The sequence below is a fragment of the Mesitornis unicolor genome, unplaced genomic scaffold (genome assembly GCF_000695765.1).
Source record: "Mesitornis unicolor isolate BGI_N332 unplaced genomic scaffold, ASM69576v1 scaffold45336, whole genome shotgun sequence".
Classification (NCBI taxonomy): domain Eukaryota; kingdom Metazoa; phylum Chordata; class Aves; order Mesitornithiformes; family Mesitornithidae; genus Mesitornis; species Mesitornis unicolor.
The window spans coordinates 1,032-69,750 of record NW_010193870.1 but is presented as its reverse complement, the minus strand read 5'-3'; the positions used below and the strand labels follow the sequence as shown (position 1 = coordinate 69,750).

The window sequence follows — 68,719 nt, the reverse complement described above, 5'->3', positions numbered from 1 at the left end:
AGGACATGCGGTGCGGAGCGAGAGCGCGCCGGGAAGCTATGATCTGACTCCCTCCAACCGGTGTAGGGTTTAGAGCCAGTTTTGAGGGGAAAACAGGTTGATATGTCCCCATTTCTGGCTTTTTTCCCCCACCCTAGAGGTGCTTATGCCCGCATCAGCCCGCTGTGGAGCCGGCTGTGCCTGCCCAGGCCCTGGGGTTGTCCCCAGCAGCAGATGGTGCCGCTGGTACCATCCAGCGCAGACTGATCTGCGTGGAGGAACTTCCTGGAACCGTCCAGCACAAGTCCATCGTAGCTGGCGGGGTTTTGTTCTGTAACTGCACACACCTGTAATCCTTTCTCCTCCTATAGTCACCGTCTTTGGTGGAAAACAGTTTCAGATGTGTGTTTGGGCTCCTAAAGCAGGAGGGGATGGTACATGGTATGTGTAGGTACATAGCCATGGTACAGCTATCCTAGGCAATCAGACTTAAAAACGTAGATCAATGTTGAAGGTAATGCATGGTTGCAAAAAAAAAAAAAGGATGCTATAGATACTGCGCTGCTATAAAAGGGGTTTTTACATTAAAGTAGTGGCTAAATCGGTGATTATCTTATGTTGCACAGTCAGCAGAAAGAAGCCTTAGAGCTTTTTTTCAAGATCAGAGAAAAGGCTGGATAAGCCAAGATGTTTCTTAGATGTTGTATGTAACTGCAGCCTGACTTAGAGACAGAGTGATGCTGAATTTGTGTAGACCTTAAAAGGAGCAGCAAGTGGTAGATTGATTAGTTTACATAGTATACTTGACATTACTTGTTGCAGTCTGTTTTGTTGTATATTGTGTGTTATGTTTTCTCTTTGTTTTCTTTGACCCCTGGCAAAAACAGGCAATGGACAGTGCAGGTGGGAAGGAAGAATGCATGAAATTCTGTCCTTTAGAAATCTATGATGAGAACTGGGGCTACCATTGAGCTTTGGTCTGTCTTCTGTCAAAGACAGAGCAGTCAAAAAAATCAGGTTATAATAGGGTCTGTACTCAGTTGAGGAAAAACAGAAGAAATAGTATGGTATTGTTAATCTGGTTGGTGATCCTTTGAGCATTACTACTGCTACGGAAAGGGTTCTAGAAAGAGATGAGCAAAAAGTTACCTCAGGTCTACTGAGACCTGCGGCTGAAGTTTTTCAACTGAAGTTTTTGGAGGCTAGTGCGGTATGAGGCTTGATGTGACAGTCAGTTTTAGGACAACTACGAGTTGTAGGAACATAGACTTAAGAGGGAAAATAAATCTGGTTTATTGTGGTTTTTCTTTCATTGTCCTTGACAATTCTGTGTTACCTCTTAGGTAAAAATCTTGCATGTTAAAACTGCAAAGTTACTCTTCTTAAATATAGGAGCATTACATTTCTAGGCAAATTAACCTGTGTAAATGTTCAGTAGAAGCAGGTCATTAGGGTCTTACTTCCATCTTGTAAAGCTGTTAGAAAAACAAGAAAGTTAAACTGAGATTTGAGTTGCGTCCTCTGCTTATCCCAATGTACCTCTTAAGTCGAGGGCAGTAGTGACTCAGTTTGGCTTCAGAGAAACTTTTGAGTGAGTCTTGCTTTGTGTCGTGATGGCAAGAATATCACTTCAACCCTGGGTGAGAAGAGATCTGATCTCTGTTGAGGACAAGCTCTTCTGGGTGGTAGAAAATGAAGAGCATTTCTTCTGGGGAAAATGCAACATTGGAATAGAGCTAATGTTCATTAAGAGGGGGAATAACTCCCAGATCTGAAGCATTGGAGGTTGCCCATGGAAGCTGTGGGTGCCCCCTCCCTGGCAGTGTTCAAGGCCAGGTTGGACGGGGCTTTGGGCAGCCTGGGCTGGTGGAGGTGTCCCTGCCCATGGCAGGGGTTGGACTGGATGAGCTTTAAGGTCCCTTCCAACCCAAACCCTGCTGTGATTCTAGGAAATGTTTTCTAAATTTCCTTTTTTAATGAGGGGAGCTATGTTCCTTTACTGTTAACATTACTTTTGTAAAATATTTACAGTTTTATACGTTAGCGTAAATGCTTAGGTAACCTGCTCTGTGAAGTTGCATGCTCTGCTTGTAATTTTTATGAAGTTTGAGGTGAAGCTAATCAGAAAATGGCGAGCTTTTCCCTGGTGTCTCTTTCAGTTACGTTTTGAAATAACCAGGTTTTGATGACATATTTCAAGCAGTGAGCTGTTCCTTACAGCTAATGATACAATGTTTTTGTGGATATTTCAGGTTATGGGCATGTACAGTAATAGACAGGGACATCCTCCATGGGGATTTGTGAAATTTGCCTGCATTACTTAAATGGCTTCGTACTAAGCCCTTCTTTCTTTTACTTTAAATTTATCCCAGTGCTGTTTCAGATAGACAGGAGGTTGGGAGTGGTATTCTGGGATAATAGTTCTCGGAATAGAAAATTCAGGAGCCAACTTGTTTGAATACACTCCCTCTATCTTTCAACACCACCATCAACCCTTTCGTATGTGAAACCCGAATGCGTTGCTGATGGGAGAGATCACAGTGGAAACCTCCTGAATTCCCAGGCAGGCAGGGGTGCTTTCCGAGATGCAGATGGAGTATTTGCCAGGAACTCTGGGATCTGTGTTTTGGGGAGGAAGGCCAATTATGTGTGGACGTAGCTTACAGGTTGTGGCATGACAGCAGGCGGAATCGCATGGGGTTTCCTTTGGGTTTTAATTGGGCTTAAATCAATCTAAGAAAGTTAAAATTCCATTGTGTATATATGCTTGTCTCAGGTTCTGAGTAAAAATCACATGGATTTCATCCCAAAATCTGCTGTTTTTCCCAGTGGGAGGAACTTGATTTTGGTCACTGTTTGATAAGTGACCAGAGTGGACCAGATACTTGAGATTTGATTCCGGAAAAAATCTGTTGTGTGAATGAGGAAGCATAAGATTTTAAAAAGTTATTGCCTTCACTAAAAAGAATCTTCATACTTGTGTTTTGGACATAATTTAATATATCCTGAATGTAATTGGAAGTAATGGATTTGCATGGAAATAAATCAAGCAAGACTGAAATTTTCTGGATCTGTTCAGCCTCTCTAGAAAGCTCACAGTTGTCCACAATGCTTTGTGCTCAGTTCAGTTCTTTTTTGTTTGTAGAAGAAATATGTAAATTCTGACCACAAATGCCTGTACCAAAGAGATTTCTTAGATCATCTTGTAAAGTAGCTTGTTACTGGGATTTGCTGCATTATATTGAAGTGATGGATTTAAGATAAGCAGGGAGGTGTTGATTGGATTGGGTACATCAGTTGTAGGTCACTATCTCAGCCTGATTTATTTTTTGCAGTTCATACAGCTTTTGCTGCTGGTGTTACAGATATTCTTGCAGAAACTGGAGTTCTCTTTCTGAATTTTATGCATTTGGACCGGTGACCTGAAAACGCTCTCCTGGTCAATTTGTAGCTCTGAGGAGAGAAATCCTGTTAATTTAATGGTGACTTAACTGTTTTCTTCCCCAGCTAAATGGTACTTTGTGACTTTCAGGTTTGTACGTCAACTTTTTTGTGTAGGTGGGGAGCAGTCCATACTGCAGGCAGAGGTAGTCGTGGTCTGTGACTGTGGCATGCAGGTAGCAAAAACCTACGGTGAAACATAAATTATCTGCTGAGGTTGGATTTATATGGAAAGGCTTCCAAGTGGAAGTAAAAAAAATTAAAAAAAGTAAAAAAGTAAAAAAAACCTCGCTTCTTCCCCCTCCATCTGACCTGAAAGCAAAAAAAGGCAGAAAAGCAGCATTTTTAATACATACCCATAAATAGTAAGAATAATTGTTAGGACAGAACCTAGTTACTGGTTTTGAAAACAGGAGTTATTTGAATGTTGGGAGGTTTGTGTTGTAAAATGGAGTTGAGGCTTTGCTTTTAGCTTCTGAAAGATGGCATCTGTTCGCACAGTGGTGTGCCACCCTGAGGAGGTATCCCTTTGATATTGGACGGGGGAAGTGGTAATTTTAGCAGGCAATAAATTGCCCGTGTAAATGTCAAGAGAGAAGGAATGGAGGAATTATTACTGCTGTCATGTGCTGCAGTGTGGTTTACAGAATTGGTTGTGTCCGCAACATTGGAAATCCCGAGATTTCACAGGAAAATTGAGCGGTTCGGGAACCAGCTGATACCTAAGGTTAACATTTTGGCGAGTCCCTAGTAAGTGCCAAGAAGATTTTCATAGTGCTCCTCTCATTAGGGCTGCGTTCGGGTGCAGCAGTGCTGCTTAAAGGAAAAGGTGCAGCTACCGGGGACTGAAATGGGGCTGGAAATGCCAGCTTTAATTGCATTTCAGCGTGAGTGACTGCACCGCTCAACAGTGAGCGTTGCTACAGCGCATTTGATAGCAGGAGCTGGCAGCACTAGAGGCAGCGTGTTCAGCTGTAATATCAAGCCACAGTAGGGTTATTTGAGGACATCATTCCGGGGTTAACTCTTAAAATGCCTGCTCTGATCTCTTTTAAGGGTAGTGTTTGTGGGTTTTGCTTGTGTATTTATGTGTTTTGGTATTTGATTACTCAAGTGAGAGTTAATGTTGATGGCAGAAACGGAATGAAATGTAGATCCTGTAATTTATAAGCTATATAAAGTTGAAGCTCTTCATTTAGATATACTACGCTGCCTTAAGTGTAGGCTCTGGGTAAACCAGCCACCTCTGCGGTACGTGCTGCTGCGGAAACTTGGCATAACCACGCGTTTGGGATTAGAAGAGCAGGCTAAAATGTGAGAAACTACTGATGATGATTAACTTCCTGGAGCTCTCCTGAAGGTGACATTCAAGGGCGTATTTTAAAAACCGCTTGACTTAATTGTGTATTCAGTTCAAAATCGAAACAGCTTCTCTGTGGGATGTTTGTAACGCACTCAAGCTCTGCGAATCCTGCATGAGTCAAAACTGCTTGGTGTCAACACAAATTATCCCAAATCGGAAGCTGCAGACATGAAGCACAGTACATAAAAGCACGAAGCTGCCCTTTTGGGTCATGGATCCGTCTCCTCGAGGACTGGAGAGGCATCCTTTTGTTTTCCAAGGCCTATATTTGAAATGAACGGCAAATTTGTGGTGAATGTGATACTGTGAGAAACTCCAGTGTGCTTCCTGAGTTTGGGGGGTGGTTGCTGTTTGAAATTTCTCTCTTCCAATCCTGGTCAGAACATCTGCTTTCCTGTACGGTTCTTGCATACTGATGGCAGCTGTCCTGCAAATGAGGGGATGTGGGATGGGGAAAAAGGGAATAATGAGGAGAAAATCCACTTTATATGTTACCTAGTGGACTTCTTAACAGGATTTTAGATTAAGTTTTCCAAAACTATGTAAAGGTGGCGTGTTAAAGATGATGTTTCCATCTTGTGAAACAGGAAGTACTGTGGAAGTGGTTTTTTTGGGAAAAGATGGTTGTATTGAACTTGTAACAAGGTAGTAAACTGAGGCTGTTTTTGAACAGAAACAGACTTTCAGGTGCAGCTTTTCTCCAGTGGTCTCTGCCACTTCCTTTTTTAATTGCCGTGTAATAAAAGCAGATGCAAATGAATTGTGTGGGGTGGGGCTTCCCTTGGCACAAGTGGAGCCAGTCCTGTGCGGTGGCCCGGTGCCTGCCCGCCCCGGGTGCTGGCACTGCCACGTTGGGAGCCTGGTCACCAGCTCGGGGGGTTGGTTTGTTTCAGAAGTAAAGCAACCAGGAGGAAAAGTTGTTGCAGTGTTCAGCCCTGCAAGTACAACCCTGACGGAGGGTACAGGTTCAGGAGCATGTGCTGTTTGGAGGAGGGTGGAGTAGGCTCTTTGTGGCTGTGAGGCTTTACTTCAGTCAGACCTGTTACGAAACCACAGCTGTAAGTGCTTTCCTCCGCCACACCAGATAAGAGTGAACGCTCTTTCGTAAACTTTTAGCAGTGGGCCTTTTGAACCCGAGTAGCTTTTGTGACAGAAAAGGATAGCCCTGTAAAGGTGATGAACTGGAGAAATGGAGTTTTTCGAGATTCTTCTTTAAATAACCTTCAAATATAATAGTTTCATGCAAAATTGAGGAAAAGTAAGATGTCTGTCCTGGGCTAAATCTAAACCTTGTTCTTCAAATCCAGATGATGCTTCAAGTGATATGATCTGCTGGAATTTTCTGGAAATGTGTAGTAGTAACGATATAGTTGTGGATCAAAGCCAAAGGTCCAGACTATAATGTGCAAAGTGCTCAGAATTGCTCATTATCTCCCTATTAAAAAAAAATAGGAAACAAATCTAAAGGCCCCATTGCTTTTCAGAGTAATCTTCAGTGTTTGCTAAGTTATCCTACAAAATTATCAGTTGCCTGCAAATACCAGTTGACTCCTCAACCTGGTTGACTCCTCCTTTATCTGTAATTATTTATCGGCACTGTTGCAGCACAGAGATGATTCACAACTCCATAATATGTTTAGATGCATTGTTTGTTCCTCAGTTTACCATATGCACTTGATCGCTGTACATGCAGATGGTAAGTGTCGTTATATAAAGGGTGCAGGGTGAGACAATGGTGAAAAAGGCAGTGGTGTAAACAGATGATACAGGTTTTTTGAGTTGCAGATTTTGAATTGTCAAGCATGGTGTGCCAGTCAAGAGGAAGATAGGACAAGCAAAGAGTAGCTTGTGAGCCCTGGGGACTCCTGCAAAAGGGAAAACTACTTGGAATGTCTTATGGGACTTCTTATGTGAATTGGAGATCTTAAGACTAGAAAATGAGGAGGAAATTTATAGCAGTTTAATTTTTATTAATTCCTTAAGAGTTTGTGGATAATGGCCAAAGATCCTTTTTTTGAGGCATAAGACTATGAATGATATCTGAAGGCCTTTCAAGGAACAAAAGACTCTCATGTATGACATGCAGAAGACTTGTTCAGAAAAGTTGTGGTGCTTCTATATTAAATAGATATGAACTGAAGAAATCATGATTCCCTGTTAGGTTATGCTTTAAACAGTAAAGTTTCCTTTCATCTCTTTTTTTTTTTTTTTTAATATAGCACTGAAGTCTTAAAGAATGAGGAGTTAATACTTCTGCAGTGGTTATCAGTGTTCTTAGGTATTTTAGATTACAGGAAGCAGAACAGCATGCATGACGAATCTCCAGTAGTTATTTGTATTCTGTGGAGTACAGAGTTAAATGAATTTTAATTTGGAAGAAGAGGGAATGCATAAGTGGTCTTCAGTGTGTGGGTGTGAACATGTGCACGTGTAGTATGAAATGATGATGTGAAAGTGTCTCTTGACAACATTGTCTCCTGAGTTAGTGGGATACATCTGTCTAGCTTCAACAGCTTGTCAGATCGTATTGCCAAAGCTTCATTCAATATGTATGACCTTCTTTAAAGGTACTCTTGATATATGCAAAAGAGCTGGAATGCATCATATGTAGGAAAACGCCATTAAATCTGTCCTACATACTGTCAAAACAATCAAGCCCTTGACATGAGTGCAGTAAAGTGTATTTTGCTTTAAGGCTTGGTCCTCTATTAATAACAAATCTTTGGTGTTCTAGAATCTGTTTCTAAATTCACATTTTGAATTAGAACGAGAAGTTTCTGCTTTGAAATGTGCATATGAACAAGCACCGTGTTTCTTAGTTTGCTGCAGTATCTCCTGAATGGCTTTCTTGGAAATCTCCATTTCTAATAGATGTTTTCCTTCATGTGTATGGACTGACACTGGTGAATAAGTTCTAAAGGAAGGTTTCACTTGTGCTGTTACAACTTTTTTTTCATGTGTGGAGGAAAAGGTTGTCAAAACTCTTGATAGACTTTTTGTTGGTTGCTAAACTTATATCTAAAAATTGTGTAAATGCGAGGTAAACCCCAGTTTTTCTGAGCTGTAAAGCTACAGAGACTGAGAAGTTTGAATGATTCAAAATTATGTTCTTTGTGCAGTGTTTTCCAAGGTACCAAGGAGTCTTGATACACCTGAACTATTTTTCTGGTTGTCCTTCCTCAACTGCAAAATATCTCTTATCCCTGAGTGTGGTGGTGGGACAGAGGAAGAGTTGAAGTGAAGCTGCCAGAACTGTTTCAATGACCAGCAAGTCATGATTTCTTGTAGATGAGTGTCTGGGGTGGTGTTCCTAAGCCTGGCATTGGGCTGTGCTGCTGTGACCGCCAACCACTGTGCACAAGTGTAAGTTAATGGTAGCACAGGAAAATAAGATGAAGCCGTCTCTCTTTGCTTTTCCAGGCAAAAAGATTATTACCTTAAAGAGCCATTACAGTTTATAGCTAATGATGAGACTGTAGGATGTATGTTCTTTTTTTTCTAAAGATGATCATATGAACATGCCATTATTTTGGCATCCAGCTGCCTATGTGGGCATGAGCTGTGTGTCTCAGAGGTTCAAAGGGTTGATAAGGTTAAAGGTGGAGGTTGATAAGGAGGAAAAGGAACAGTATGAGCAGGGGTTTATGGACCCAGGTTTTACGGGTAGCTTATTGTGAGGAAAGTTGGGCTGTGCATCTCCAGTTCTTACAGCGTGGAGCTGTGGAAACCAAAAATGAAGATATGGGTTATTTCCCAAATAGGAAATGTTGGTTGCAAATGTCATCTGTGCTTATCTCCCTGGGCTGTTTTCAAGGAGGGGGTGAGATGGGTGGGTTGCTGTTCTTTAGTCGTTCTTGCAAAGACCAGAGTTCTGTATTGTGACCTTTTTGTACTAGATAATATTAAAATGGAGAATAGAAGAGTGTGATTCCTACATGAAAATTCTTTAATTTGAAGTAGTTATGAGCCAGCACATGGTTAGGAAGGTAAGAAAGCCAACTGGCTGTCATGACAGACAGGAACTTTGTAGCACATGATAGCAAGCAGGGGTTACCTGATCTATCTTCTCTTCCCTATGGCAAAATCAACTAAGTCATGTCATATCTGACGGATCTTTGGCTTAAATTCCCTTAAAATTTCCCCAGGTTGGGGGTTCTAATGATTCTTCTGGTACTCTGCATGGGATTAGCCTTACCCTGGAGTCTTTTTTTTTTTCTAGTGTCTTACTCACATCTGTCATGCTGTGACTTCAGTATGTTATTACTTTATGTATTTACTTACTGTTAACAGATTAGATTGTCTTCTGCATTCAGAGGCTTCTCTGTTATTTTTGATGGGGTAAGTGTGTAAATGAAGGCTTACAGAGTTAGTGGGGAGGGTTGATGTTAACTCCAGCTTGCTACAAAGATGGCATTTAACAGGTTGTGGCTTTCTTCAACACTGATTCATAGAAGGAACTTCACATGTTAAGTAGAAGGAACATGGAAGGTGCCTATAAAGTTAATTCAAAGAAGGTCTAGAATTGAATTGCAGGAGAGACAACAGTAACGTACCAAAAGTTGATCTGAATCTGATGGGGGGAGACAGTTTTTGCAGAGGAAGTTAAAGTTCAGGCATACTGTTTCTGTGTTGGCATGGTTTTGTATAGATCCACAGCAGCCTTGTGCTAGCTCGGGAGAATGAAAGTGGTCACAGCTCAACTGCATGATCATTAATCAAGATGGTCTCAGGGTCTACCTCTGCATCTGATGACAGAGGTGTGATGAAGATGACCATGTCCTGCTCCACTGGTGGAAGAGAGAGTCAACACTGATCTTTGTCAGTGTCCCTACACACCACCTTCTCTCTTCTGTACTGAGAGGTGTTGTCAGGGTTGGGACCACAGTTCCTGGTGCTTCATGCAGCTTTGGGAACTTCCAAAGTCAGGTCATGGGAGGTGAATAGTGCTGTGTGCCAATGGTGACTGCCAGTAGCAGCACTCATTCCATGAAGTCAGGTTTTGGCTGCCATGTGAGTCGCCAGCATTTGTTGACACTGGGTTGATCAAACTTTGGACCATCAGTGGGGAGCATGAAGAGTTTGTTGCACTGATTTACTGCTTCATGGTCAGGTATAGCGCTGCAGGCTGGAGCTGTGTTTTGTTGCTAGGATCTTCTGTGGTTATTACAAAGTCAGATTGAGATTTATATCTTTAATAAGTTGTAAAAGTAGCCTGCCTGCAGCTGTTGGAACAAATTAATAATATCTTCAGGTTTTGCTACAGACTGGCAAATATCTCTGTGGACCTTTTGTCAGTGAGGCTGAACTTTCTTAGCTATATGCTGGGTATACATCACACTTATTTACTTGGTAATGTAAAGAGAAGGGGTATTACCATTACTACCCTGTCAGGATTTTGTCAAGTACCTGCCATCTGTCATCCTACAACAAGGAGAAGAGAAATACACCTCTTACTGTTCTTGCAGTTCTAAGAAGATCCTTGAGGCCCTGTTTCATATGTATTTCAGTAGTAATGTCAAGAAGGTCCCTTTTGTACCATTTCAGCTGCATTTCCAACAGTTTCCTTGGTGTTATGGTACACTCAGCGTCAAGCTCCTAGACTGATTTTTAAAAATGGTGCCAGGAAAATTTTACTGATGTTTTCAGAGACTTGGTGGTGCTTATAAGCAATGATGAGGTATGGTGGTCATGGCATTAGCATCAGTCAGTGCTATGGCTCCAGTCCTCAGAAAGATCCTTGTAAAGGACAGTCCTCAGGGAAGAGCTGTGTTTCAGTGAAACGGTACTGACTGGGGTCTTCTGTCTTGGTAAGGGCAGATCAGGTGGCTGAAAGACATCAGTGAGATTTGTAGTGAAAAGAAGAGAAGTTTTCTAATGGAAATGGTAACTTTTAAATCCTAATTTATACCTTTTCACTCTGACCTGTTTGGCACACTGACTACTGGGTGATCAGTAGCACACAACTTAAAGTGGCTGGTGTTAACTTCAGCCAGTTGTGTAGAAATAAAAAGAGTAGAATTCATCTGCTTCTAGAAGAAGTGCTAAAACCTGTTAGTCCTGATATTTCTGGCTTGCAGAAAGGTAATTGAGTTGTACAAGCCAGTGAGCTTTAGCGCCAAGAACGAACTGACTGGAAGTTTGGGAGTTCATTCCCTTGTGTTGAAACCAAAACCTTGAGGATGGAAAAGGAGATGCATGGATTGCATTAAAGCAAGATAGAGAGATTTTTATTTCTAATGACATAGCATTTTAAAACTGCCTTGATGACAAAACAATGACAGTTACTAAAAGTATCTTTCCAAGACACTTCATGTGGTACGTACCTGATGATCCAAGAAAAGGTCAGGTTTATTCAGATACGTAATGAGCTGCCTGAAGCGTGTGCGTAGGGAGAGAGTACTTGGCTTCTACCCAGCAGCATGAGTTGAATTTTGCTTCTTTGCAGGGAAATCTGTGCAAAGTTCAGGCCTTTTCCCTCTGAAGTGTGTCATAAACTGAAGCACTAGGGTCTGATGTTTCAGCTTAATAAGCTTCACTGTAGAAGTGCAGTGTATCCAGTTGTACCGCCGATTTTTTAGTTTAGAAATACATTTGCTAATTAGGCCAGCAACACATGCCTGATTAAGTCAAATTGCCTCTGAATTTCTACCGCCACCTGAAATATTTTTGGCATGGTGCTGTGCGGAGTGGGGTGGGAAGGTGCTGTGGTGATGCACAGTCTCTGAAGGGAAACCTGAATAGAACACAGACGGTGGTATTTATCTGTGCAGTACTGGTGACTGTCTGGGAAGTGAATGTCTCAATTTTCCTTCATAATTAGGAGAGCCTGGGATGCAGTTTCCCCATCCTGTGTAAAACATACTGCATGCAGCCATTTATGTATGTATACCATGGCCAGGTGAGATGCATGCCACATCAGTTTTCTGGATTTTTAAAAGCCCTGTGTCAGCTTTTCCCTCTCTGACAACTGATAGTAAAAGCGTGGCATTAAAATTGGTTTACCTCATTAAAGGTGAAATAATAGACAAATTCTGGCACTCTTGTTTTTCTGCCAGCAAGGGTAACAAACAGAGGTAACTGGACTGTGTGCTAAAATAACTGAAGCGTTTATTTTGACAGTCCCTTGCTGAGGTTACTGAGTTAAATGGAGATAAAATGAACACCTGGAAATGGCAAATAAGCTGTTGCAGGAAAACAGTGGAATTTTTCTCTGCTTGCCTGAACATCCAATGCATCGCAATAAAGTGTAAGTGAACCTTGAGGGGTAGGCACTGCTGCAGGATGGAGCAAGGTTGCTGTTACATACCAAATAATAAAGCACATGCTCTGTTCTTACTTCCTTGCAGAAAATATGATGTAGACAGCATTATTAGGACTCTTGGTTTGTGTTCTGAAGGCTCATTGCTGCCAGCCTTGCAAGGGCCTGCAGCTATGCCTGTGAGTTTGACAGACTGCTTTCAAATCTGAAGAAAATAAAGGAAGCCACCTACTTCCTTTCTAAATGACTGCCTCACATATTTCTGCTTGATATTGCAGAGGAATAAATACCTTTGATAAACCTCAAGAAGATTGTGCGGTGCAGAAGGAAGGGAAACAAACTTGTGTCCTTTCCTCCCAGCAGGCTCGTGTTCTGGCTGTTACAGTCATGGGACTCCTCTTCTACAGCAGGAGTGGTTCTTGCCACAGTACTTTTCCTTAGACTGTCAAATACATTTCTTAATATAACAAAATGGATAAAACTATGGCTCAAAGTAGATGTTTATAAGGGATAATTTCTTAGGATTAAAAGTCTAATGGTAGAATTAAGTTGCATCTGAGTGAAACACGAACTACTAGTTGATTCACTGTCTCCAGAGGTTTGGGAACATAATTCGTTATTGACTCAGATGTATTGTTATAGTCATTAGAATGATTCACTGAACTACATAGCAGTGGTCAGCAAAATAGCATCTATATAGCCGTAATTAGTACCTGGGGGCGGGGGAAATCTTAATTAACCATGGAAAGTTGCTAATGATGAAGCCTGAGATGAGTGATGAGCTGGAGATGGGTTCTGAGATCATCTACTATCTCCTGGAAAGATTTTGGTTGAAGAGTGATGCTGTAATTCCCTTTGCTACCCAATTAAACCTCCATCTGCTCCCAGAAGTTGTTCTGTCCCTTCCTGTGCTCTGAGATAATCTGCACTGTGGAAGTGCTGGTGTCTCTGCTTTGTGCACCTTGGTATATTCTCAATTAAAGAAGATAAAGATCCCAGTGTTCAAGTTACATCAAGTGTAACTTTCAGTGTGAAAACTTCATCTCTATGAAGCGTAGTGAGTTGAGCATAGCTGTGCATGAGATATTGAAAGCTGGGTACACAGTAAGTCTTACCTAATTTAATATGACTGACAGCATTTCCTTGTGAAATTTCTTGAACCCTTTTGTGACAAAGCCTAAACCAGTTTTTTTTAAGACTGAATGGGCAAGATGCTTGGCTGGTGGTAGGAGAGGTTTAGATGGTGCTGGCTCTTAAGTGTTTAATAATGAAGCAAAGTACATAAGCAGAAGTTTTAATGGGAAAAGGCGGGTTAAAGAAACTATGCATCTAAAATTTAAGAGAATAGAGAATTGCAACTCTTAGCAGTTGTTGTTCTTGACCCTGTCAGACTGTTTACTGGTTGCTTGTGCAGACGATTTGAACCATTGAGAAATTGTTCTTGTTGAGATAAACTGCGCTGCGCTGGCAGTGAGCGGCAGCGTGGAGATGCTGCGTTCGAGGGCAGCTGCAGAAGGGAGCTTGTGCAATGCCGCGCTTGTGGAGCTGGGGGCTGAGTTGTTCACTGGCGGTTGCATCATTTCTGTCTCCTGAGTCTGGGGAAGTTGACTGCAGATGGGAATTTCATCTGGGCTTTCCCTCTGCCTGTTGCAAGGAGAAGACTGATTTGGGATGAGAACGGCAGGCAGGTGGTTGTGATCTGAAAAGAGGGCATGGCCTTTCTGGGGAGGCCAGCTGTTCATGAGCCCACCCATGCACAGTTACTCATCTTCTTGGTAAGCTGCCTGGTGTTGTAAAGCTTGAATTTTAAGGCTAGATTAAATACCACAGCTCTTGTCCAAGAAGTAAAAGGATGAGTAAAAACTCAATTTGGCAATTGTTTTGCCTTGACAATTGCAGTGGCATTTGAAACTGATGTGCTGTGACTGCGCTTGTCAGTGTTTATGGGACGTTCCCCTTTATGTAGCAAATGGTCTGCTGTAGGAACAGAAATACAGCAGCTTTGTTTTTTTGAAATGACTTTCTGTCTGAAAACCTGTTTCTTCTCTGTTTTGACAGTGGAAAACTTCTCTTTACCACTCTCACATAATATAATAAATAACAAATAGTGTATACAAATACCCTTTGGGTACTTCTGGACAGCTTAAGCTGAGCTTTTGGCCACCTGGGACTTGTATTACAAACAGTTGTAAACCCACTCATCCCAGCCCTTGCCTTCTGTCCTGTTCCTCCAGGGAGAGGGAGAATCAGTAAATTGGGAGAATTTTGCTTACAACTCCTCTGCCATTGAATAGCTGATACTTTGAGTTACCATAGCAAGTACAGCTGGAGGGGTCATCCTGTTGGCCTGCACCAGTGTTGCCCTTATTTGATTCATTTATTTCTTCTGAGTCGTTTTAAGCAATCTGATTCTGAACAGAGTCAAAAGGTTAAACCGTAGTCGTTTTTAGTGAGATGTTACATATGTTTTTTCATCTTAAAATCACAGGTCTCTGTCAATTTAGTGATCCACTTCCAGCAGATTCTGTCTTGCTTTTGCTCATGACACTTCTTGTAGTCTCAGTAGATCTTTATTTTCCCATTATTGAGGAGAGTGGATACACTAAAAGTGTCAGTGCGCAGGATGCTACAAGGAAAACCTTGGCAAACTAAAAAACATTTGGCATTTGTTCTGAATGAGGGCATATTAGAGCCGAGCCTTTTTTTTGAGGTGTGCACCTTTGACTAATCAACAAATCAAGTCTTTGCTGCTGGTTTTAGGCTCTCTCGTCCTTTTAGGCTGAAGTGTGCTAGTGGTGTATGCACAACCAGGCTGCAGCATCTCCCCGCAGTGCTCTGGGATGAAGGTAGCACATTGGTAGACGCAGTTGTGTGCAGTTCCCCGGCCCCTGCCTCATGGACTTTGTCGTAATTCTCCCCGAAAATGTTGCCTGATCTTTCTGGGGAAAGAGGAGACAGCTAAATTGTCAACTTAATTTTTCCTCTCTGTCCATGAGCAGAGGTCAAAGGCTTGGAATAAACCCCGTGGGACAAAGTTCAGGCCAAGCTGTTGTGTACATGGCCCTGCGTGCTTTTTGGGCATGGGCTGGGACAAGGCAGTGGAGTGTTTAAAGACTTGGGTTTTAAATTTCTTGCTTTGGAAGCCTTGGTTTGGTGGATACTGTTGCGTGCTCTTATCCCAAGAGGGTACGTGGCTGAATCCGACGCTGGAGAGCTTCCCCGTGGCTCATCTGTGAAAGCAGGCGTCCTCTTGGGATCACAAACATTTCATTACTGGAAGGCTTTTACAGAGCTTGGAGGAGTTTAGGAGGAGAGTGTTGGAATACTGGTTTTGTCTGGTTTTGTTCCTCCTCTTTCACCGTTAGGAGGAAAGCAGTAATTAATACAGCTGGGTGCTAAATGCAGCATTTTCTGTTGGCTCTGACTTCTCTCTAGTATTCAGTTTCCAGACAGCACAGACGGCAGCAGTCAAGTCTTTCAGGCAGTTTAGGATCCTTCTTAGGAGGAAAAATGTTCAGTGATGATCAGTGCTTAACTTAGCTCTTCTTGTCTTGAAGATACAAGAGCCTAATATAGGAATAGTTAACTTTGGTGTAAAATGGAGTGATTAATGTATTGGTTTTGGCAACTTCGTAAGCTTACAGCTAAAGAAGAAATGGCTTGAAAGTTCATTTGCCTCTCTTAAGTGGTGTTCAAAATACCCAGTTTCAGAAAGTTACTGGGATTCATAGTCTCAGTTCTAAATCTGTCCTTATTAGGATGATTTCGGATATTCATGGTTGCCTTTTTCTTCTCTCTCCCCTTGCTTTTTAAAGTAAATGTGGTAAACGTGTGCGCAGTGGGTGTGACACCTGTAGTTGTGCTGGGGAGATGTATGAGAAAATGGTGTATAAGAACTTGTTTTGAGAAAAAGCAACTCTTAAAGGTTGCGTGCTGGGTTTTCAGCATTATATTTTGAATAAACAGGCACGATTGATGGGAAACAGCAAAGGGATAAGCATGACAAAGCCAGGCAGTGATGTTAAAATAAACCAAGCTGTGAGTTGATGAAGGTTATGGCTGTTGGAAATCCACAAATGATGATGCTTGGGTAACATTTTCTTCCTTCTTCCTGGAGAAGTAAATCCTGGAAGTGTTGCAGTTAATGAAGGAATTGACTACATGGGTAATTACAAATATTAAACCAAAGTTCCTTTGCGTAACATTCCTCCTCGTACTTCATCTGACTTGGAGTTTTTCAGAATGACTTTAACAAAATGACTTGCTAAGGATGCTGATAATAAAAAGTCAGATATGAACAGGTCAAGAGCCTTGTATGGTGAAGCAAGAATGGGGGGCATTAGAAGTGGAAAACTGTTTTTTAGTATCTCCTGAAGGAATGCGTCAGAAGAAATAACTTCGACAGCCGCAGTAGAAACATCGTGTGGTCTGAGCACTGCAAGTGGGCGTCTTTATCAAAAACAATTAGTTCTTGAAAATACTTCTGAACTCCAGCTTGAGGTCCTATTTTGTTTGTGCTTCTTGCCAATGAGAGGAGTATGAAGGAGCATGAAGAATATGCTCGTGTCCAAAAGCAGCTAATGCACTTGGCAATCTGTACAACAGCTTGTTTATCCAATAAACATAATGTGCGATAGTAGTAGTTCCCGAATGTAGATGTGCTGTAATGGAAATTGCGTTAAGACTTCAGTAATGCTTTGAAAAGTCTGCAGTTGCAGAGCTTTAAAGGTGCTTTTTATGATCAATATATGTGATTTGCTTTTACCGTCTCGTAAAATCTGTCAGGACTAAATTAGTTTTCATTTTTTCAATCTGCTACCAAGTGCAGTATTTTGCATTACTCTTTTGGGGGATGTACAGTCAGATCAGCATAACTGAAATTGGGAACATTAAGTTATCTGCAAAATTAGCAGTTCAATTGCTTACAAAGGAGAAAATCCGATGATGCCCCTTCAATCACTGTACTCAAAATACAGCATCCATGGCTCTGTTATAGTGTGGCAGTAAGAGGATTAATAGAAAAGGAGAGTACATTGATCCCAAGAATTTTGAGATCATCCTTATGTCATGGGAAGGATGTCCAATCTCCTGGTCAAGCCAAAATTGGCTAAATCTATCCAAGTTCCTAGGTTTTGGTGCAACAACTGAGAAGTGTTTCTAGTTTTCTTTGCTTCTTGAGAGAAAAACCTTCCAAGTATAACAGTTTGTTAAATTTAGTTTTATGAGGATTGGATGCTGCTACTTTTAGATTTGTTTTAAACTGGAGGAGGCGCTTAAATTATGCTGTGTTAAAACAAAAGCAGAACACATGCCAAGTAGCTTTTGCACTATTTTTTATCCCTTCAGAAGACCCAGTTACTAGGAATAGACACTTAATTTAAAAGTGGGTCAGTTGTCACGTATAGATGTTTAAATAAACCATGCAAAGCTCATGTTGGCTCTTATGAAAACATTAATGTATCTACTAATAAATATAAGGTGATAACAGCCCGAAGACTTACTGCAATACAAATTATCTTTTCCTTGCTTTACAGGAAAATCTTCACTGACGATTCAGTTTGTGGAAGGACAGTTTGTTGACTCGTATGATCCAACCATAGAGAACAGTAAGTAAATCACGGACAAGCTGCTCTTCTCTAACTTTTATCAGGAGCCATGACGGCTATACGTATTACTTCTGTGGACATTTACATATTAACACTAAAGCTCACTAGTTAACTGTTAAGTTTTATTCATCTTTTAAACCAATACTTAGCAAGCTTACAGTATTGCAGCATGGAAATAACTGCATGTTTCGCTAAACAGCTAAACTGTCCTGTGACACTAGATGAAGGAAAACCTGATCAATCTGGTTACAGTGCATCTCCTTCTTGCATTACATGCATATTCTTGGACATCTGCTTCCCATAATACAGCCAGGGCATTTTGAATTATGTCATACCTACATGAAAATGTGCCTCTCTCTCTATACACATATATATATGTTATTTCAGAGTCTCAAAGTGTCTCATTTGATCCCTCTGTACAGATGAACACAGAGCTAGCAGTAGCAGTCAGGTGCAAATGACTACCTTAGAATGTATCCATGCTGTGACCACGATGACATGATGGACTTTTAAATTACTCGTTTCCAACTGCTTGATAACAAGCCAGGTGCACCATCAGCTTGCTGCAGATACTGGGTAACTGATTTCTCAAGTGTCTTCTTTCCCTTAGCAGTTTTTTTAGTATTAGTGCCTTTGTGAATAGCTAGCATAGCAAGCACGTAAAGATACTAATACTAAAAACACTGTCAAGAGCAACAAGTCACTTCAGAGGCAAATTACTCGGTGCTTGTTATAATCCAACCAGCTCTTTCCGAGCTGGCAGTGGACATAAAGTCCTTGAGCAGCTGTGGTGCTGTGCTGAGTAACTTGATCGCATTGGCTCACTTTAATCATGTGGCAAATAAAACTTTGATTTCATGATCGTAACCCTGGAGTTTTTGTATTTTAATGACTTCTGAAATGCAGTGGTAGCACGTATTTTTAGTTTCGAACTTGTGCAGTAGGTTGTTAAGCCTGTGTGATACTCTGGGAGTTTAAGTAATCAGCAAAACAGGTTTTCTTTTGGGTGTATATGGTAATAATTACAAATCGGTAGCTATCAGGATAGTTTACTCAGGATAGTTTTATTGCTTAGAACTAAAATTCAAATGCTACTTTTTGAAGTAGCTCTTAATTCTTTAGCGAGTCAGGGTGGATAATTTGTCCCTTGATCTGAGTGATCTGTTAGTCCTTGTACAGAGTTCATTAATGTTAACACTTTTCATCGTCCCTTTTTACTTTATTTGTTATAAATAAGCTTTGTCCTGAATTAAAGTTGCTGACAAAATACTGGAAATTAAGTGTCTGTGTTGTAAATTTTAATATTTGGGACAGGTTATTTTTCACTGTGCTATATAAATGCAAAATATTTAAAGTAATCTTAGTTTTATGCAGGTATGTAGTAAAGAATAAGGCTTGAGAGACATGGAGTCAAAGCCTCTCTGAAATACCGAGTCTGCATTTTGTTTTAGAGTTCTGACACCTTGGTGCAAGGTTGGCTTGTTTCATCCTTTTGCCTGTAACTGCTGTTAGTAGCTCTGTAGTTGTATGTCTTGCACTGGTAGCATTTCTAAATGCTATAAAATGCTGTTTCTTAATTCTATAAGAATACACTCTGGATGAATTCTGCACTTATTTGACTCTTGTAGTCTGCACTGCTCGCTTGATTTGAACTCTAAACACTGAGCATGCCATGGCCATGAAAACTTCATTGAGCAGGGGCTTCTTGAAGAGGCTTGACTTTTGCCTTGATTTCCTCTGTGTTTGGAAAACAAGCAGCATTATTCATTTGGTGAAAGTCTTGCGATCTGTGACTTGGCTGGGGGAGTTTACTTTCTGAAAGGTAGAGAATTGAAGGGCCCTTCTTGCATCAGAACACGTTGGGAAGTGGGGATTGCAAACGTAAAAGATGTGCCCTGAGGTTCAGGACAGCAGGAAGTCTGTCACGTCCTTAAGCCCTGCTAGAGAGGATGTTTTAAAAACGCTCATGTGAAAAACAGAAGAGAGAACACTGATTTACCACTAAAATGTAAAATATTTTGAAGGTTTGTTCTTTTTTTTTTTTAAGACAGACATGTGAAACTAGTTTTGATGGAATTAATGTAAAATAATTCTTTTGATTGAAGTTCTTGATCTTCTAAAAATGCTTTCTTCTAAATACAAATCTTCGATCAGCCCACTCTTTTGACACTCCCAGCTGTAGATTTCTATTCTGTGCAGAGTTGTAAGACACAAAGTAGGTAATCAACTCTTTTATTATTTTCCTAGCTTGTAATTTCCAGTCTGTTTGACCATGCTGACAAAAGGGATGGAGAAGTCCAGGTTCCTGTACTAGGGACAATACTGGAGAATGTTGTATTTTTCCAGTGCTTTGCAGCAGGTTATAAAACCTTTTCAGTTTTCATGTAGTGACTGGGTCTACTTTAGTGTCACAAAACTTGAAAATGAACAAAATACAGGCTAAAGAATAGTCTGGCCTGTGTGATTTCCGCTTTGTCTCCAGAGCGTTGTTACTGATAATTTATTGCAGTATTCCACCAGCACTGGTGAAGGAGTGGAAAGCTGTGGTACTGCGGGTAGCTTAACCTTTATAATTTTTGTCTTCAAATAATAAAACTTGCACAAAAAATGAGTCTGAAGCTGAATTGTTTAGAAGGGAAGCTACACTTAAGCTCTTACAGGTACAAGTTGCATAAGCCTTGAACAACAGGAATAAGACCTTTTACTCTAGTGTCATTTTCCTGGTGTAAAAATCTCTACCTTCTTTGGAAATGGTAAAAGGAAAATAAGCTGCATCGGATTTCACTTGGTGTTTGTTAAAGTCAGCCACTGCTTCACTGCTGCCTTTTCCTTTGCTCATATTGCATTAGAACCAGAAAAGTTAGTCTATTGAACATGTTAGTTATATGAACATGTGAATTCACTTGCTTCTACTGAACCTAAGTATCAGGAAAAGTAACTTGTAGTGATTTGTGTCAGCAACAGGGATGAGAATTAATTGCATGGCAAAACAGAGTTTCCCTTTCTGAAAGTCCCAGCAGGATTGACACCGCGATGGGTGACTGTTCTGGAGTGCTCAGGTGGAGAAGGCAGGGGAGCAATTCCTTGTGGGAGTGTTGGGAAGAGAAGGGAGATTGCTGCAGAGCAGGAGTGTGTGCAGGGAGCCTGGATGGGGCTCTGAAGGCAGATTGGGTCAGATGAGCCAAGACCGGAACAATTTAAAGCTCTAGAATTTTACTAGAATAAAAACTAGAAGCTTAATTTGGAACTCAAAGCAAATAGGTCAGAAGAAATAGATAATAGAGATGTGCATATAAGTGCCCCCCACCCCCATCTTTGCAGGGATGTCTCTGGTTATCATAATTGAGTGATTTTTGTGTTGCGGGAAAGCTGACTTTGCTTGCCCGAGTGTTAAAAGTGTTTTCTCCAGCTCCTCTGAGGCCTGCCTGGCTGCTTTCTGCTTTTCCTTGCAGTTTCGGAGAGGCTTTTAGCGCTGTACTGCAGCTTTGTGGTCTTCCTTTCTGCCCTGAACAGGTTCGGTAGCTCCCTGTGGGAAGGAACAGTCTTCCCCCAAGGGCTTCCTGCCTCCGGCCTGTGTTTTTAAATACAGTTTTGAGTGGAAGCATATTAGAAAGGAGGAGGGGGCTGGAGGCACCTTAGTAGCTGTGGAGGTTTAGATGGGTCTGCTAGAAGCACCTTTAAGGTTAAACTTCTTCCATGCATGTCATGGCACCTGTCCGGGAAGGCTGAAATAGGCTTCTTCCCAGGCACTGATGATGAGCAGCCTTCTCGAGGGGTGGGAATGAAGCTTCTGGGAAAAATTAAAAATAGCTCTGTCGCGTTACACATCTCAGTGTTGTTAAAGATGTCCTGGCAGATTAGCGACAGGCATTGGCTTTGGAATGAAGACAAGTAGAAAGGGATGCAGAAAGTAGTAACCGAGAAACACCTAATGAGGTGGTTGTATTTAGCTACCAGCTCTGTGGGAATAGTGTTACAGCACTCTTGTAACCTTTACTCAGTGACCCAGTTGATCTAAAAGTCTGCACTCTTATGCTTGGTACTCATTTTTTTTTCCTAATGGCTTGCTTTAACATTTGAGTTACACATGCAAATAATTTCATTCATGTCAGTCTAATTGAAATATGCTTGATCTTAGGGTAACGATGATCAGCAGCTGATGGAGTTGCCACATGAGTTCCACTTCTGCTGAACTGCAGCAGTGTTCAGAGCTGCACTCTGCATGTAATTTTACCAGGGCTTTCTCTGACAGCAAAATGGCTTTCATAGAATCACAGAATGGTTTTGGTTGGAAAAGACCTTTAAGGTGGAGTCCAACCATCAGATTTAACTTAGGAACTTCAGTTGTTTGTGACGCAGCTGTTTACTGCTGCACCCTGAGCTGTAGGTACAGATCTGGTGCTGTGCTGTTCACTGCAGCACCACATTCTCCCAGGTTTCAGAACTAGGAACGACTGTAGGTGAAGGTGGGATTTACAACTTTCTTCATACAGCTGCACTTGAGTCGCGTGTTGCAAGCTGTAAGCGTGTCCTGGTTTCAGATCTGTGTGCTTTGTGGAGCTACAAAACAGGTTTTACCCGTGCTTCAGCTGGTGAGCAGCACTTTGCAGATGCTTACGTTATGTCCAGGACTGCAGAGATTGTTTAGGTCCGCTGAAATCTGCCCTTGGCATGCCAGGAAGAGCTGCAATGTGCCATGATTTATCATCAGTTGTGTTTGTCTTGCTCATAGACACAGCAGAAGGCAGCGTGTCCCAGGATGGTAGGTGAGTTGGAAGTGAAGACTTCCTCTGGATCATGGGGACCTGTGGATCAATAATCACATTTAATAGAGCTGCAGGTTTTTTTCCCAGTTGAAAATCTTACCGGAATATTTTTTTAAAGCAGAGAAATGGGAGTCATTAATTACGACTGCATCCAAGCAGATTGGTGTTCTTGCAGCCTCTGCACTGAACTAACAGTTCTCCTCACCCAGTCTGTGGTGACTCCTCCACTGCTTCCCTTCCCCTGGCTCTGTCACACTCTGCTCCATGCTGCCAATGATGTCTTTGCTGGGTCTATTCTAGGCTTCTAGAATAGTCTGAAAAAGCTGCCCATCTGTCTCTCTTTAAATATTAACTTCATGAAGCTCTTGAAGCTACTTTGATTGCAGAGTGCTTTAATGTGTATGTGAAGTGTCAAGAGACTGAAGACTGTTCCTTTTAATGTACCTGTTAATGCGGTACCTCTCCAGATGAGCCTGTTTTCCCTCTGACACCACGCAGTGATACTGTGTATAGCAACACTGCGTGTTAACATCTGTTCAAACAAACAGTTGCTTCTGTCCCCAACACGGTATTCATCCAAGGCAGAAGTTGTTGTGGCTTCTTACTTCATAACCCTAAAATTTTGTGCAGCGATGTCAATAGCATCCAGGCAGTGATGTGAGAACGTGTGCTAAAGCAGCTTTCTTGGGGGATAGACAGCATAAGGTAGGAGCCTTCTCTCTGAGGCACCATTTGAAATTGCACTTGTCAGTGTTGTAATGGAAACTGTAGGTACGCTTTACACTCTTTATGTAGACACTCTTCATTAGTTTGGCTTTGCTGTTGGAATTGCACATTTTTAAAAAGGGTGCTTTGATTTACTAGGTGGGTTGAAACCTCCAGTTTCAGATATTTTGTCCCACTTACTCAGACAATACTCACATTGTGGGGACCTGACAGGGCAATGAGCATTGGTGGGGAGGAGGAGAGCTGGCAAACTTCAGACCCTGTACAAAACCTAGAGGGTGTAGGCAGGGGACTGCACAGCGGGGTCGAGAATATTCAGCTTTGCAGCTTCAGGAAGATTCAGAGTATGATGAGCAGGTCAGTGCAGTGTTAGCTATTTCTGTGCTCATCACTGCCACAAAAGATGGAGCTTTTTATGACTGCTAGAGTTTAGGAAAACCACCTCAACCAGAAGACAGTGCGAACTGTAATCAGTATATCAGTGCTGTCCAGTGATTGTGACTTGAGTGCAACACGAAGGCCAAAGCAAAGCCCTGAAGCCAGGTTTGTGTGCTCTGGTTGGTACACGTAGTGCTCAGTAGTGCATTAGTCCTACAGGAGCTGTGACACTGTTTGCTTCTGCAGTTGCATAATGCGAACACTGAGTAAGATTCCTCAGCTCACAGCGCGTTGGCATTTCATGAATCTGAGGAAGAGAAGTGATTCTCTTCACTTTCAGGGACTGAATGTACTTCCTGAGGACTAGATAGGCTGGTAGCAACGTGGTGATCTTCTAGCTAAATTCTCAAGATGTAGGTTTACTGTATTTGTAAGTTAGGCTGTGTGTGGTTTAGCCCTCAAAGAATTTTTTAAATCCAAATAATTCACCTCATAGTATTTACGTTTACAAAATTGATCTTCCTGAACTGCTTGGAAACCAGGGAAAATGTCCTATAATGAGTTCAAAGTTAGCTTTGATGCTCATTGTATTTAAGCGTCTTGTGTTACCACAAATTGCAGTTGAAGTCTGTTAGAAGTGCATATTGAAACCCTTTTTACTCTTTTCTTTTAAATAAAGGAGAAACTGCTGCAGCCAATGTGAGAATCTTCTGAAACTTGAAATTTTAAAGTAAACTTCTGAGTTTCATCATCTGCAATTTGCTGGTTAAGAGTACAGCCACCTGATCTCGCCATTTACTACTACTTTAAAGCCTTTAATTGAAGTTCTTTTTGTAGTGCTTTGGCTGACCATGGCATAGATGAGTGACTTTTGATCCCTTGTGTACAAGTCTGACATTTATGTATCTCTTGTTTGTTGTAGCTTTTACAAAACTGATCACAGTAAATGGCCAAGAATATCATCTTCAGCTGGTTGACACTGCTGGTCAAGTAAGTTATCTTCCTTTCTTTGAATCTTTCTTCAGAGTTAAGATGACAGTATTCATAGTCCTCTAGAGCTAAGTTGGTGGTGACCATGTGTTCAGAGGTGAAAGTTAACTGAAATGATTTTACCTTGTCATTTAGTCACCAAAGGGCAATCTTTAAAGGCTTTGTTTTCCTCCTATCAATTGAACATATGCCTAAAAAAGTGAACAAGCAACTGCCATAACCATACCAAAAATTAATCCATATTTATGGACTAAACTCGCAGTCTTGCTTTAGATGGAAAGTGTCACTTCAATAAGCCATGGAGGAGTTTTTCATTACTTTTTTCTTATTTGTGTGCTCCAGCAACACCACTGTGACTTACAGCCATGAAATAGTCATGGGGAGTAGACAGAAATGCATATAGGTAGTACTTATCTACCAATAAACTACTGCAGTTAGTTTACATTTTGAAGCAAGGGATGATTCATGCGTCCTTCTGCTCCATGTAATGATGGGGAGTGCAGGAGGAGACACAGACACGTGTCCTGTAGCATGGTCAGGAGCTTTGTGAGGTACAGGTGTGCATTACACACTGCTGCTTGGCTGACCTTGTGCTGCATGTTCCACACATAACCTTTGGAAAGGCTTTATATTAGGAAAAAATAAAAGAACAGGGACTGTTAAACCCCCCTGTATTTTCATCCTAAACTTTTTACTGCTTGTGTGTTCTTACCTTCTGTGAGTTCAGATATTGTGCCTTTGGGTTTTTCCAAACTATGAGTAGTATTAATGGTAGTGTTGTAAAATATACTGCCAGTACTTACGGCTTTAAAGCTCTTGCTCATAGCTGGGAGACTGTTCAGAAGGGTTGTAACCTTCTAGGTATGTTTGATGGCTTTCTTTGAAGAAAACTGTGTAACTTTAAAATTAATGATACTGTGTTTATATGGCATCAGTTTGTGGTGCTAATCAGCAGCACTATATCCACTTAAGCTGTCAGAGGTGTCTGAAGTGATTAGGAACATGATACTGGCCATGAGTGCTGGAGCAGGATTGTTTGATGGGGAATAGAGGAGAGCAGGGCTGAGGTGGGCAGGCTGTGAAGGGGGAGCAGCAGAGCAAGCTCCATAGGCTTCACTTAGTGCCAAGATAAGTATGCTTGCCATGTGTCTCAAAGTGTAGTGCGGTGATAAAAGCTTCCTTTGAGGAAGAAACGGCCTTTTGGGAAGACAGTGTAACTTCACCAGTAACATGCCTCTATTGCTGAGGTTTATTTTCAGGGTTGATTTAATGTTGTACAGTATTGTAAAACCAAAATAGCTTCTTTCCCAGCCTGTGGTTATTTTCAGATTTGACTCTTCCTGTGAATGACTTGAACTTTTGAGTTCTGGCTCACAGGGTTAGAGGGGAGAGATGCGGCTTGCGCAGATTTCTGTCTCAAGTCTGTCTTGCTTAATGATCCATAGGGAGTCCTGTGTATACAGCATAGCAAGGATTATATTGCAGATTTGTTATATACTTGGCTATGGCCTGAAAAGTTATAGCTATGATGTTTTATCACATTCTTGATTCGACCCACGAGATCCAGGAAGCGTAGCAGCTTTTCTTCCTTCTCCTAACAAGCTAAAAATTAAGTAATGAATTAGAAACAGGTGAAGTTATGGCACTTATTTTTCTTGGTACGCCTCTTCTGTCCTGTGCCTCTCTGCTTTTCACGGTTATCCACTCAGATTTGCATAGTTCAGTTCAACAGGAGCCTTGGGACAGGATCACAGCAGGGGAGTGCAACCAGAAATCTTACCTGACACTGAATTCCTGCAGGGGCAATCCTGAGAAACACCGGGTAAAGGCAAACAACCGCAGAGTTGCACTTTCACCTGTTTTACACGCAGAGCAGCGCAGATCCCTTCTGTGTTGACTTTGGGATTACGCGGTCAACTAAAGGGACAGTTTGGCATTGTGATGAAGATGAGGGAGGGCTGCCCCCAGTGTGTAGCAATAAAGGCATCTTTGGTCCAGTGTTATTCTTTCAGACTTTGTTAGCTGGATCTGTGAAGTTGGTTTATAAAAGGTTTTTCCTCATTTCCCAGTTAGGGAAGTTTGGTTCCTTTTGGCTGTCTGGATAAAGGCTGCGTGATTGCACTGCTCCATCTGCTCAGTTACGACAGTATACAGAGAGGTTATGTGATCTTAAGCTAAAATTAACATCTTAAAAGCATAGGTTTAAGAATTTGAGAATTAATTCGTTAAGAAGTATGGCTCTTGTCAAAATGAAAGTGTTTCTTGGGAACGTCTACTAGAATAATTTAGATTTTTAACATGGGATTCATAGTGCATGTGTTGCATTTCCTGCAATAGTCAGTCTGTTTCATTTGCTTATTTGGTCGTTTCCTTTTGTACAGGGGTAATAAATTCTGTGATTAAATTTCTAGTTTGTGTGTTGGGTTTTTTCTTAATTAAGCGCTTGTCATATAATGTAAACTTCTAGTTGTCTGAAGCAACTAATAGTGATATTTCTTGCATCTACAGTTGATAAGCATTAATTTTTGTCGGTAAGGCACAGTTAGTCACTTCCTAACAGATCCCTTAGGTAATTCAGATGTGATCAGTGCCACTTGAAATTAGAAACTGCTAGATCCTGTTGTCAGCTGTTGAAATTAGGAGTTTGAAATGTATCACTAGCAAGATAAGAGACATAATTGCTAATTAGTGGTAGGACAGAGTGGATGTTTTGTACTAATATCAACTGATAATTAAGCAGGGTAAGAGGATTTGGGATAGCTTTAGCTGATCCATAGTCTTAGAGGGAATAAACTAAAAAAGCTGTAGGTTAAATTTTAAGAGTATACAGACTGGCTCAGCTTTTTCTTAATTTGGTAAAGATTCCACATTAGGTGTTCTTATTAAAAAAACCCCACCTAATTCTGAAAGTACTACCTATATGGAATGGTCCTGCACTTCATGTCTTACAAATAGATCTACTGAACTGTTGGTGATCTGCCAGCATCAAGTCATGAACTGTGGCAGTAATTTTAAATGCAATGTTTCTCCTACAGGATGAATACTCCATATTCCCTCAGACGTACTCCATAGACATCAATGGCTACATTCTTGTTTATTCAGTCACGTCAATAAAAAGGTAAAAAAATCTGTTGTGTTATTCCAGTTCAGATACTAACCAGACATACTCTGGTTCAGCTCCTGCCTCTGCTATGTTTTCTTTATATGTGTCTAGTCCACTGAACCTCTCTCTCCCTTAGAAGTATAATGGAAATAAAAATTAATGGGTTTTCAGAAATTTCCCCTCAGATCCAAATGTCACAGACACTTTTCAGACTAATATGCAAGGTACTGTGGAAGAAGCAAGACAGTGCTGAGCTCTGTTGTTTTGAGGTGAAAGTACACAATGATTTCAGGAATAAATAGAGGCTGTTGCTCTAGCATCAGATACAAAGGTGGATTTAAATACGAACTGAAAGGGCACTGTTCATTTATGTGAAGTACTTAATTAGTTGCTTGATCAGTCCCTTGGCTTTGTAGCTCATCACAGTACTGAGATTCCTTTGACTTCTTGGCTTGGATTGTTCTGGTTAACCATCCAAAGCTTTCATATAAATAGCAATGTATCAATGTATGACTTTTAGTCTGTAGAGTCACTCTTGCCATGCTGCAGCAAATACATTATTTGAAACATTTCCCAGAGTATTCTGTCTTCACTGCTGGCTGCAGTCCGTTCTGACATCAGGACAGTGTCCACTGTAGCTGGAGTCATTTACTTGCAAGAAGCATTTCAACCTTCATCAGACTTTGTCATCTTCCATTATTTTGTCCCTTCTGTCTGTTCATCTCGCTTTGTTTAAATACCGGTCATTCTCTAATACGTATTTTCTAGTATGCACAGCATCTTTGTTTTGACAGCCAAATAAGATTATTTTTAGAAATTTTTGTTTGCTTGAGTAAAATTATTAAGACCTTAGACCTTTCACTCTCTTCACATGGAAGAGAAATTGATGCTTCCCTCCTACTTGCAAGGAAGCTGATCAGCTCTTTTTTTTTTTTTTGTCCATTGCTCTGAAGCAGTCAGAAGTGGTCATCTCAAGTGCTCTTTAGTAGACCACCATAAAATACAGGTAAAACAGCTTGCCTGTTGGCTCTTCCGTGCTTCTCAAAGAAAGGATACGGTCTGGTTACAAACTTCCATTGCTTGCGAGGTCTTTGATGTTGGTCAGGTTTTGGCAATCCTTCATTCTGTGTTTTCATCTTTAGTTCTGAAGTAGGGAAGGGCGAGCACATGTGATCTGGAGGAGATGCAACAGATGTTAGGTTTGCATGTGTCTTTAGAGATACTAAACTAACTTTTTTTTTAAGTCGGACCTTCATTGTTGGTGATGAATAACTGCTATGAATTAGGAGTTCCTGTTTTCAGCCTCTAGAAGCAGATGATTGTCTACTTAAGTGAAGATAAAAATGCTCATTGATAAGTGGTACTGCGAGGACAAAAATGTGTTTTACTAAAATCAACATAGATCCTTGGAGGCTTCTGCAGTTTGTACTGGTTCCAGGTTGGCGGCTAAAGGACGTGCTCCTTTTCAGCTACTCCAGATGTTGCCTCGTGATGTCTTGAGCTTAGCAGCCCAGATAAATGAAAATGTGTGTTTCTGCGGTAGCCTGCAATCAGTTAAAATAGAGACCAAATTATGATGAAAATGCTAACAGAACAAGATATGTTAAGACTGTAATTAGACTGTAATAATTTCATCAGTATTTTAGTCTTGATGCATTTATTCCAAGTTTTTTAGTTTCTTCCTTTAAATTTCCATGTATCCATGATCTTGTCTTGTTTGCTCCCTTATTTCTGCATCAAGACAGTGTTAGGAAATAGGGAGATCTTCTGCAGTACTCTGGTAGCATAGATGACTTGCCCAGGCAATCTCATCTCTGTCACCATCTGTCCTGACCTCTGTCAAAGTCTGTGGATTGATCTGAGCATTGATCCAGCAGGGACTAGAGCTTTGACAGCAAACTTAATAGAAATGTCTTTTTAAAATGATTATTTTCCCAGCAAACCTCCAGTGGGAAGTTTAAATGGGACTTGAGTGAAAACTGACGCCCTACTTTTTTCATATTCCCAGGCTCTCAGCAGCAAGGTTACTGGAAGGCTTTTGCTCTAGTTTGGCTTAATTAAATTCCAATTTTGTATCTTGCTGTTCCGTGATTTTGTGTAACGCGTTCATCCAACAACTAGTATTTTTTTTTCTTGTTACATTTCACACATCGAGCTGTTTGCTGTAACCCTATTTGCTTGACAGAACTGGGAAGTCTCCAGATCTTGTGCTCTTCTGTGACTTTACTGACCAATCCAAAAAGAGTATCGTATCTGTCTTAAACTCTGCCTCTGCTCTCTCTAGCCTTATTAATTTGGAAAGCTTTCTAGAACATTAAATTGATCTGGTGAAGCCAATTTCATTCCTAGGAATTCCTAGCAACTTGTCTCTGTGTCAGAATTGTGTTTGATTTTAGCACTTCTCTTTTGATTTCCGCCTTGATCTGTTAACAAGGCTCAGTTTATTCTTAGTATTTTTACCAAAACTGGAGCTTGTGAACTATGCTAGGCAAGCAGATAGACACACAGGACTGGGAAATGAGGAGCCCACGTTGAACACTGCAGCGTTGTGCGCTGGAAGCTCAGGTGAGGGCTCACTGGGGTGCTGTGCCATGGCACAGCTTTTTCCAGCTGTGCTGGGAGCAGCCCTAGCAGTGGAAAGGAAGCGGTGATTGTACAGTGCTGGTGATTCAGTTGTCCTGTGGCCAGTACACTGCATCTTTCCTCTTGCTTCAGACTGAGAAACAGTTTTGTGGTCTGTAGCAGAACTTTTTTATAGTATTTTTGTTCCTCTTTCAGTTTGCAGGTCACCTAGTTTGGTATATAGCAATGCCTTTCAACTTCGTTACAACCAAGCTCGATTCAACTCTTATTTTTGAAGTAATTATAAGAATGAAAGTCCAGGACAAGTCCTCAAGACCAGTATTTCCCTGATTACCTTTCAGCATAAGCTCTTTGTAACCCTAATGTCCTTCCATTGATTCCACATTTTTATGTAATCCGTAGTACTCGAGTTACTAATAGTAACTTGTGCCAGACTAAGTCACACTTTTGTTTGCAAATAACTCATTTTCTTGATAAGATTTACTGAAACTTTTAGCTGAACAGGGAGAAGTACTGTGTTCTACTCAGTGTCGAAAACTATTGCTGAAGTTAGAAAAATTGACCTACTTGACAGAAAGTCCTTAAATATGGTAGCATTTATTGTTCTAGAGGTGTTAAGTTTTAATGATTCAAGTAGCTTGAATAGTATTTTTAGACACCAGTTTTTGAGAGCTCTGCGTTGGAAGTGTGGTTGAGTGCTACTCTATTTTTAAGATTTTCAACTCTTTGTGAAATGAGGTACAAGTCAAGACACTGCCTTTAGCTGACAACCTTAGAAGTTGGAAGCGTTTTAGTCGCTTTTTTGTTGTGTAGTTGTGTGTCCTGTCTGTAAATCTGTACCTCTCTTTTAAAATAAATCCGAATCATGCACTTCATGTACCCCCATTTTTTCTGTACTGTAATTAGAGGAGCTCTTCAACCCCATTTATAGCCTGTTCTCAAATGCACTAAATGTCAAGTGCAGTGGATTTGGTTAGTGAGGTTTCTGGCTTCTTGGTATTTCACAGTACTGCTTCTTACCTCCCTTCATCCAAACTTCAGGTAGGTGAGCAGACAAGTATTTTAATAACCACTGTTTTGATGCCATCTTGCAGATCGATTTACTCACTTCCCATAGAGAACTAGAATTTAGGTTTCTTTTGGCTTTTACATAAATAAAACTAAAGTAATAAATATGAACTAGGTGTTCTTAAAAAATAATGTGTTCTTTCAAGATGGAGTGTGTTTAACGAAATACTTCTTCTTTGAAACTGCTTTACTTTGAAGTGCTCATCCAGGATCGCTGGACTCCAGCAGTTAAATATCTCACTGCAGATAAAACCAGACGGGAGGTGGGAGGGAGGGGCTTTTAATGGTCCTGTCTTAGATGCATCAGTCTTAGGTAATGTTATTTATTTCTGCAAGTATCATACCTGGGAAGGGGAGGCTGTAATGGTAGGCATAGGTGAGTCTGCTGCTTCTGGGACCATTTTGTCTGTTGTACACAAATCGGGAAGACTTTCAGCACCTTTGTAGTTCTGCCACTATACATAAAGTTTTAAACACAGCAACCTACATATGCATTTAATTGCTTGTGTATTGGGTATTAAGGATAAACATCAGAGTGCATGTGTGACTCCATCCCTTTATTTTGCAGTTTTGAAGTGATAAAAGTTATCCATGGCAAGTTATTGGATATGGTGGGAAAAGTCCAGTAAGTAGTGACACTTTCATCTCATTTCATTGCAGGCATGTTACTAGTGCTTTGTTCAGTATACTATAACTGTGCTGAAGTTCTAAACTTTCTTTCACAGAATACCCATTATGCTGGTTGGAAATAAAAAAGACCTGCATATGGAACGGTATGTGAACTCCAGTACGTGTGAAATGCGAGGCAGTTTTTTTGTGGCTGCAACGCGTCGCTTTTGTTCTTGGCTTTCCGTAACGAAAATCAAATTGTAGGTTAAAATAAGGTACTGGCAAAGGAATTGTGTCCAGAATGTCAACTTGGAGCCATGAACTTCTGTTGTAATGTTGACTTTTGCTATAAGGTTTCAGGGAAGGACGTTTAACACTTTGGTTTTTAAAAAACAAGTAACAGAAGTGTATTTTTTACAGCTGTAAAATACCAGATGATATTACAGATTATGAAAACAAAGCAATACTTTGGGCAACTGCTCCTCTGGGTCACACAGCAGTTTTACCTGGCCCAGTAGTGTCTATCACAGCAGCCAAAAGGAAATGCTCTGGATCAGACTTCACAAGACACTCCTATTACATGCATTTATGTGCTTCAGTACTCTGAGGACTTTTCTGAAGTATCAAATTCCAATTCTTTTGCAAGTTATAAAGAAACATGCTTTTTCTTTTTGGTCAGGGTGATCAGCTATGAAGAAGGGAAAGCTTTAGCAGAATCCTGGAATGCAGCTTTCTTGGAATCTTCTGCTAAAGAAAATCAGGTAATGGATTTAAGATTGGCTTTATTTGAATAGCAATGTAATGGAATGACTCACAGCTTCACTTAATAAAGGAAGCTAAAATATTTGTGTGTACTCTGGAGATATTTTGTGTAGATGGTCGGAAACAAAGTGACTGCATTCAGGTTTATGTATACAAGTTTTTCCATGCAACTGTAAATGGAGGGAGGAAGTGAAGAGCTGAAAGTTAAGCTTTACTGAGCATAGCAGAACAACTCAGATCCACATGCTGGGTGGAGCAGGGTCTGTGATCTGCTGCAGTTACCTTAAATAGGAGGTCATTTGCGGTTGCAGCAGAGTGAGTTGGTATAGGGGATGAACCTCGCGTTTTAAGGTGCTAGGCAAGGCTCGGTCTCAAATGTGGGGAATAATCATTCAGTGAGTCTTCATGGAGGGACAAACAGGAAAGTGTCAGAATACAGCAGAGGCTGTGAGGCACTGCTGTGGTACAGCTGGAGTGAAGCTGCACGATCTGACACCTTATAACACACATATATTTACACTCTCTGGTTTCCTATCACAGAAAGAAAATGTTTAATTACGTGTTAAATTAAATCTTATTCTTGGTTGCTCTAAAGAACTTTCTTTAAAATGCCTCCTAAATGTGTTCTGGTATTTGAATTTGTTCCTGTAGTTGTTAATAATACTTGATCATTGATTTGACACCTTCTGTATATGAGGTACAAGAGGCTCCTAGTTTGAGCTTGGAGTAGTGGATAACTGCTGTGAATCGAGGGGGAGGTGTCGTCTTTTTTTCTTTCTTTTTCTTTTTTTTCCCCTTTTGGTCTCAACAGTGTCAAAGCATTTGCCTTTTTGAAAATACAGACACATGATAAGGTCGGGAGAACGTTGTCAGGCTGATTTAAACCAAATGAGTCCTTTTGCAGAAAAAACACTTACATTGTCTCATATTTAACTTAGCATATCACACCCTTGGTCTCCTGCTTGATAACATCAGCATGATCTAAAGGGCAATCCTACAGCTAGGACAGGACCTGTTTAAGCAGCCTTTCTTTCCTTCTCCCCGGTCCCTAAAAGTGAAACAAATAGCTGTTGTCCAGTGTCTGTTACCAACAGTTCTGCAAGTTACTTGAGTAAAGTTGGAATTTCCCTGGGAGAAACACTTGGATTTTTTTTCTCCAGTTACGGTGTACTTTGAGTTAGTTTATCGGTGCTTCTGTTTCTGGCGAAGACTTGCATTACCCTTGTCAAAATTGGGCATGATGGAGGCATGAAATTTCTCAGTATCTTCTCTGTACTGCTGGAGAGCTTCAATTGCATACCCAAGGAAACTAAACTGAGTGTAAAGAGTAAACCAGTTAAAAACATCTGGGTTCTAACCCCCTTTATTTTAAATTATTTAATACTTCTGTGTTCAACAAAGCTATTGTCTGTACTTTTTCTTCTGGCATATGTTCGCAATGTGTAACAGTGTAGCAATTCATATCTAGCAGAATTTCTTACTGATAACTTCTCTGAAGTTTGTATTGTTCTGGGATCGAGGGGGGGGGGAAAGCTGTATATATTTATGCAAAGAAGCTACAAGCTTTATGTGATGCTTGACAAGTCTTGCATATTAAATTGCTGCACTAACAAAGTCCCATTGATTGCTGTGTATCTGTGTCAGTTCCTTAGTCTCAAACTGTATTAAGTTATGCTGCCAGCTGAAATGTAGATAGCAAACTTTGTAGCCTTCAGGGAAATCAGAATGGCAATTGTATGTCAGATACTAAAAATTCTGTACAGTCCTATACAAATACCACCAACAAAATCACAAGTTATATTAATTCTTGCTGTCAGAGCTGTTTTTACCAGGGCCTCCTTCCAGCAGGATCCTTCAGGGTAGCAATCACAGGTCACTCTGAATTCTGGAGACAGATGCAGGTTGTTACAAACAGGTGCTTGAATACAATTTCTCCTTCGTGCCTCTTGGGTAGTACACTGGGTAAATGTGTCTGCCCTCGGAAGTTTGGGATATCCTGTGTCACCTCTGAGGTGGGTGCCCACAACGTGTGACCGTATTTCTTGCTCTCTGGCGTGCTTCCTTTGGAGGCCTGGGATGTATGGAAGAAACTGTTCAGGAGCCCAAAACTGAGACAGCTGCCTTAGTCTCCCTGCAAATAGTTGCAGAGGAATGCTCACCTCCAGAGATGAAGACTGAGCTTTGAGAGCAAAGTGTGGAGTCCAGAGCTGCGAGGCTCTAGGGGTAGGAGACACCAGGAATGGGACAGCATCCCTTCCTGTGAGTTAGACCAGGAGCACTTCTGAACTCATGTGGGTTTTTTCCCTCAAATCCTAATTTGCTGGGATCAAAAGAGCTGATATCTAGACCTCTATCGAGACAGGATACCTTCTCTTACTCTGAATCTGTCTCTGGCTTGGAGGAAGAAAGGGTTTATTTTGAACTTAGTTACAAGGTGTGTTGTCATTCTCCTGGTTCTGAAAGTTCACCTTTCGTAGGTCAATGTTACTGGAGAAAGTCTGTCAACACTTTTTCATTGGAAGTTCATCCAAATCACCACCTGCACTGGCTTGGTTACAGCAAATGTAACTTGCCTAGCAAGATTAAGCCTAAACTCCTTCCAAAACTACTACAGATTCTTTTTGCTTTAACAGAAAGCTAATTTGATGCTTAAAGGGATGAGCTGGAGAGGATTGGGAATTTAGAGCTTAAGTACTTGAGCAGAGAGCTCAAACCTTCCTGGCTGGGGAAAACCCTGTTAATCCATTCTCTCAAGCCTAGCCGTCTCCGCTGGGTGGATGTGGAGCAAAAGAATGACAGTTTCTAGTGTCCTGGTCTGAAATTGGTTTGGCTTGTGACTTCTTCACAGCACTGAGGAGAGGAGTAGGTCTCATTGCTGTAGGGGTTGGTTGATTTGGGTTTTGCCTTCATGGTCTGTCATGTATAGCAGCTCTGTTTGCAAGGAACTGCTGAAACCAGAGCAGATGTTCCCTATTACATGTTCTGATAGCAAAGGCTGCTTTATCCCTAAAAGGGGGTGGGAGAGCATTGACCCTTCTCCCTTCCTGGAGATGGTTCCTGTTTGGAGCATCTGTGGGTGTCCTGGGAGCACAGCCCTATTATACTGGACAACTAAAATAGCTCTGTTGATTAACATCAGCAAATTAGATCTATTCTGCCAGGAGTTATCAAAAGATACCACATTTGGAAAATGGCATGACTTTGAACAGATACAAAGCAAGAGAGGCAAAGATGGGAGCTGCAGTGAAGGTAAATGGTAGCAGCTGACTAGAGTTTCCCAAGGTCAAATATATTTGAGGCCATGTATCTGCTCCTTCAGACTGATGACCTGGTAGGACTTTTGGAGGAGCCTGTATATCAGCAACGTATCAGTCATCTTGGGAATTCCCTGTGCTTTGAGAAGGCAATTCTGAGACTTAGTGGAAAAGACAGCTTTTAGATTACTGCTGGGCTGTTACTGGCAGATCTTCTCAGGCTGCTTAATTATTACCAGATACGTTGGACTGCTTTGGCTAACTTCAGGAGCTTCAAGCCTTTCATGTGGAATACCCTGCTTTGATTCACCTAAGCCATCATATAGTACATCATCTTAATCCCAGTACAATAAAGTGGCAATGGTTTGAAATGCAACCAGAATCCAAATTGGTCTTAAACCCTACTGAAGTTGGGAGCCAACTTTTACTGGAAGAATCTGGGGAGTAACGAGCAGCCAAATTGTGTTCATCCAATTGTGCAAAATTCATTGGATAAACTTGTTTTAAAAGGGGCCAGGAAATAGCAAAAAATCCACTTGCCAGAACAGAGTTCTCTTTACCTGGGCCAGTGTGTTTGGGCTGGCAAGGGATTGGTGGGGTGAGACCTCTCTTCCTTACCTGACTGTTCAAGTTCTTTTGCCCAGTGCTGTGCCAAGACTTCCAATGTGAGCTGTTGAGAATTTCCCCTTAGAAATAGGAAAGGACGAGCTGACTGTGACGGCCATGGGCTGGATTTGGGCGTTTGCACCTCCCTGTGCTGGCTCCTAGCAGCGTGTTCCCAATTCCCCACAGCCCTGGGCTGGCTGTCCCGCTCGCACCAAGGGGCACATCTGCAGCAGCAATTGAGCCGCTGGTGTCTCTCGCACGGTGCTGAGCTCTCTGGGCAGCGTGTACTGCCCAGGCTGACATTTATTTTGTTTCCTCAGGGGAGAAAGGTAGAAGCAAGCCAGATGGCTTTCTGTGGGCTAGGTGTGACCCACATTCTGTAATTGGACCATATGGAGACGCATACATATAAAGTCTGGCTGTGTTCTTTATTCCTTGTCACAAAACACAGCTTCCTGCCATGTTTAAAAGCTCATTCTGAAATACTTCAGCATATTTTGGATGAATTACAAATTCCTAAGGGTTAACTGTAGGACAGTGATTAAGCCTTCCCAATGAATACATATTTTCTGTGAAATGAATTAACAAGCCCCGTGAACTCCTGCATCTTTGTGTTTCGAATGACACATCTCTGACACAAAACGTACAGCTCCTTGGTTGGCAGAATAAGTTGTGAAGGTTTTTTTAATAGATGCCTCGAAGCAGGGATATAAAGAACTTCTGCATTAAAAGGAAAGCATGGAAAATGTCAGCTCCACGTAGGGAAACATTGGTGCAGTATATTTGTAAATCTGTATATCATCAAGTTTTGATTATGGGAAACTCTTCATTAGTGGCATGAGTTTGATAGCAATTGCAGTCCTGACTGTAGTTCTGGAATCTAATTTGCGCAGGAAATTAGTTGTATAGTGCTGGACTAATGAGCCACTTCTGCCAGAGTCGGTTGGGATTGCAGGGAAACGCCTTTATACGAAGGAATGCTCTTATTTCCAGCTGATGAAGTATTTTAAATAGTTCCAGAGATAGCATTGTGCACAAACAGTGTAAATATGAGAAATCTTTAAAATTCAGTCTAACCTTGTCAAGATTGTTGTGGGGCTGCTTCAGTCAGTGGGATTAATTTGGAAGTGATCCAGTTAAGAAATACACCTTGTAGAGGCAGAAAAACATCTGTCGGGTCAGAACACACAGCCATAAATCACAGGGTGCTCTTCAGCCTGCTGATTAAAACCAACAAAAGCCCCTTTTCATCCTCTTTTGTAGTGTGACTGCCTTTATTTAATGAATATACTTTCCTTCTTAAGGAGTGCATGCTTGGAATTCATGAAACGAATGGCTAGAGGTCAAACAAACTTAAAATGGCACGTCTGAGGTGATCAGTGGGCCATTTCCAGACTGAAGATTCTCATGCTGAAGTACTGATCATACAATGAACCTTCAGCTTGAAAATACCTTAGAGAAGAGTCCTTGGCTGTAGTATAGATTTTTTTAGTTCTTAAATTACTTCTAGGCAACCTCAGAAGCTGTATGTTGCAGTTTCTGCATATTCTGATGGAGGCTGGTGTAAAATTTTGAAACCCTTAAAACTGAGTGAATCCTGACAATACCAGATGAACAATGTGAGGTATTTAGTACAAGTGGCATGCACGATGCTGATCTAGACACCTTATTCTTCCCATCTTTCAGTATCCTGAAACAAAACCCCACCCAAAACCCAACTACACTTAGGGCCTAGTTTGCCTTGTGTTTTCCCCTCGTGTTCTTGCACCACGTCTAGCACTGGTCATACCTATAGGTTAGATGAGAAAAACAGGATTATTAAAGGAACCCTCATACTGGGCTGTGCAAAGTCAGTGTTCCGGGCTGAAAAATGTCATTCTGTAACCACTTGGACCCTTAAAGATTACATAGAGGAGATGAATTGGTTTATTCTCCAGAGCAGCACAGCATCAAAATCTTCAGTGCTGTCAATCGCTCAGTGCAAGCTTACTATTTAAAATACAGCCAAATTACAGTTATCAGCTCTGTTGTGAGTCTAGCTCAGTTTAAGCTTGCCCTCCCTGCGGTGACAGAGAAAACAGTTGGGGATTGCTGTGGAGTCGGGGTTTACAGTTTTCAAAAAGGCTGTGTTCAGAACTGCAATTACCGTATTTTCCTTTCTTGATTTTGGAATAAGCATTGGGTGTGCATTAACCTGCTGGCGTAGCGAGTAAACTGCTAACGTCTTTCTTTATTGCTTTTTCAGTATTTCGGCAGTTTCTCCTTACCTACTGATGTTGTGCTCTCTTTGCAGACTGCCGTTGATGTTTTTAAGAGGATAATTTTGGAGGCAGAAAAAATCGATGGGGCAGCTTCACAAGGGAAGTCTTCATGCTCAGTAATGTAATTCCACTGCAAAGCCTGAAAACACTGGGAATACATTCTACCTGAAGGAGCAAAACTGCCCATTATCTTTAAGGATAAACTATGCTTCTTTTTTTCTTTTTTTTCCTTTTTTTTTTTTAATTTTTTTTTTCTTCTGTTAACCTGAAAGATAAACAGTTGGTTTGGAGCCTTTCCCTTCAGATTATGTTAAACTCTGACTCCTGTGCAAATGGCTTCACTTCCATTTTCAAATTTTAAGCAATCATATTTTCAATTTATATATTGTATTTCTTAATATTATGACCAAGAATTTTACTGGCATTAATTTTTCAGTGTAGTTTGTTGGTTAGAATAATCATCAAAATGATGCATATTGTTACACTACTATTAACTAGGCTTGGATATCAGTGTTTCTTTGTGTTAAATGTATACTTGTAAATAAAATAGCTGCAAACCTTAAATGTTCTGGTTATAATTTTTTGTTGATTAGTTTGTATCAACTTTTTTGTGTGAAGAACATTCACCTGCTGACCTTAAGAGGAGACACGAGGTCCTTGGAGCCAGTGGATTGCTTGAAAGCTGTTTGTGAAGGGATCTGAACTGGTTTTGCTTGTAGAAACTCCAGGCTGGCTGCGTATCTCAGCACGGAAAGAAGGCACAAGTGACACCTTTGATTTGGAAGGGGAGGTTTGGGTGTTCAGACAACCTGAACTGTTTTTTTTTCCTCTGTAATGGGTAAGAGTCCTGGAGTAAAGAGTACGCAGAGCTGTCCCTAGTGTACACCTGCACTGAGGCTGTTCATGTGGGCTTGAGCGCTGTCAGGATGGAGCAGATCCATCCAGGTCACGAGCATAGACCTGCTAAGAAAACAGAAATGTCGTTTAAAATAAACCGCACCTCCTGAACAGATCGCTGTGGGTTGTTGATCGTGCGTTTCTGTACTTTGGCAGCTGGATAGCACTGGGAGAAGTGAGTGTGGTCTGGCAGTGTCAGCATCTTTGTTACCTGCTTCGTATTTAAAAACAAAACCCACAACAGCAACAAAAACAGACGAGGCTGATCTGGGAAGAGTTAATGAAATGAAGTGCTTCTGATGCATTTTTGTGTCCACTTGAAAACTTAATTTCTGGCAGGAGGGAAATATAAGGAGAACTTGAAATGTTTTGCAACCAGCATTACCTTTTGTATTTTGGTCTATGGTGAAAGATAGAAATTCAGCATGTCCTATCTCTTCACTTCTTGTACAGTGGTTCCCTAATATTACATAGAACATTGTCTAGACCCTTCAATTACCAACGTCTGTAGGAAAATCTCACTTATTTTCTTTGGTCACCATGAGATTAACTGGTCTCCTGGTAAAAAAAAGTTGCCTTTTCCCTCCATTTACAATATTTCTCAAAAGTTTCTGAAAGCTCATTTCTGTTACCTGAATTTTTACACCCTGTGCCAAATGCATTGGTGGTCGCTGGCTGACGGTCACACATGATCGGCTGCTGAAGCTCAGTGAAGTCAGAGGCTTGTCAGGGAAACGAGTACATGGTTTTATTTCTGAACTAAATGGTCTGGGGCTGTGTAAAGTTTCCTTCACAAGAACCTGCAGCGTTGGAAGGAGAGGGTGGTTTGGCTGATCATGAAGTTGCTGAGGATTCAGAAAATGATGTGGAGCACAGGAACAACGTTCATCTGTTTGGTAATGATCTTCATTGCTCATCATGATGTGATGGACGACTTGTTGCATGAGCAGACTGGTGTTGCATCGCGGACACAATGTCCTGTGCTCTACATCAAAAGGGAGAAGTTATGGAATAACAGAAACCTCAGAGACCTCATTTAGTCTCTTATTTTTTGTGAAATAGTGGCCGCACGTGTACTGGTGATCAATTAAACCCTGTAATAGCTGCTGCCTTGGTGCTTGCAGTGTGCCAGCTGTGAAGGCTGTAGAGGGGACGGATGGGGAAATGAGCAGTTTGGTAGTCCTGGGATAACCAAGGCATACCCTGACTGAAGAGCTGGCACAGGTTGGGCTCTTCACCATGAGAGCCCTAAAAGGGGGTGGTGGGCAATCCTGGAAGCCCCACGTTATGCACAGAAGCAGGAACTGGGTATCGAGCAAACTGCTGCTTGCCTGGAATTGATGAATTTATGCAGCCTTGTCTGGCAGCTGCCCTGGTCCTTGGAGGTGTCAGGAGGGTTGTGAGGATTGGTGCACGATTAAAAGGTGAGGCACAGAGGAAAAAACTCTGGCCTGGGCTAGAAAAAGTTTGATACACGCTTAATGGGGCTTTCATCTGCAGGGATGATGATTGGCAAAGGTAAAATGCAAAGATCCTTTTCCTGTTGAGGAAATGAGCAGTATTTGACTGCCATAAATCAAGTTAAATTCCCATTGACTTGTGTGGATTTGAAATGTGCTGTTCTGGAAATGACTCTTGCCTTGCTCGTGCTCCTGTCCAGCTCCGTGCTTTGCTGCCTGAATACAGAGAAACCTTGGGGTACCTTGAGCCCAAGAGATGGAGCTCCCATCTCCCATCCGGCCATGCACGGAAATGCTGAGGAGCAGGAAAGCAGTGGGGCAGGTGTAGGATGGCAGAAAGCGGATACGGGATCATTCTTTTTCCTGTTACTTCTGTGCATAGCAAAGTTTGTCCTTGCCTGATGAACTCCACCATAGGGAAGGCTTGGAGGCACTGTGTCTGTGGAGTCATCTCCTAACGCTTCTTCCCAGCTTATGCAAAGGGTTGGTGAGTGCACGCTGGGGAAGAAAAAAGCTGGAAAAGGGGTTTTACTGCTCCCTTACGTCTGTATTATTGTAGTATCTGGTCCAGCAGCCTCATGTCATTCCTCAGGCAAGGGTAGAGCAGAGCGGGCTGAAATTGGGACTTTGCTGAGGAAGTTCTTGCAGCTTTGGATGTGGTGGTAATGACTTCAGGCTTCCCATTTCGTAGTTTCTTTGAGCAGAGAAGTTTCTGTGTCCAAACTTGCACCCTGGAAATTATTAAGGACAACTTTTGCAGTTACCCCTGTTTCTGGCAGGGGTGAGTGTCAGACACCCGGCTGGTGCAGGCCGCATAAGGAAGCCCACATCATGGTGAGTAGTTCTGTGTTTTCACCTTCTTTAAAAGAAATGTGCAATCTTACAGCTTTGTTGCTAAAGTCTTTGAGCTGCTGCTCCGTGCAGGTGTCGCAGGTTGCTGTGTGGTGCAATACGGGCACGGTGCAGGTAGTGATGCACCTGGGCTTGCCCTGCTGCTTGGCACTGCTGGGCTGTAGCCTCTGGAGGAGAAATCAACCGTTCTAATTAGTCCTTAGGTAATGGTACTGCTCATCTTCAGAGCATTTCACTAATGCTGACTAATCCTCATCTGATAAGGTCAGAATTGCTCCTCTTTGACAGCTGGGGAGGGGGAGTGAGAACCTTTGCACAGATGCCTTCAACTCATGGGCATGGCGGAAATGTGGCTGAACCACGTCTGGGTGATGGGTGACCTTGGCACCCAGCGTTTTCTTAGGTGTCCTGTTTCCATACTGGAACCTTTCCTTTCTGAAACAAGATGAAAACTGAAAGGGTTTCACCCAAAAACACTGGCTTTCTGACATTTTCCAAAATGAAATCCAAGTCTTAGTCGGATGCTTGCCGAGATGTGCGATGAGCTGCACTAATACTGACCTCTAGACAGAGCATTACTGAAAATAAGCTTTTGCAGGTTTTTTCAAATACCCATCTCTAATGCTGCTCATAAATATTTGGCTAACCCTGATCAGCAGCTCCCAGCTCAAATTTTCTATTTTTCCTAGTGAGAACCCAGCCAGATCTGGACCGTGATTCTGTGATGGGGTTTGCTCAGGCATGGGGAGGTTTTTTGGAGTCTTTGCTCCGCATGGGGTGCTGGGAGGTGTTGAGTGGTATGAGGTGGGTGATGAGTCGGATGTGGGATGGCCACCCTTGGTAGAGATATTGCACAGATGCTATGGCTTGGTGCACCCGTGATGAAGATGATGTGTTGAGCCTACGGTGATCCCCTGGGAGCCGATTCCCATTTCCAGTTGTGTGGTGATGTATTCTGCCAGTGAGGGTGTGGGTTGGGAGATCCTTTCTCTGCTTGAATGCTTTGCAGACGTGTCCTGCAGTCAGTGGCATACCCAGGCACTGGGAATGGGTTAATCACCAGCAGAAATTAGTGCTTTGGCAACTGGCGTGAGGTGGGCTAGGTCTTCATAGAGCAATGCAGATTTAATGTGGAAACTCTCCCTTGAGTCACATGGATGGTTTCTCACTCCGAGGTCTATTGCTGCTCTGAAGTGGCCCACAAGATGTGCTCATCCTTTTCAGCAGCAAGCCAAAACATTTTCCATGGGAAGGAACTAGAGCCATGGTTGTCCCATATCTAATGAGCTGGAAGTATCTCATACTGAGGTACATGAAGAAATCTATGAGCTTTTTAAAGCAAGATGGTGTTTGGAAAGCCATGAGATACGGATGTTTCCTGTGCCAGGTGCTATGCTGCTTTGCAGATACCAAAAGCTCCTCCAGAAGCTGAAACGTGGCCCTTTCAGAGGATGCGGTGCAACTTCTTGGCTTTTGCTCACTTTATTATTTGTGTAACATAACCTTGGTCGCAACCTCTTGACGTGCAATGGAAATCACTTTGTAAGTGGATGAGAGCTGTGCCCAAATCCTGTGTGCAGGTGGGATGCAGGGAGGAGAGCGGGGTGGTGACCAGGAACCACCACATATATCCAGGCAGGTCCTGTTTTGGTCCTGGATGGTTGAGTTCTGGTTTCCAGCATGGCTGGGTCTATCTCTGTGACTGGTGTTGACACCGACAGTGTCGTGTGGCATCGAGTCCTTCCCGCCCTGGTTTTATTGAGAACGTAACTGCAGGGTTGCAATGGACTTGACATCGGTCTTGGTCATCTTGCGTGGCTGGGATGTTCGGTTTTCTCACCGCTGGTTCTAGCCTGGCCTTCGAGCAAAATGACCCAAACTGCCGGGCTCCTCAGCCCCACAGTGGCCAAGGCAGGCAGGGATAGCACAGCCCAGAGCCTCTGTGGACATCAAACCTGATTTCTTACTCCCTCTAAGCCAAGATGCACAAAAATATTTTTCAGTATGCTTTTTCCCGTTTTCCATTTTTCTAGAGATGGGTCCTTTTTTGTTGCATATCTTTAACGTGGTTTCTCAAAGAAATGAGAATAAAATTGTCACACCGTCTTTCCGTCTCTCCTAAAACAGCTTTTGAACCTGTTGGACAACTTCTAACAGCCGGGCACAAGTCTTTAATTCATCAAGTTCCTGCACATTTAATTAACGCTCACACCTTCGGAGAAACAGGAAAATCCCATAATGAGACAGAGCTGGAGGAAACCAGGCTTTTGTGGTTCCATAAAAACCTCCTCCTGCGGTAATATCTGCTTTACTGGGTACTTTGGGGGCAGTTTGTCATGGATGCTGTGGGGCTTCCTCTCCAGGCACCAAACAGCTCATGGCCAATGTGTTGGCCAACACATCCAAGATGACCCCAATGGATGGGAGAGCGGGGTCCCAGTGATGGTGCCATCTCTTCACCCTGGTGCTCCCCGCCGTGACTCAGAAGGACACGTCTCCTCCTTCCCTCCCAGGGCACCCAGTGCAAGGCCAAGGGGAAGGGTTGGTTCTAGGGACACCACTAATGTCCCCCACCCTGGCCGCTGCTCTTCCAAGTGGGACTTTCCACGTGCTGTAACTTTTCTCATGCCATCTGTTGACTCATTTAGCACCTAGAAAATAACTCCAGCATTTCAAGGAAGGTTTGGGTAGGGCTTTTTAATGAGATGAGGCTTTTCTTCATGATTTCCTGCCTCCCATCAGGACATATGAATGTGAACCGCGTTTCTTCATCACTTACGTCAGATGAAGGACGCATTTCATCTCCAAACGCAATGTGCCACTTCCCTCCTTCCTCCTCCAGCACATCCCAGTCACCGCGGCCTCTCCCAGCTCAGCCTACGTGCGCGTGCACACACGCTTATTAACGTTTACATCTTAATTGAAAGGGCGGCATACGTTTAAGCCTTAATAATGACATCTTTTTTCCCAAACGGGCTTTAATCTTGAAACGAAGCGGTGCACAAAGGCAGCAGTGTGGGGTTGGCGTGCGAGGCTGCTGGCACGCGTGCGGATGGGAGCGACCTGCCAAGAAACGCGTTTTTAGGGTTCGGATTCAACGTTTGTGCCTGATGGTCCGGGGAGCGGAGAGCTGGTGGTGAGAGGAGGCAACGGTGATGAAGAGGAGGATTTGATGAGTAGGAGCTGGGTTTGAGGTTTCTTCCAGAGCAATTAGACAGCATAAAAGACAAATCTCCTTTTAACATGGTGCCCTGGTATGATTAATATGGACTGAGGGGGTTTACAGGCTGGGGCTTTCTCTTGCTATTTGTCCTGAGAATAAGACAGGTAAAGTTTCTGGGGGCTCTTATCACACAAAATATAATACAAAGCAGCTATTCCTTGCCCTAGTGTTTGAGATGCCCAGACTCTGAAGCTGTAATTGCAGCTATATGAGAAATACTACACTATGGTCAATGACATGGCTTAAAATTCCCTCTAATCCTGACTTATATCTGTGTCTCGGTGCTTCAGTGCTGAAAAAAAGCCAAAACATTCCTAAAAACAACCCTTGCGAATAACGCTGGTGGGTTTCCAAGACCAACCTTTGTGTTTCGGAGGGGTCCTTGGCTTTCAGAGATGCCATTTAGAGGTTCAGAGATTGAATAAGAAACCATTGCTTTGGTGGATGGGATGCAATGTCTGCTTGGTGAGGAGGCTACCAAGGACGCTTGGTGAGGAGGCTTCCAAGGACTCTTGCTTTCGGCTCCACGCTGCAATAGGTGAGAAGAAGCTGGGAAGAAACAGCAGCCTGATAGCAAAAGGAAGCAAACCCAACATGGAGACACCATGTGCCATGCTTAGAGATGTTGCTGCTTCCTTATCGACTTGTTGTCTGTTTTAAGAAAAAAAAAAGGTGGAAGAAAAAGGAGAAAAAAAGAAAAAGTGGGGGGGAAAGCAAAAAAAAAAAGGAAAAAAGGAAAAAAAAGAAAAGAAGTCCTTCAAAAAGGAGCAGTAAATGTGCACCGCTAATTGAGCAAAGCCCTGCCAAGCAAATCTTTTGTCAGATCGTCTGCCCGAAATCAAAACCCCGGACTCAGCAGGCCCGGTTCTGCCTACGAAGCAGGAAAGCGCAAAGCCCCCGGTTCCCGCCGCTTTGTTAAAAAGCCCTCGCGACACCAGCCCCGGCACCCCCCACCTCCAGCTCCTATATAGGGGGGTGTCCAACGCTTCTGCCAACGCGGTCTTTGGTTTGGCTCCCGCTTTTGGCCTTGGACAGCAGCCAGCAGAAAATGTCTCAGTACTCGGGAAAAGTAAGTAACGACCCCAGCGCTTCCCTTGCAGCCAGGGGCCGCGGAGCCCCGGCATCCTCCGGGATGAAGGAGTAGGTTGGGATAACATTCCCGGAGGATGCGATGTGAGCGATGATACCGGGAGTAAATTCGGTAGCCGGGGACAGGGAGGGTGCGGCAGAAGGAGCTGCGTTTTGGGAGCGGAGTTTCCTGTTTTCTGGAAAGATGTGTGAGCGAGCGCGAGGCGGCGAGAAGTGTCATAAATGCGGGATGCGCTGCGTGCCCAGAAAAACAAATACAGTTCGTAGGAAAAAATGCCAGTGATGCCGTGATCCTCTTGCTGGAATGCAGCTATAAAAACCCCAAACCACATTAAAATGATGCATCTGTGTCCTAAACCTTGACAATCTGCAAGAGATTCCCATCTGCTCGAAATGGGGGGTCCGGCTGTGCCCCTGCTCCTCACCATGAGCCTGATCTTCTCCTCCCGTCCCCTCCAGATCACTTTCTACGAAGGCAAATGCTTCACGGGCAGAAAGCTGGAGGTCTGCGGCACCTGCGCCAGCTTCCAGGACCGAGGTTTCCTCAACCGGGTCAACTCCATCTGCGTCCAGAGCGGGGCCTGGGTCTGCTTCGACCACCCCGACTTCCGAGGGCAGCAGTACGTCCTGGAGCACGGCGAGTACCCTGATTTCTACCGCTGGAACGGCCGCGGCGACCACCTGGGCTCCTGCCGGCCCATCGGGATGGTGAGTGGGTGCCGCTGGGGCTTTGCACATCGCCTTCCTCCCCCAGGGAAAAAGGCAGCGGCTTTAACGGGATGAGATTTTCCCATGTATGTTCAGATGAGGTGGTAAGGTCCTGCCAGTGTCACGCGCTTTTCCTATTTAATGTGCGTCGCTATGAAATACTCATGGGGGAATTAAGAAGGACCATTGTTGGCCAAGGCAAGTTTGAGCCGTGGCAGCCCCATCTCCCCATGCACCCCAATGGGGAGTGGGCAGTCTGAGGACTTCCCAAACTGGACCCGTGGGGCAGATGTGCTACTCCTTTCAAATTTTACCTAAACTCTCTGCTGTTGCAAAGCTGCCTCAGTAATCCTAAACTAAAACCATTGTTTCCCCCATACTGGGTAGTTCTCCCCTTAGGAAGCTTTTAAAAGCACCACACAGAGGAAGGTTTAATTGGGAAGATTAAAAAGTAGCAAAGAAAAATGAATCTGGGTTAGGTCTTTCCATTTGACTCTCCTATTGCTCATTACCCCCGGGAACAATGATGAACCCACTTGGAGCTAGTGGGGTTTCTCACTGGTCCCAAAGCTGCTTTTCGGCACAGCTGGGGGCTTTGGCATCGCAGCCTGGTCTTCTTGTGCATTGACATTGGTTATTGGAAAAATGCATTCAGATATTCTTTGAATTGGGCTTAATAATACCCTTTCAGCTCGCTCTGTCCCACATACCTGTGCTGCAGGCTGCAGAAAGCTCCCGGGGGAATTTATGTTGTGTCACCCTCAAGGGCTCGATGACGATGCTGGGAAGGTTTCTTTTCCTTTTCTCTTAATTTTTTCCTTCAAGAAATGCACAACAGCTCCCAGCAGGACGCACAGCAACTGCAGGCAGTATAGATTAGTTTAAGGAAATAGTCTGACATCTTTGTATACTTTGATAAATACCTTTTTGCTGTGTGAGTGGGAGGAGAGCTGAGGCTGCAGCTGATGCCGTGTCTGGGACCAAGGGCTTGTGGGTCAGTGCAGGGGGATCTGCAGATGGGCGAGGGGCTGCAGGTGTCTTACAAAAGCCAGGGAAATAATTTATTGCTTTATCTTTTTGGTTGACTTTCTTCGTCCACAGCACGGCGAGCATTACAGGATCGAAATATTTGAGGGGAGCCATTTCAGAGGTCCCAGCCTGGAGCTGACAGAAGATTGCTCCTTCCTGCAGGGACAGGGCTGGGACAAGACCTGCATCAACGCCCTCAAAGTCTACGGCGACGGCGCGTAAGTAACCACGCGGATCCCAGCACAGCCACTGCGCATTTGTACCCAGCACCACAGGGGAGCAAGGGGGCTGCAGAGACCCCCCCCCATGGTGGAAAAGCCTCTCAGTGCTGGGGGAACTTGGAGAAAGCCTAAAAATGTGAGTTAAGCCTATGGTTTAAAGGTGGATTTTGGTGCCTGGTCATTGACAGTTGCTTCAACAGGGCAGGATTTTTGGAGGGCGACAGCTAAGCACAAGCTGCAAGGACACTGAGTCACCTTTTTAAGGTGTATGAAACAAGAAGTTAAAATCAGATTTGTTATTTTTCCTTTCTTTTTTATTTTTTTTTTAAATACTTCTGTACATGTTTCCAAATACCTCCAAAATCCATGCAGAGACTTTTGAGGAGGGTGGATGGACGGCTCTGGCATCCTTGGTGCCTCATCCAGCCCCATCCTCCTGCCCCTGCAGATGCTCCTGAAAGCCTCAGCAGGGCAGCAGCTTTGCCTTTTTCTTGCTATTTTGTGGCATTTTACATTTTCTCAACTGTGCCATAGCATGGTTTGGGTTGGAAGGGACCAAATCCTCCAAGCGCCAGGCAGAGGGTGGCTGGAGCGAGGCATGGGGCAGAGGGGAGCACCTACAGAGGAGGGAGCACAGAAATGCTCTTCTCCCCCTATCCTGGACTGGATATTGCGAATCTCACCTGCACCCAGCCTGGGATGTTGGACCCTTCCTGTCCACTGCCATTTTTTTCCCAGAATAGGAAAAATGTTGTTTCCATCCACACTTGTGACAACCTGACAGTGAGTGCCCTGTGGGACCCTTTCTGATTTAACTGAGACTTCTCTTCCAAAAAATCAGGTTTATGATCAAGCAGTGGTGGTTCATTAAAATTGAGGAGCATAGATACCAGCTCCTTATGGGAAGAAAAGGCTGGAGCCCACTGGGGACCCCATTAGCACTGAGCATTTGAAGCAAAAGGCATTTGAGTCCCAGCTTTATAAAGCCAAGAGCGAGCCTGTGGGTACTCTGGCAAGAGCTTTAGGGCCAATTATTCACCACACATGTCCTTGTAGCAGAGCCTGGAGCTTGGGAAATTGGGAAACTGCCCAGAAACTTTCAAGCACTTAAATTTTTCAGATTGATTTTCCCCCTCCCCTGCAAAATATATGTAAGGGGCACAAAGCTTGCGTCCCCTTGCATGGGAGCCCAGCCTATTTATGTTAGCATCCCTGACTTCTCAAGGGCTTTGAGTAGCAATTAAAAAATATATTAAAAAAAAACTACTGAAAGGAATGTGGTGAGGAAACTCACTGAGTTTCGTAGACTTATTTGTATATTTTGTAGAGTTCCCTGGGAAGACGGTCACTGAAAGCATGCAGAAAGGTCTGTAAAGGCCATTAAAGGCAGGACAGTGCAGAGGAACCTCCTGGCCCCAGGCTGCAGGAGGAGAGAGGGAAGGAGGAAGTACCATGGCAGTGGTACCCTACGGCACCACTTTTCTCTTTTGAATGGACCATATGAGCCCAGAGGTGCTGCAGCTGGAGGTGGTGCTGGGCTCAGCCTGGCAAAGTCCTCCCAGGGCCCATCCTGGACCGTTTGGGGAGCAATGAGACATGGTCACGGGAGATGAGGGGAGTTTCAGCCACTGCCTGTCTCCAGCACATCCCCTGGATGGAAGCGGGGCTGGTTTACTCTGTGTGTGCTGAAAGCAGACGTTAAACCAAGACCCCTCTGAGCTCCCTGAGCACCCAAGTCCCGCTCTGCGATGTCCCCCAGTGCAATGTCCATTGGGTACAGAAATACTCGCTTCTTCTCTTCCCAAATCCATGGATGGTGCTACGTGCTGCTAAAAAGCTGCTGCCTGCACTCATGGGGGTGGCATTGCCTGCGGGAAGTGATGATGGATCAGCTGGAAACATGGAAATGGAGAGAAACATCTTGTTTCTTGGTGAGGCTGAGGGTGTTGTGCACCTTCCCCACTGCCCTCATAGGTTTGGTGGTTGATAACCCCACAGCCAGAAAGGCGACTGATAAAGCTAGTAAAGCCACGCTGGAAATGAGCTTGCTATTTCAGAGCAGTTTCGAGATGTTGCCGCCTCCTCGGAAGCTGTTGCCATTTACGTGGTGAGCGGCTTTGCCCGGCCCACGGGCAGAGCCAGCTCTGGTATCACATATGGCATCATCTGGTTTTAGATGAAGACGAGCACTTCTTGTCCTCCTCTGTGCCTCAGCCACTCCACAGAGGATTGCTTAGAAATTACAGCTTTAAAAGGCTGAATTTGTTTTACAGTTTGGGAGAGAATACCCCAAAAAGGGCTTTTGTAAGGTACAGTAACCTAACTTGAAGGAGCCAGACCAACCATTTATTCTGCTGAGGCATTTATGAGCGCTCGGTAGATGTTCTGCAGTCAGGCTGCGCAATATCAACCAGCACAGGTACCTAGACCTTGCTGCCCAATAAACACATTGTATTTCTCACCAGCAGCTATAGCTGCTCATGGCACTGCTCGTGTCCTGGATGGAGAATGAGAGACCTCGAGCCCTACTGAACACATCCTGCTCGGTTCAGGCTGGAGCCGCAGCGCTCCCCTGCTGGTTTTGCAGCCGGTTTTGGCTTACGGGGCTTGCACTGGTTCCATGCGAGGTTTGCTCCCGTGTCCTCTGCATTTCTGTGCTAATGAAACACAGCACTGAGATGTCTGAGGGCTGCGTGTTATGTGTCTGGATCAGCTCTTCCATGCTGGGCCTGAGGAAAGGATTGCCTTTTTTTCTTTTTTTCTGGGCTTCTGACTGACTTGGTTTCCTCTCTCACTGATGGTCTCAGGAAACGTAAATTTTAGGCAATAAAGGAATGGCTAAGTAAGCCATACAAGTCTTCACTCATCACCTTGCACTGCCAATACACTTCACTCCCATCTTTCTGCTATTCCTTTTACTCCTCTTTTTTCGCAGCCTTCCCCTAAGCAGAGGGACAAGCTGGTGGGTTCTTATCACCCCAGCAGGTCACACAGTCTGCTTCCAACTATCACAAGGCCTGTCCCATTCCCTCCATACAGACACATCAACCCTGTGTTTGGGGAAAAACACAGAGGTCTTGGGAAAGACTGGCTATGAGGGGCTGCTCTACTTCTTGCATTATTCCCAAGGGTCCAGCAGTTGTTGAAAGATGCCCTAGAGCAGAGCTGGAAGAATCACCATGTCCTGGTGGGCCCTGTGAACATCCCTGTCCTACCACCATGCAGTATTTTCAATGACGTTAGGTATTCTCAGCAGAACTGAGTGATTGGAAGGTCCAGAAAATAGGATCAGGAGCTCTTATCAGTGCTTGATGGAGGGATGCTGAGCTGATGGAGAAAGAGGCCAATTACCATCCAAAACTATGCAGAGGTGCATATAAGCTGAAGGGATGGGGTAGAAAAGGAAGCAAGCCATGCATGCCTTATGAGCAAGGCTGGGGTGTAGCTAGAGGAGGAAGATAATTTTATAAATTGTACTTAATTAAGCTGGAGAGCTGAGCATGCTCTCCACCAGTGCACATCAGATGTGATGGGGGGACACGGCTTCAGGACAACCTGCCACTACACCCAGACGAGCAGCAGGCAGCCTTCGTGTGCTGCAAAGGGGGCTTCAAAGGAGAAGTCTGAGGATGAATTTGTAATTCTGTTTTGGATATCAACTGGCTGCAAAAAGTGCCAAAGAATGACCTTGTTTGTTTGTAGGAAATGCTCAGGATCCGAATGTCTTGGCTGAGCAAGACAAAACACCCTAACCTTTTGCCTTTTTTTTTTTTAATAATGCCTGTGGGTGGCTGCTTTTATAAACAACTTTTTTCCTAGGACTACAGCTTTTGGCTCTGGGTCAGACTGATCTGAGTTCACCAGCTGTTGTCTGACCCTGTAGGCCCAGCAGGCTTTGACCCATCCAGTATTTGAAGGAGTTTCTCCCTGGAAATCCCACATACAGTAGGTCCCAACCCAGATGTCACAGCTGAATTCCTGGCAAGAGAGAGACCACAGAAATGAAATTATTTAGAAGATTGCATTTGTGCTCTCTTGTCATTGCTGAGTCAAGAGATAGGACAAGCAGCAGAGAGCCTTCTAGAATCCTTTAAAAAGTTGGGAAGAGAAGAAACAAGGCAGAGTTGAGACATTGGGCAATGATGGAGTGGAAACCTGACCATAAAACTACCAGAGAAATGGCAAACCTTGGTTAAAAAGCATGGGAGATTTAAATAAAGAGGTGACACTTATGGCCACATTAAGATCATAGCAGTGTGTACTAAATGGATGAAGGGAGAGAAGAGCAGCAAAATTTGCCCCTCTTGACCATCAGAATTGCTCCTGACCTTCAAAGGGAGAAAGACATGTTCAAGAAACACAGCCATGCTAGGTGAAGTCAGGCATGCCAGGATCACCAAGGCTGTTGAGTGTTGTATCCATTTGACTGGATTCCAAGGGAAGGTTGTAGTTAACTCTGGACATAGAGATGAAGTGAAGATAACTGAGCCCAGTCCTGCTCTCTGCTGGAAAGCATCAAAGAGAGGTCACTGAGAATTACTGGCAAAGAGAGAAACTATTAAATATGGTTCCCATCATAGCTAGTGAGTCAGTTCAGAGAGGTAAAACATCTTTCAAGCATTGCACGTTTCTCCTTACAGTCCAAAATGAGCTGAGGGGCCTCAGGTCCAGCTTTAGCACTATCAAATGCTTTCAAATTGTTTCTCTTGCACATGGTGAAGCTCAGAGAGATCCATTCCTACAGCAACGTGAAGCAGGGAGCCCCTGGTTCCAGGCTTCATCTCTGGTGTAACCCAAAACAATGTCTTCTAATGGCAAAGTGCAATCTGGCTGTGGATAATTGCCAGGCTGCTCTGGAAACAGGGGGAAGCACCACAGTTAACTCCACTGGGGGCAATTCTGTGCGCAGGATGGGATGGGCTGCTAAGGGTCCCAGTAGTTTGCAGTACTGAAGTCCCTAAACACAGCCACCCAATGTGGGCACAAGGTCACCTCACATAAGCACATCGTTTGGGCCCAAGTAACCCTCCCTTTCTGCTCAGGTGGGTGCTGTATGAGGAGCCCAACTACCGAGGCCGTATGTACGTGGTGGAGCGGGGTGAGTTCAACAACTTCAACGCGTGGCAGGCGCGCAGTGCAAGCGTCCAGTCCATCAGAAGAGTCGTCAACTACTTCTAGATGAGCTTTCACCCTACCAGTGATGGCCTGCTGAGACTGGGCATCACCCTCCTTCCCTCTCACTGACCCGTGGAATAAATTGTTAAACACCAGCTTTTGGCTCTACGTACTTTTTTTTCCCATCACTTACGTGCTGTGAATTTGCTTTTTTATGAGGAGGACATGGAGAGGATGGGCCAGAATTGGTGGTGACAAGCAGAAGCGCGCTCCCTGGTGCGGTTGCGATCTGACACGTGTTCACTCTGCCCCGTCCAGGGCCACCACGCAATGGACCCAGGTGACTCCCGATGCTTGGAGGGGGTCACGTTGCTGCGCACGTGCGGTGTGAGCATGGGCACGCAGGGTCTGCTCGTGCCACGCGAGGACACGTGTGAGGATCATGTCAGGACCTGACCAATTCACGGGGACTGAGTGTGATGTGCTGGTCCTGATGCGAACGTGAGAGAAGTAATTTGTCCTGAGTTACTTTGACCTTAGATCAGCACACATTAAAAATATATATTAAAAAAATTCCCTGAAGGCACAAAACCTGAGCAATCTTCTCCTTGCTCCCTGATTCATAAGCCCTTCAGCTGACGACGACATTCTGAGGGAGCAGCAGTGAAGAAAACAGCCACAGCACTGTCACATTCTGCACAACCCTCTTCCCATCCTGCTGCCCCTTCGGCACTCCCAGTTCACCCCAGTTGTTCCAGTGCCCCTGAACCCCATTCAGTGCTTGGCAGTTGGGATGGAAATGGCTCTTCCCATTCAGCTGCAGACCATCCACTATAGCCTGGGTGCACTCAGCGCCCAAAAAGTCAGGCATCCTCCTTCCTGTAAAACCCTAAGCCATGTTCAGTGTTAGCTACGAGTGTTTCTGGCTATTTCAGAAAGGGGTAATTTTATTCTTTTCACTCCATTATTCTACTGGCTGTTAAGTCTTGGCTGTCTGATGGATCCTGACGGGCACGGGCATGGTGCTGGCAGAGCTGCAAAGCTCTGTGTTAATCCGGTGGGAAGGCTGCTGATCTGTCCCCAGCCCTTCAAAGGGACGCAAGCAAGGCTGACAGGTCCCCAGCACACTGGAGCACCAGTGCCTTCAGGGTTGCTCTGCTTTGCGAGTCTGTAATGAGATCTTGTCCTTGGCAGAGCGATGGGGAGGAGCAGGGCTCCGTGCTCTGTGCCAGGGCAGGGAGCTGGTTGGTCCCGTACTGCGTCGTGGTCTGACACCAGATCCAGCTGCCATTCGATCAGTTCACACTCCTCTGCCTCTGCCTTGTCATTCGTCTTTCTGGTTAGAACTTGGTTCCCTGTGGCTCTCTGCCAGTAACAGGACTGGGGCAACTGGTAATAACTGGGCCTGTGCCTGTGTGAGAAGGCCATATGCTGTTACAGTGATGAAATTGTACTGTTGGTAGAGTGACGTCAACTAAGATATGCCTCAGATGCACATATGCCATATATGTGTTATGGGGGCTATGGAAATAAAATAAATTTTTTTAAAAAAATCTACTTTGTGAATTTAGCAATAGTTTGGGTGATGTTTGCCTTAGCAGTGACACAAGCAATGATGTCCTCTTGTAGACAGCTCCAGGTCTGGATGTCATCGTCTGCCCAAATCATTGCAGAAGCCCCGTAGTTACACCAGACCAGCTCTGGTCTGCCATGGCCATGTCCTGGGTGGCCTGAGGTGACATGCAGTCCATTGGAGCCATAAAAATGTTTAAGCATTTTTAATGGATTGCAAGGTATTTGTGTGTCAGAGAAGAAGGCAGGGAAATGATTCATTCATTGAGTGGGATGCACAAATGTACAACTCGTGCATCAACTCTTGCGTATTTCATTTTCTTTTAATTAAATGCAGCTTATGAAAGATTTTAGGAGTCCTTCCAGGATTAGCGTTGCTCTTGCCTCATGAAGGCTCTAATCAGCTCCTGAGCTCAATGCACTCTATTAAAAGTTAATATTCAGTCACATGCATTGCTGTCTGTTGTGACCTTCTGGCCATTAATCTGTTAAAAAACCCAAAGAAAGACAGGCACTGAATTGTGACTTGCTTTAAAGGAGGCTTTTCATTCTTTTGAAGCACGTTCAATGTCACGGTTCAGCATGAAGGATAAAGAAACAAAGGCTTTAAAATATACCCTAATGGGAATCCAGATGCTCTTATGGTTGGAGGACAAAAGAAAAGAAAATAAAGAACTATCATCCACCCAAGTTCAACCTCTCTCCATGCAGACCAGCCCTTCGGGGGACCCACCGACACCCCTCCCCATCCTCACTGGGGTACGCGGGACTGCGCACGTACACACAGATGTGCAGTCTGACTCCAACACACAGCTACTGTGTGCAAGCCCACTTCATCTGTGTGCTCCAAACTCAGAGTTTATCTGTTTTAGATGATGAATATTTGTTAGTTAAATTGTGGGAGTACTTAGGAGCCCCAGTCTTGGACCGAACCCTGCTGCATGCTAGGAGTTAAAGGCACAAAAAAGAAGCAGTCTGGTTAATCCGTGCTGTTGTGTGGAGCCCTGTGTGTAACCAGCAAGTGCTCAGCCACCGATAGCACATTTTACGCATGCCTGTAATATGCCTCCAGACCAAATACTCATCATTTATTAACATCTGATATCCCATTTATGAACTCTTTCAATGCTAGCCTCATCTACTATTTAAACACTATCTTAAAAATTCCTCTGTACACAGAAGTCTCATGTTGCTAAAAACTGGCAGCTGGGAATTGAATTCTCTTTTTTCTTGATTTGAAACCTAAGTAGGGTGGCCATGGGCCTAATCCGAACCCTGATGCTGCAGGAACAGGCATCGCGTTGGCAGCGAGGGGACGTGGCTCCTTCTCTTCCTTTTCCCTCCCCCTCCTTGCTAAATCTGCACTTGTTTAGAGGACAGAACGTACAGATCCCATATGTCTGCTAGTGGTTAGTTTTGGTTTTGGCTTTTTGGGTTGTTTTTTTTTTAATAATTTATTGAGATTGCTGTAGTATAAAATGGTATGATTTGTGAGTTTATAGCATATAAAATATAAATGACAAAAATGCCAGCTTGATGTGAAGTGGCTGTGAGATTGCGCAGCAGAGATTTGAGCTCTACGTCATTAAACTGTATGGCTGAATGAGTTCTGCTACATGCACCGAGAAGGCAAGCAATGGATTAGGGAAATTGGAAACTATTCTACAAAATGCTAGTGATAAAACAAAGATTCAAAAATGAAGGAAAGGGACGAGTTATTAATTACAAGAGAGAGAAGTAAAAGAAATCAGCTCCATCTGGAAAACCAGGAAAGCCCTAATAATCAGCATTACTGAGCTTGGCCAGGCTGCTGCAGTGTAATATTCAGAATAACTTCGAATTACATCTGGCTTCAGAGCAAATAGCTCCTGCCAGAATGCCTGCGTACGCGAATGTCCTTTCTCTGTAGCTGGATAATGTGGGAATTTGATGGAATATCTCTTTCAAATAAATCCTTGGAAGATATCTGAGCAACTGCAGTACTTCTGCATTGCTATATTACCCAGTACGTGTATATACAGTGAAGGTAAGGAGGAAACTGCCTGCTGTTGGCACGTTTGATGTTGTCATAGCTCAAATGAATCTGTTAACTGCTTGCACAGGCAGAAGGGCTGCCCAGCCACCTCCCTTCCCTGGGGAATTCAAGGGGCGTTATCCTGCTGTCGAGGCCACCCAAAGCTCACACCTTCCTGTGCTTTCTTCTCTTCTCTTCCAGAGACACCTCTCTGGACCTGATAAAATTGAATTCACTCCTTGGTATCTACCAGAGCTGTTATATTAGTTCTTAAAGTAGAAAGTCTTGCTCAAGACCTCTTTGATTGCAGAAAGCAAACCAAGAGCTTCAAAGGGGATCGCTGGTCTCTCACAGCAGGAGGACAGCCATGGTCACTGCTAAGGTCTAAGCAATGACAGTGAAAATGTAGAGGGAAGACGTCTAAGTACTCTGCAAGTATTGACAGAAATCCTGGTTCCTATGCTTCACCTGGTTTGGTTTTAGCTTTCTTTTCCCTGTTGTATTGAAGTCAAGGAAAAATTACTTGAGTGAAAACAGATTTAGCTTTGAAATTTTCTCTATCCATGGGCTCAAACTCTTGTCCAAGAGTAAATCTGATATAGCTAACAAGTCCTTGAATCAGATGATATCTGCCTGATCTGGCCAGCATCTTCAGCACTGCAAATGATGATTTGTTTGGGGTTTTAATTTTTAATGATCTGGTTTATTGGAGAGGTTAAACTCAGTTAAATCAACCTCCAGTGGTTGGGACTCATGTAGTGTGGTGTCTTGTTCCAAGAGTAACCATTCAGTCAGTAAAGGAGGTACACAATTTGAGTTGTTCCCGTATTTGCTGGTAGCTACGAAAGGATCCAAATACACATGGAAGGAAGTGGAAAAGGACAGAAGGAAAAAGTGTATTAAACTTCCATGGAGCAACAGAACCACTGAAGAAAGAGCCAATGGGTGCACCATGTTCTCCACGGACAACTGACCATCTTTATGTAGTTTGGCATAAGTCAGTTTGTAATTGAGTCAAGCTGTCCCAGTTTCAGCGTGTTAACATATGGAGGAATGTACCAGTGTATTCAGTCAAATTGTGCGCGTACAAATGTGAAATCATATTGAAACTGTTAATGTAAATTCCTCCTTTAAACATGACAGTCTCTAGTGGATTGTGGTAAATCCGTGCTTTGTGTAGGCATTCACACCTGCACGCACACAGTCCAAAATGCACTGAATGCTTCCTCTCACCCAGAATGGTTCCATGTGCTCCTGCTCGCATACTCCAATGTCTGGGATGGTGGAGGATCAGTCAGTTCTATTTAAGGAAAAAGCTACATTTTAAAAAATTCCTGTTTAACTCATTGCAGCAGTTTTTGGGATGCTGCTGCTCACTTTGTGTAGCCTGATAAAAACTAAGCAGTTTTCTCACGTGACTGGTTCTTAGTGGTCACCAGCATTGCACATCACCTGTGATGGGGTAAGAGAGCAGTGCAACTCCTTCCCTGCAGCACACCACACCAGGCAAGGCAACCTGGTCATGGTCAGCACAGGTTTATTCATGTTTTGGGAGAGATGCTTTTAAACTTTGACATTGCTGCCCCGTGATGACGGTGGTGGGAAGGTGGGTGAATGATCCTGACTCATAGATGGGCAAGACTGTGGTTTCAGCTGACTTTCCCTTTGGATTTTTTCGTGCTGTTGGAAATTAACAGCTTGTAGGGAGCAATAGCAAACGAATGTACCTGAACAGACCTCTTCCTTGCATGCCTTACTGAAGGTGGCCACCAAAATAAGACTCTTATCTGTACATGAACCAGTGCTACGTGATATATATGCCATAAGGTACAAGCACATAACCGAGCTTCTTCTGACACAGTAACATGCCTAATAAGTTCAGTTTATTCCTGCAGAGTAGGCTGTACATGAACCTTGCTCTTAAATCAAGCTGAAGTTTTAAGAAGACAAAGCACAGTGTGGGCCAGTCCACACACAGAGCTGACCTGCTAAACTATGTGAGTGCAACAGCTGCTCCAGCAATGTAAGTGGGAATCAAAACTGCTGAGATTTGCAGAGCTTTATGTGGTTGTCGTTGGTTTTCTTGGCTGGTAATGCAAGAAGAAAATAATAACATTTGAGTCATCTAAACCTACAATACTAATAATAATAACAACAGGATTCCAAAGGTTTTATTTTGTGTGTATCCTGCTATTATTGACTTGCCCTTTGAAATTATTTTTTCTGAAAATAATAGAGCTGCTTTTTTTTCACTGGGGGCTGGGACCAGATTAATTTGTCATCTACCTTTTAAAAAGAGACAGAGCTGAAAAAAGCAGGCAAACACCATTTTGGCTTCTGGAATTTATAATTTCAGTTCAGGTCTAACTACAGAGCTGACAATCTGCATTTCAAAGGTTTCAGGCTTCTCTTTTTACTGTTTATAAGGAAATGATATTTAACAGCCAGCTCCCTTGACAATTAAGGATCACACCACCCATCGGAAATTTGGGACTTCCATGATACTGGAAAAACTTCTGATTACACTGAATGAAGAATTCTGCTTTTCAGCTGCATTCAGACGATACAGGTTTGGAGGCACAAAGAAAAAAAAATCTGGTAGGAATCCAAAACCTCTGCAACTACCCCCCAGGCCAGGGATTTGTCTAATAGTTTGCTATTGAACAGTTCTTTGGCTAGAAAAAAAGTACCAGACAGAGTTTTCCTTGTTCCAGTTCTTGGGGTATTTTTTCCCCTTTTCCTTTTTCTTTCAAGTTGGCATTTGACTCTTCAGCACAAACTCGCTGTTGAGATGATGGAAGCTGCAGGGGAGGGCATAGATTTCCATGTTCCCAAAGGTTGCACTGGTTTCTTGCAGAAGTTGTTCCTTTCCCAGCACCTCCCTAGTGGGACAGAGTGACAATAGTAAGACTAATAGTAATAACATCAATAATAAAAACATTGAAATCAGTGATTTTTTTCCATTTGGGTCTAAATTGCCCCCTGAAGGGTGCAGCAGAGCATTTTAGGTTGTATGGAAAAGACCCAAAACTGTGTCAGGAGATGTCAGTCTCAGTCCTTTGCCATTCTTGACTTCTGCTGGGTGCAGCGATGAGGGGGAAGTTCTGATTTCCCAGTTGCAAAGTCTGATTATCCAGCATGGAAGTCAGTCAGTGCCAATTAGTGCGAATTAGGGCAGGCCAGGAGCTGGTTTGGGGACAGAGGGACACTGCCTGGTTGGAGTCTGGTGCAGAACCAGCTCATCAAGCAGGCCAGGTAGCTCAGTCCAGTTTGTTTGGCCCAACCGCACCAATTTACCACAGCCAAAGAGCTGACCCACAGCACATATATGTTCCTGTATGGTTAAAAGTCACTCTTCATGTCGCCCTTCCTGTTCAAGAGCTGCAAGACTGTGTATTTCAGTAGTGCCTCTGCAAAGCAGCTATTGTTCTAATCAAAATTTTATTTATTTATTTGTAATATTTATTATTTATGTGGTTTAGTTCTGAAATTCACGCTTGAGGAGGTGGGAGAAAAGTCTCAAAGCAGCTGACCAACGTAAATAGCATCTCCTCTGTCCTGATTCTTTCCTCCTGCTGCTTCTGTGCCATCATGACTCCCTAGGAATTTATCTCCATGCCTCAAACATCAGATACTCACTAACACCCTTGCAGATCACTGATTAGATGAAAATGGTAAATCAGATTTAAGGCTGGAAGTTAATCAAGGCCACTGGTGTGATCAGCTCCTCCTTTCCTTCACCATGAGCACCTTTCCCATTAGCAAATGGTAACAGAAAGCATTGCCAAATTTAGAGAGGAGGGAGAAAAAGTATATTCCCCAAGGTTAATACCTTTAGTTAATGTAACTTGGCTTTATCAAAGTCAGGGGTAGGTAAAACTGGGCTCTGAATCTTTTGCTTCCTTATTGCATGGCGAGACCTAACGGGAATCTGCAGGGTTAACAGCACAACTGCTACTCCCCTTTGTATTTATCTGTATGACCATAAGTAATGCATATTTTGAGCAATTGGATCCAAAATGAACAGATCTGTGCGAGGAGATGGATCACTTACAGAGCAGAACAGGAAGAGCCTGCAGCTGTCTTCCAAAAGCATGGGGTGGTTATTTTCTAGGTCCTAGCGCCGTTCCCAGCATATCCTGAGGCTCGAACACTTAATCAGCATGATTATCGTCACACAAACGCTGCCAGAGAGTTTGATTTGCACATTCACTTTTTTCCTAAACGAATAACCTTTCCAAAACCCCGTGATGTTTCAGCCTCTGTCATAACTCTTCTGCGTTTTGGACAGCTTTCCTGCCTGCTTGGGGTTTGGCGCTTGCGTAAAGAGGTGTAATGAGAAAAGTCATTCACAGGAGAGTGTAAGATAAAGCAGACAGCTCAGCCTGATTTAGCGAAGGCCTCATCCTCCTGGGGCTGAAGCCTGGCCATGGTGCGAGCAGATGCCGCAGCTCCTATTGCTATTTCAGGGAGAACGGTATCTGCTTGGAATAGGGGAGGGATTTTATTCCAGGCGAGCAGATGTTTTGTCAGAGTGGTGGAAGCTGCAGGGAGCTGTGCTGGGTTTGTGTATTTTCACTGCCCTTGGATCTCAGTGGATGCATCGCTGCTGCCTTGCAACGGTGTTCCTTGTTGGTATGCCCATGGCCAAATTCTCTGGGAGCCCACTGAGCCTTGGCCCCAGAAGGTGCCTGTTGGAGTGACAATGACCCAGGACGAGATTCATTGGGGTATCTCAGGAGCTCTCTCCCTTTCATCAGTCTCAAAGCACCTTTTTGGGCACAGTAAGCAACCAACAACCAGCGAGCACCTCAGCTAAGCCTCTTGGTCTTGGTTTCGTAGCACAGCCTCTCTCAGCCCCTCTTTGGAAGAGGGATGGAGAAGACCAAGACCAGCTGCCCTACACCTCCAGAAGCAGTGTTGAGCTCCATCTCCGCCGTAAGGGCCCCACAAGGCATCTGTAAGTTCCTCTACCTTTTTTCATTGCCTCAGCTTTCAATTTATGCTTGAATGCCACCAGAATATAGCACTGGGCCTTCTAAGGAGCCCAGGGTCCTCTCCCTCCCTTTACAGCCTTGGTTCTTGGCTTTTCCCTTGAATCACAAAATGTCCCTTTCCCTGCAGCCAACTCACTGCTCTTTCTCCCATTTCTTCTCTGTTTCTCTCCCTCTTTCTCTTAAATAGTTGGCAGGAGGCCCTTTCTTTCATAACTTCCAGTCATTTTTGCCAGGTGACCCTGTGAGTAATCTCCCCCAACAAATAAGCAGAGCCCTGCTTAAAAGACCACTTCTGGCAGGAAGAATATTCCTCTTTTGAACCCCCTCGTTATTCTCTCCAGTGCCTCTCTCGAGCAAACAACATGGAACACAGATCACCTGCATGCCCAGACCAGACACAGCTCTGTGGCACATGAACGCAGTTCCTATTTCCCATTTCACATTCCATTGAGCAGCTCTGGGAAGAAGTTAACCTCTTGAGACCACGAAAAAGGCAGCAGAAGACTTAACATCTTCACTGATACACACACAATATTCCATAAAGTGGCATGACACTTGCCTTCAGTCCCCAGACCTATGCACACCAATTATTGTTATTATTTTCTGTCAAGTTTCACCCAACAGGCATTTTAAATGACACGATTTATATCCTAGATAAATATCACTTGCAAGTGTTGTTGCTAAGACAGCCCATATTGTGGCATCAATTTTTAATCCCTCAAACTCAACAGGGAGTTCTGCCTCAGATCTGCTGGCGGTATAAATCAAGAAGTTGTGCTGCTAGTGATTTTTATTACTCAATTTATGCTTCTCTGTGAAAAGGAAGGAAGATAAAAGGAGAGGCAGAGAGCATAACTGAAAAATTAACTAAATATTACATCCTTTCTGATTAAATTTGTCTACTTTACACCCATGAAAGTGCAGCATGAACTTCCCTTGGAATTCAGTTTGGTTTTCCTCCCAGTGCTTAGATGCTTGGGTTTGGTACTCCTGGCATTTACACAGTATGGAGCTGGATGCTTGATCCCGAAGTCTGGCGTAAGGACCATGTGAGGGCTGGGGAACCAGCAGACTGCTCCTCTGCCACCGTCTTTCTGACTGTGTTGTGCCGGTATCCGCTCCATTTTCCAGGACAAAGAGCACTCCCTGAATCTCCCGGGCCCACCTAACCCTTTGCTCTGGATGCTGTTCAAGTCTGCACAGAGTGTATCAGTGCATTGTTTTCGTGGGCAGCTGGAAAACCTCAGGAATGAATGGAAACAGACGGTTACAGACCAGCTAAATTGCACTCTCAACAGAAAAGGACTCCAGTTGGGGTGCATTCCTAAAACAAGAATGGGATGAACACTACTGCAAACTCAGTGGGGGAGATAAAAAGAACAGAGATGAGGAAAGATTTATTCACCAAACAAACTGTGGGGTATTTTTGGGAAGTGAGAGCAGACTGACACCCTGTTACCTTACCCATCATGCTGGCATCAGTGCATGGCACCAGGCTTCCTCACGCTGCTCCACAGCTGCCAGTTTGTGCCTCCCCAGCAGAACATCAGTCACCACCATTGCACTACATCATCTTGCTACTGATTTCAGTAGGATTTTGCTTGGCAATGGCATTGCGGGCCTGACGAGGCTTCTGCAGGATGTTCGAGCCCTACTCAGCCCAATATTAAGTACCAGAGACAGACTGTGCCCACCAATGAGCCCAAATTCAGGCAAATAGAGGTGGAGGTCGTTACAGCCCACATTTTCCCTGAGCAAGCCTACCTTAGATCAGGTAGAAGTAAAATCCAGTTCAAAGGGTGAGAGTATTTGTGAAGGCAAAGTCACATATCCTGTGAGGTGCATGAAAAATACACCTTACAAGTAACAGAAAGTACAAGAAAAAGGAAAGGTATGTGTGCCTTGTGAATATTTTCTCTATTAATCTAACTTGAGATGCTGCACTTGACCAGCTCAAGCTTCAGAGGTCTTTGTAACTCTTATGGGGCAGGCTGGATGCTTACCGTGGAGCCCTTCTCTTCACCAGGGATCACTGGGGTATTTAGTAGAGAGAAATGATGATCAGCATTGGCTCTGGCAGACGTACAGAAGAGGTCAGAAGCTTTGACATCCCCTAGGATGCTACTAATTGCTCCCACCAACAGCAACACCTGTCTAAGCTCTTTCCTGCCCTTCTCACACCTCCTGAAACAGGTTTGCAATTCCTATGGTACTTGTGTTCAAGAGCAGGGGCAGTCTGGCCCCAAAAGCCTGGTACAAAACTCAGTCAAGGCTGTAGAAGATTCTCCTGTTTCGGGCAGCAGGTTTTGTACCAGTTGTTCACATAACTCTCTTAGCAGTGATGAGCTGTAAGAGATCATGAATGTTCCCCCCTTACCCAAGGTAACACAGCGATTTGACTCTGCTAACTGCAAGGCAGACAAAAAACTGAGAAATCTCCCAGAGGCCAGATGTGAATGCGATTGTTAAAATACTGCTTAGGTCACTGGTTGCAACTTCAGCACTTTTTTTTTAATTTGTTTTTGTACCAATGTCAAAAGCACTGGGACTCTCTGCTTGCATCAGTACAAATCTGGATTAATGCAGTTAAAGCCAGCAGAGTTGTATCAGTGCAAAATCAGTTAAAATGGGCTCAGAATCAGACTCAGAAAGTTACCCTTGTGTCACTTAGTAAGACATATTTCTTTTGGCTTCCATTTAGATTTGGTCCTTAAGGAGCCTGTCATAAGAGATATATGGTCTGGGCAAGAGGCCAATTTACCGTCTGCAAGAAACAGCAGGGCTCCCATCAAAGTAGGGAACGGGGTAAAATGAGCTTTTGACTCTTATTTTGTAATTTTGTAAATATTTGTAACTTTGAATTATGCAGTCAAGTTTTCACTATCCTGCAACATGATGGAAGGGACTTGTCATCTATAGACTATGTGAGGGGAAAGCTGTTTACAGTGATCTTTGAAACAGCTGCTGTGAGATCTTACACTTCCTGGCAAGTAGCATCTTAAAAATTTCTAGGAAATTGTATCTGCTTTCTTAGCCAGAGAGACAAGGTGCCTTCACTGCAGTGGTTTTAAAGCCATAGATTCATCACAGCAAAAAGTTAATGCAATTGTTCCTTCACCCGGTCCGAATTCACAGCTAAACGCCCCTTGCCACCAGGGACTGACATTCGGGTTAAGTACTAATACTCCAGCTGTATCAAGAAGCAATGTTGCCATCACCTCACCATTCATTAGGTTGTTGAATACCTCTTGTTTTTTCCAGAACCCAGGCTTTCAGACTCCATTCATCCAGGTAAAGCAGCAGTGGACAGCAGAGATGCACGTGGGTTTTGCGGATGGGGATGCTTGTTACAGCAGCATGAGAAACCTAGAAAAACAAATATTTTCAAAAATAACTGCTTTGGAAACACTGGAAATCACAATACGATTAAAAACCAAAAGAACTTTGTAGATGTTTACAGGAAATCCTAGGGTAAATGACAGTTTCCAGGCATCTTTTGTCCAGTAGGGAAATTTTGCTAAATCTTCATACCTAAGCGAGACTTTTGAGCAGCCTAGGACATTTTAAACTGCAAAGGATCCATACTTACATGAGATAAGGCAGAACTGGGTTGCCTGTAAAAGAGACCAGTTGCAGAGGGGTCAGAAGGGACTGCAATGCTGACTGCAGTTGAGAAGCTGGGGTCTGCAGTCTGAAAGGGTAACTTCAGGTGGTGTACAGAACCGCACATATAGGCAACTCTGCCAGAGTCTCTGAAGGCTTTTGGATGACCCTGGGGGAAGGCATGAAATTCCAGAGCAGGCGGATGGGGAGGGTCCATGCACCTTCCAAACCAGGTTTTTTTGAACCGACACTGTCAAGCATCACAGTGAGCGCTGCAGGAACCCAGCAGCCCTCCTGTGCAGCTGCCATGGGAAGAGAGCCTCAGCATGCAGGCTGGAGGACAACCATGGTATGCTCAAACAGGTCTATTAATGTGAGTGACAAGAAGACCACTCTGAAGAGCATGTGGTTCCACAGGTAGACACTACTATGACAAGAAGACAGCTGGTCTGTGGATCAAACCAACTCTTGCTTTCAAGGAGGTCCCAAGCAATATTAACCATGGTCTAGGTCTTCCCCTGCACTGTGACTGAAGTGCAAGGCCCCACATGGATCGAGAGCTACATGGTGGTCTACAATAGATTTTGAGGGCTGGCAAGGTCCCGCTGGTATGAATTGTTAGGGAATTTCTTTGTTAAACTCTTGGCTGCAACAGTATCCTGTGGCAATGAGTTCCACAGGCTGATTACACGTTGCCTAAAAGGTATTTCCTTTCAGAATTGCGAATTATCTGGCTTCCATTGACTTGCCCTCATACTTGTGGCATCGGGCTGGGAAATCAAGACATTTTATCCTACAAAGCTATGCTGTGGCATTTTAACACAAAGCTCTGTGCCCTTCTGCCTGGCTCTGCCAGGAAAAGTTGAATGTTGCTGTTACTGGATGTACCAAAGGATGGAGGGAAGAGGAGAGGGCAGCTCCTCCTCTCCCTTTGAGCATTGACACTTGCTAGGTCTGTGGAGCAGGGCCTGGTCACGTTCTATTCAAGAAGCTGTGCTGACTTCTGCTCCCCCATCCTCATGCCAGAGTAAGGCTACATCTGCTCAAGCTTTGATAATTAAATCCATGTAAAAATCAATCTGCCTCCACCAATGCTAACTCTTAATGCAAGTGAAGCTACTTAGACGTTGATAATGTTTTGAATTAAATCAAACCAGTAGAAGCTACATTTAAATCTATTTAAGGTTAAGTTTGATTTACATTGTGCCAGTGTAACTAGATTTATTTTGAAATCAAATTTAACCCTACCAAGGCAATTTCCTTAATGCAGACTAAGTTTGCTCAGTGAAGAACCTTGCCTCTGGAGACACCATGTAACATGCTTTTCAGGCTAACATTTCTCATTGACTACAATAATGTTGTTGATTAAAAAAAACACAGGCTGGATGTCAGTGCAGAATACGCCACTACTGATCTTCCTGCCCCCCTGAAAGTAGCTTTAAGAGAGTTAGTTGGCTTTTTGCAATTTTCTGGGGTGAAGAAAGAGGAGGCAATACTTAATTATCAGCAATTCTGACAGTGATTGGGGTTGACAGCCCAAGGCAGAACAATAGGATGGAAGTGAAAAGCTGCTGGCAGACAGAAAGGTCCTTCCTTCTGTAGGAATGCAGAGGGTGGTGGAAGGGGTTAATTCTCTAAGAAAGACAATTTGCATTGCTGCACACTTTATTCTTTTGTTTTTGGTCGGGTGAGTGGAGCTCTCCGTGCTGACTTCTTTGGGGCGTTATTGGCTCTGCTTCTTTGACAGAACAAAAGAGCCTCTGTTGTCCATCAAAGACCACTGCAATCCATCCAGATACCCAAGGCCCCAGAAGGGGGAGGTGGATGTGGAGGAGCTGCCTGTGTTCCTTTCCCCACAAAGAGCATCAATAAAATCATTTAAATAATTTGCATTATTACTGAAATCTTATCAAGGGAATAGTTCTTCAGCATTTACATCAGTGCAGCTACTGATGTAAATGCTGACTTAAATAAGACTTCCAGCAGGGCTGGGAGCCTGCGCTGTGTGTCTGAAGGTCTGTAAAGGTCCCAATTAATCCTACTTGATGAAAGAGAATTAGGAACCTGCTGATGTTGGACCTTTGGCACAGCTTCTTCCTTCCAAAAGACAACGTTGCTGATCTAAGCACCACATCCTTTGTTTACACGTGATGACTGCCAAAGGAGTTTAAATTTGGCTCCAAATTCAGTAATAGCTACTACATCTGCAAATCACGTACTCTGAATTTAGACATAAACATCTAGATGCCATCTCAAGGTTTTATATTTATCTGGATGTTACAGGAGCAGCTCACACATCTATGTATGCATGTATTTGTATTAAAGTAAATAACAGAAAATCATTGGAGAATGAAAAGTCAAATGTATAGCAGCAACACTGAGTTGTGTGCTTGCTTACCCTTGGGTGTCTGGATGAAGGAGGATTCATTGCAGGATTTGGGCACTAAGGAGCGAAAATAAACAGCAGATAATTTTCCTTTGCTTTCCTCATGGCACTATAATTAAAAAAGGAGAATACAAACGTAATGAAGAAAAATTATCTAAAATTCAGGCAGATAAAACCAATAGAAAAGGACATTAAAAAACCTCTCCAAAAATGAATAAACATTCATTAAAATAATGAAAAGCTCAGATGCTTTCATCAGTCACCATAAGAGGGAAATAATTAAAAAAAAATATTGAAAAGGCTTTTGAAAAGGCTTTTAAAAAGCAGGGTAAGGAACTGCACACCTTCTGCTTCCACTGCCTCCCACAGCTGATGCACAGCCAAGCTCTGGCCAAGGGTTTCCCCTCTAGCTCAGCCTCCTCTGGAGATTTAAACTGCGTGTGTTTAAAACACACATACCTGCCTCAAACCTAACAAAACATCCCTTCCGTCTGAATTTTCCTTTGTGTTTGCATCACAGCAGCATAGGAAAATAAAGAAGAGTGCTAATCTATCCTACAGTTTCCTGAACAAGGACTCTGGGCAGGGGTTTGTGAGTGGATTTGACAGATGTATGAGCAGATGGTGAGGGACACTCCCCGAGAGCAGCCGATTCCCAGGCCTCCATGTCCAAAACAATAACTTTCCACGGATAATGTGATTTTCAGAGGGTAGAAATCCAGTGCTTATGTCTCACACCAAAAGTTCATGGTCATTTCTTGAATGCGCAGGGGTTGTGTGGAAATGCTTGTCTTCAGAAA

At 43.4% G+C, this 68,719-nt stretch overlaps 2 protein-coding genes across 2 annotated transcripts; both read left to right on the top strand.

Moving 5' to 3' along the window:
• Window positions 1-17,575: 17,575 nt before the first annotated feature.
• On the top strand, window positions 17,576-39,317 carry RHEB (Ras homolog enriched in brain; the record flags this gene model as incomplete). The annotated part of the gene is made up of 7 exons (XM_010187606.1): window positions 17,576-17,647; window positions 24,440-24,507; window positions 27,543-27,625; window positions 31,830-31,886; window positions 31,987-32,034; window positions 32,550-32,631; window positions 38,786-39,317. Coding segments are annotated over 7 exons (503 nt in total), but the record flags the coding sequence as incomplete, so codon positions are not given.
• A 6,895-nt stretch (window positions 39,318-46,212) lies between these two features.
• On the top strand, window positions 46,213-53,410 carry CRYGN (crystallin, gamma N). The gene is made up of 4 exons (XM_010187605.1): window positions 46,213-46,254; window positions 46,734-46,982; window positions 48,084-48,229; window positions 53,275-53,410. Exons 1-4 carry the CDS (start codon window positions 46,234-46,236, stop codon window positions 53,408-53,410), a joined length of 552 nt encoding a protein of 183 aa, XP_010185907.1. The 5' UTR covers window positions 46,213-46,233.
• Window positions 53,411-68,719: the final 15,309 nt, after the last annotated feature.

What these genes read in the sequence shown, in the direction of transcription:
- CRYGN (XM_010187605.1), top strand. Translation starts at nt 46,234, where the DNA reads ATGTCTCAGTACTCGGGAAAA. An exon ending in TGTCTCAGTACTCGGGAAAA is followed by an intron (nt 46,255 to 46,733) that starts GTAAGTAACGAC and finishes CGTCCCCTCCAG; the next exon opens with ATCACTTTCTACGAAGGCAA. An exon ending in CCTGCCGGCCCATCGGGATG is followed by an intron (nt 46,983 to 48,083) that starts GTGAGTGGGTGC and finishes CTTCGTCCACAG; the next exon opens with CACGGCGAGCATTACAGGAT.